General features: G+C 37.0%; 1 protein-coding gene across 1 annotated transcript; it reads right to left on the bottom strand.

Annotated features, from left to right (window-relative positions):
• Window positions 1-26,183: 26,183 nt before the first annotated feature.
• On the bottom strand, window positions 26,184-59,397 carry PI15 (peptidase inhibitor 15). Its single transcript, XM_037802907.1, has 6 exons — window positions 59,309-59,397; window positions 58,448-58,760; window positions 36,691-36,809; window positions 35,506-35,638; window positions 35,270-35,385; window positions 26,184-31,146 (listed from the first exon to the last, which is right to left on the bottom strand). The coding sequence occupies exons 2-6, from the start codon at window positions 58,718-58,720 to the stop codon at window positions 31,011-31,013; spliced, it is 777 nt and encodes a 258-aa protein (XP_037658835.1). The 5' UTR covers window positions 58,721-58,760; window positions 59,309-59,397; the 3' UTR covers window positions 26,184-31,010.
• Window positions 59,398-72,089: the final 12,692 nt, after the last annotated feature.

The following is a 72,089-nucleotide window of genomic DNA, read 5'->3' as shown; positions in this document are numbered from 1 at the left end:
ATAAAACATATGTATATAATCGATGCTTTCTCCAATCAAATTTGCAAAAAGCTACAACTTTTGATAAACACATTGTAAAGCTACAATTTTTGATAAAAATAATGTTTCAGCCAGGGTGTGTATGTACTGGAGTTAAATTAAGCAATACCCATTACAATTTTAAATGTACATCTACTTTGATGTCATAATTTTACTTCTATAAATTTAACTTATAGATAAATGCACAGTGTACATTTCAGCATTCACTTAAGCATTTTTTATAGTAGCAAACATCAGAAACAATTGAAATGTCCATCAATAGGTTAGAGGATGTATATCTGTATAAATGTGTATACATTGTATTTGTTAAAAGAAATGAGTCAGATCTGTGTTTATTGACATGGACTGATTTCCACCATATAGTGAAAACAAGCAAGATGCAGAATAGCGGGTACAGTAGATTATCATTTATGCCAAGAATGGACAACACACAGCCACATATGCTTTTATTTGCATAGAATGCCTATGAGAGGATACACAAGTAACTGGAAAGAGTAGTCGCCTATGAGGAATTACTTTGTACCGATGGAATTTTGTTTTTAACATATACATGAATTACCTGTTTCAACAAAAAAAGAAAAGTAACAGTTGGCGGTGGGGGGAGGGGATGAGTTAAGCTGTAGCAAGTTAAATATGTGCTACTTGGAGAAACGCCAGCGATAAATGTCCAGGAAGCAGTTGGAATTCCAATCTAGAGAAAGAGGGAGAAACTAGAGATGAAAGACCAGTGATTCTTCAATGTGTCGTAGAGCTTGGAGGAGTAGATGAGATCGTCTTGAGAGAGAAAAACACGGGAGGCACACTTTAAAAGCAGGCAGAGGAAGAGATGCCAGCAGAAGACACAGAAAAGGAGTGGCCAAAGAGGAAGGGAAGCAACAGAACTAGAGGGGAGGAGGTTTCAAGAAGAAAACACACTCTTCCACGAAAAAAATGTTAACGCTGCTGGAAAAGACTGCATGGGGTACTGCAAGAGCAGTGATTGCAGCCCAGCACAGGGATCCTGCATATGGATCCAAAAGAATGAAAACATCTGTCCACACAAAAATTTCTGCATAAATATTCATGGTGACCTTATTCATAACAGCTAAAGGGCACAAAAATCCCAAAGGTCCAACAATGGACCAATGGATAAACAAAATGAATTTAAGATTTTTGTTAATTTTCCAACTTTGGTAGGGGGAAGGAGGAAACTGGAGAGGGGAGGGGAGCAGAGAGGGAGGCTCTTAATGCATAACTACTGTAGCGATAACACATTGCAACACACTCAATTAACAAAGAATAGGACTTATAAAGATGAATATTTTCAAATTACTATATCAAAAACAATCTAAAAAGTAAAATAATCTGAAATGGCATTTAAATAATAAGTAGCTATTAAAAGACAAAGCAGGTATCCCAAAGAGCTATTCAGTAAGGGACTATCTAAATTATTCAGGTAAAATATAATATATGACTATTTAATTAGAAGCTTGCTGTTGATCCAAAGAAATAAGAGGTTGGAAAATCAGTGCATATAATTAGGTCCTGAGCAACTATGTATTCATTCATTCATTCATTCATTCATCCATTCTCCAAATACATTGGGTGTCTTCCCTATGTCAGGCTTGTTCTCTCTGTGTTAGGTGCATAAAACCCCATGGAAATGAGTCAAAGCCCCTGCTTTCACGGACCTTACATTCCAGTGGTTGGACACAGACAAAAAGTTTTAAAAGCTATGGGATGAAGTTTTGAAATGATGCCTTTCTCCTCTGCATTTTCAGCTCTGCCTCTGCGTCTCCCCTCTGCAGCTAGCCCTTCTTTGCCTCAGGGAAGCGATGACAGCACAGTACAGATAAATAAAAGAAATTCAATTCTGGTTTCTCAAATTCCTAAACTTGAACCAAAGAAAAAGATTTCAGAGAATGGTGACATTAAAAGGTCAACACTTTCACCACCTTTCTGGTTTTATAAAGACTCTGCATTGGAAGATGGGAAGATTAAGAAAAGCACCTGAGGCTGGTAGACATTGGGGTCCTCAGAAAAGGAGAGCCCTACGTTCTGTCTCCACCTCAGGCAAGCCCCAGGGACAATGGTGTCAGATGACAGAGGAACTCCAGAAAAGCCTGTAGCGTGGGAGAGCAGAGGTGGGACTCTGCGCTCCACTGGAGCCCTCAAGGCGAGACAGCTGAGTGGGTGGCCTGGCCAGGCAGAGAAGATCTGAGCTCCTTTCCGAAAATTTGTTAGGAGAACTGCTTTTCCTCATTTCAGGGATGTATCCCATCTTCATCAAAAGATACATGTAATAAATGATATCATTTGTGTAGTTACAATCAAAGAATAAATGATGGCTCTCCATTTCTGACTTCTCAAAGAAAAACAAAAACATCTTGTCATGTAAGTTTCTTTACATTTTTGATACACCAATTATAATGGCTTATAAACCAGATCAAGAACACCAAGGCCAAAATTTTAAAGATCAATGTCGTAATATAGAAAAAACTCATGGACATTTATGAGTTCAGTTATGATATAATAGGACAAAGGTGTCCATTTTATTTGACACCTGTTTGGGTCAAATAAAAACATTCTCAACACTTAGAACCTGACATAGTTGTGGCGCCTCTATGTGTAAAAAGAAAATATTTCTTCTCTGCACATTTTAGGCAATTTTAAGAAACATTTGTTCTTTTATTGATTTGTTTATTTTTTGAAGTTTGATTTGGGATGCTAAGATACAACTGACTGCATTTCAGGTACTCATTCAGACAAATATTTTGAGTGAAAATGATTCTTCTTACATTCTTCCTTTTCTGTTTTTATTCTTACATAACCTCCCACTAAGTACCATAGGTCACAGGTTCAAACAAGGCCACAGTCCATTTTTAGTTGCCCTGTTAACGTAGCCACTACAAATTAATCTAGTAGGTGATTGGCTTTCCAGTTTTAGAACCCATTTTAGCTTTGCTGAGTGTTAGAAGACATCTTGTGCCTAGCATGTTGGATGCAGTTGGATGTCAGTGAAACACGACTTCCGCAGAGGAGAAAGGGGCTTTTTGGCCATAGATCACTCTTCCCAAAGTTAAGATGAGTTAAGTGTCAATGAATCAGAAACATGAGTATTAGGTTTCTCTTGAAATACAGTGGGATTTAAAACTTAAGGGGAAAAGGGCTTGGCAAAATGGATTATAAGGCTTTGCCAAACCCAAAACATTTCAAAAAATAGTATGAGATATTTGCAGAATTCTAACTGCCACTGGTTTTGCCAATCCCTAGAAATTTTATAGTTTGACATTTAAGCACAAGATCTGGTGGAATGGGGTTGAAAATTCTAGGGGAAAGTAGGTTGCTATTTATTCAGCACTGTGTTTTCTATAATGAACTTTCTAATAAATTTGACATCTGCATTCCGAGCAATTCATTTTCTCAGTGATGGCTTTTGGCTTGGGTCCCCAGGCTGCTTCCCCCAGTTACTAGTTGTTTGAACAAGTAACAAGTAACTTGAACAAGTAACTAAACCTCCCCACACCTCGGTTTCTTTATCTTTAAATGGACATGATTATATAATATTGCCTACATATCTAATATACTTAAGAACCTTGAGCAGGACCTGGCACACTGTGAGTACACGATAAATATTAACTATTATTTTAGGGAGGTAGTACAACTGCATGAGTTACCAAAGACAAGCCTCTTGTAAATAAGTTTGCTTCTTTGACTACCTACCAGAATTGCAGGAATTAAACATCCAGACTCTGGTTATAGCATTTGGCTTCAAGCTTCAACCTCGTTTTGTTTCTGAATTCTCTGATTCTTTTCTCCCCCCTATATACTTCTCCTTTGAGTTATGGTAACATTCCAGCTGCAAGAGGAAATGCGGTCACTATTTCTGGCCGGGCAGATAGGACCATGTTCTGTTTCTCTGCTCCTGCTGCCCATGGCTTACATCACAGTAACTCCATTCATGGTTCCTTCCAGGGCTCTCACAGGGGAGGGAGGGTCATCACGACCCTCCCCCAACTCCTGCATATACACCCGCACCCCACCCTTGACCTAACCGGTGGAAGCATTAATACTAGAAACAAAGGTGTAATCTCACCTTGAGGTGGTAGGTAGTTCTTCCCGGAGATGGTCTCCAAACTGATATTGTGCCATTCATTCATTTATTCAGCAAATATATATTAAGCATTTAGCAAATTACTCTAACAAAGACAGGTAAACTCATTTATCTTTGTCATTCAGAAGTTTGCAATCTTGGTCAGGAGACGATGCAAGTATAATTCAGGGTGTTACAAAGCAGACTACTTTTAAATGACAAACTGAGTGGAACAGGTAGTGGTGATATAGGAGAGGGTAATAGAGGCCGAGGTCTCTGCATGCTGAAGGAGACCAGAAAGGCCTTGTGGAGAGGTGGGACTTGAGAGCCAAAACTTCTGAAGTCACACAGTTGTTAAATAGGATGAGGGAGACTGCAAGAGCATTTGAGAATACACAGCTGAGAATAAAGGGAGGGAATTCACGTGGGACAGTAAGAGACACGATGGGCGCGAGAGCATGTTAAGAAAGCACAGAGCTTGAACTAATGTTTTGAGGATGGTCTGTGTGTAGGCAAGGATATGAAATACATCATACTTTGGAGTACACATAGTCCTAAAAGAAGCTATTGGCTGGTATTGAATGAGTAAGAATTCCCAAGATAAACTGGGGCACTGGAAAAATGCCCAGACTTTGAGAGCAAAAAGTACAGAGGAAGATGAAGTTTTGAAGCTATATCTCAAACTGTCCTGCTGGGAAGATTCACCAGCTGGCTGGCCCTGAATTTAAAGCTAGTGGCAAGCGTTTGGATAATCTGGTCTGCCCATCCAGCCGCCTTCATGGTCGGCCGGGGTAAAAGTATTGTCCACTCTCCTTCTAGCTCAGACCATCCTCTCCTCCTCCTCCTCCCCCTTCATTTCCTTTTAAGCTCTGAAATTCTTCTTTCAGTCTTGGTTTTTCGACTTTAATTTTACAAACAAGAAACAAATAGAACTGTGACTTATATCACAAACAATGATTCTGAGTTTATCTACCATCAAGTTGCATGTTCTATCATAATTCAGATCATCACTGGTGATTTGTTCCTCTCCCCTCCCCGCCAGTATACTGAAAAAATGCTCAGTGGTGTGAATGAAAGGGAGGGTGGGGAGAGGAATATAGAACCTCCGTGATTCTATAATGAGTCAAGTGCACGTGAGTGCACACGCACACACACACATAACTAAAACACAGTCATCATCCATTCCATAAATATTTAGTACATGACAGGTACTATCCTAGGCACTGGGAATGCAGCAACGAATAAAACAAAACAAAACAAAACAAAACAAAAACTTATGGGACTTTCATTCTAGGGGAGGGAGAATGAAAACAAACATGTTTATATTGTTTTTCTTGTGGCAGTAAGGACTCTGAAGGACAATGCAGGAATGGGGTAGGGGGTATGTGGTCCACATCACACCCCACCTGTCACTACCCTACTCTTCCATTTTAGAGGATAATTTTATCTCTACTAAGCATGAGGCTTTCACCTACCAGAAGATAGAACTGGAATGGAGAGTACATCAGTGACTCATACTCAATTTTTTTTTCCTTTCCATGGATGATGAAACTCTAGTCTGCAACAGTGAATGAGCATTCCAGCTCCTTTTGAAGTCAGGAATATTTTTTTCACTTCCTAGTGGAATGAAAAGTGTTCAATAGTCTGAATTTTGGTGCTCTGGGAGTCTAGCAATTAATCTCAGCACCCTTGGCTTTTTTTACCAGGGTACATGGGAGTTAGCAACAAATTCCTGGTGACTCTTGACACAACCAGAGCCCCCAGTTCAGCATGTCCGCTGAGTTCCAGCTCCCTTCCACTCCTTTCTCTGCGGCGTCAAATACAGAGAAGCTCCAGACATGAATTCCTGGTCCTTCGACTCCTGGTGTCCAACATGTATTCTCAGGTCTCAAAGTCTGTGAAAAGGAATCTCTATTTAATTAGCTCACATTCTTTGGAGAAGTTAGTTCATTCGAGTTATACCTTATGATTCCCCTCACCAGGACAAAATCACAGCCAGGCATTTCACAAACGTGTGATTGAATATAGGTTGGAAGCCGGTGACAAAATGTGCTTAGCTCAGTTGGATGTTATCAACATAGCTGGGGGGAAAAACAGCTTTATTAATGAAGAAGCAACAAATTTCAATTGATTAGTAAAAAGTGTGTGTGTGTTCCTTAATGCTAACGAGTTAAAATTTTAAAATCCTAAAAATTTTAGGAAATTTTAATACCTAATTTTACAAAGGTTTAAAAAGACCAAAGAGAATTGTACCACTAATCAGAAGAGTGTTTTTTGTAAACTTTGTAAAGTCATTGTATTGAGATTTTATTAATAAGCCTGAAGACCTTGGAGAATTCAAATTCTTGATTTCATTCCTTGTTTTTAAAATGATGATTCCTTTTTACCCCTTTCTATAAATATTTATTAAGTTATTTGAATTTTCCAAAATTAACTGAGAAAGTTTACAAAACTAATTAATGATACCTCCTCTTGATGAAACATGAACATAAATAATTACCACAAAACCTCTCTGGACTGGAAAACTTCAGAAAATACACTCTTTTTTGGGGGGGAGGATTTCCTGTTGTTTTCATTTAGCGTAATTATTTTGACATTCATTCTTCTGTGCAGTATGCATACTGTATGATCCCACTTACGTAAAATCCTCAAAAATGGAAATTGCTCTATGATGACAGAAAGCCAATCAGAGGTTACCAGGGTCTGGGGTTGGACAGTGAGGAAGGCACCCTAAAGAGCACAAGACACATTTGGGGGTGGTGGACATGTCCATGATCTTCATTGTGATGAGTGTTTCCAGATATGTACATCCTCAGTTCTGGATCTCTTTTTTTCCTGTACCTGGACCTCTCTTTCAGTCCTTTACGTGGATTCCCTTTCATCCCTCAGGACTCAACTTAAATAGCACCTCATTAAAGAGACCTGTGCTCCCACGTTTATTTTAGACCAAGTACAGGTCAATAAAGCAGTTAAAACATTTTTTAAAACTCATGAAGATAAACTTTTCACAGTATTTCTTAGAGGAATCACTCCATGTACCAGTGTCCACTACATTTATTAATTGCTCTCATATTTTCAGAAATGTTGCCTTTCAGAGTCTATAAAAACAAGAAAACAAAAGAAAGTATTCAAAACATAATTTCTCTGTATGTGAGCAAGCACATATCTGGATGGTAAAACCTCTGCCCAATTTCTGTGGCTCATTATTTTTTTTTTTTTAATTAAATTCAGTTTTATTGAAATACATTCACACACCATACAATCATCCATGATATACAATCCACTGTCCACAGTATGATAACATAGTTATGCATTCATCATCTGTGGTTCATTTTTAAGAATAAAGCTGAAAATAATGACTTGCACCCTCCAAGAAGCCAAGGGATCTCTGTAAAGCTGATATGCCTCACTATGTAGTAAGTTCTGATCCTTGTGATGTTTGGGCCACTTAGCTCTATTCATGTCCTTTCTCTGAAAGCAACACCAAAATCAAAGCCAATCAAGACCACGGTAACTTGAATGTGGTGCCATAATGTGTCTGTGCTGAGAATGCCCAGCTTTTATTAAATATCAGTTTTCTCATTGATACCATCAGAAATAATTGATAACTAAGAATAAGTTTATAATGCCTTACTCATAGCTAACAAAACTGTATTTCAAAAAGTATTGTCCATAAAAAGTCCAAAAAAAATGCATTTTTGGTCAGTGGATACTTCTGGTCTACAGAAATTCTTTGATTCTTTGTCATAAAATGCCCTGCAGACCCTGGGCCCAGCCTATCCCAGCCGCCTCATCTCCTGCCTCTTTCTAACTGAACCCGTGTTTCAATCACATCATGCTACTTCCTGTTCCACAAACGCACTCTGAATTTTTCCAATTCCATCCCTTTTCAAACAATGCTGTCCTCTATCCCACACTACAAAATGCACTGGGAAAAAGCAATTTTCAAGAACCAGATTTAAATGTTGAATAAGATAGTTTAGGTAAAAACAAAACAAAACAAACAAACAAACAACAACAACAAAACACTGCAGTGTCTTAATTTTCCAGGCTGCTATGACAAATACCTTACAATGGATTGGCATATACAACAGGAATTTATCGGTTCATGTCTTTGAGACTAGAGAAGTCCAAAATTAGAGCATCACCAAGGTGAAATTTTCTCTCCAAAGTCTGTAACATTCTCATGCTGGCTGCTGGAGATCCATGGGGTTCACTCACGTGACCTCTGCTCCCTGTCAGGTGCCGATGCCCTCCCCGTTGCCTCTGACTTCTAGCTTCCTGCTAACTTCCTGCTTCTGGCTCCTCCCTGAGGCTCTGTCTCTATACAGCCTTCAGCAATCCTGATTAAGGCCCACCCTCATTCAGTTGGTCACACCTCAATTAAAAATAGCATCTACAAAAGGCACTGTTTACAATGGGTTCACACCCACACGGATGCAGATTAAGATTAAGAGCATGTCTAAATTGTGGTACAGAATTCAACCTACCACATGCATGCAGTGTCTACTGACTCCACAAAGAATGACTATGCAACAAATGGTACTTAAGTATTTTTCACTGTACCTTCCCAGTGTTCAAATAACAACAACATTATCATAATAATTTGGGTAAAGCATTTTAGTTACCTTTTTAATGTATCTGACTATTCGAATGGACTCTGTCCTCATAATAAAGTGCAGGAATTGCATCTTACCTTGCATCCTTGGCAGCTAGCTGCATTATGTCTGCTACTAGGCACTAAATAAACTTAATAAACATTAACTTACATATTAATTAGGCTGACTTGACCGGAGATATTCAGTCATTCCTAGGGCATATCACTTTGGGGTAATCTCAGATAATAAATCATCCCCTCTATTTTTTCTCTTTTGTTATGAGCAGGTGACTAGCAAGAAAAAGAGTATGAAGCTGAAGTGCACTTACACTCTTAGTGAAGAGCTTGAATTGCTTATAGTCTGGCTTCATCATTTCCAAATTTTGCAGAGTCAGGAGTAAACAAGTTCAATTTGCCAATTGACCATATTTTAGACAGTAGCTTAAGTAAACCACAATATGATGTCAAGTTCCAATTCAAACCAAAATATAATAAAGTTAAAGTCTAAGTTTTGAAAGGATAAACAAGACTATAAAATATTGAATCACTCTGAGGATGTTCTGGCGAAAGCATACAAGCATTTCTCTGAAGATTTTCTGAAAATATCTTTGTTTCTCCAGTTTTCCTCAAGAATATTTCTTTTTTGAAATCTGATGGTCTTGTGATATTTCAACATTCATTCACTAAATATTTATGTGTGTGTGTGTGTATATATGTATATATGTGTGTGTGTGTGTGTGTGTATGTATAAACTTGATCTCCACTCTCCAAAAATACTTTCCAGTGAAAGAATAATTTAAAAAGCCAAAATCGCATTAATAAAATAATAAAATTTGCTATTAGGGAAAAAAAAAAACCAGGGTCAAAGATAGAAAATAAGCAGGGGCTACATTACAAAGCATGCCGGACAAAGTCTCTTTAATGAGGTGCTGTATTAGTCAGGGTTCTCCAGGGAAAAAGAACCAACAGGATGTATGTGTATATACTCACGCAAATGTTATGAAATTTATTATAGGAATTGGCTTACGTGACAGCGTCCAAATTCAGTAGAGCCGGCAGCAATTTGGGAACTTGGATGAAGTTTCGATGAATTCCCCAGGAGAAGCTGGCTGGCTGCAGTAGTGATAGAAACTCTTTCTGACTGTTGGGATCATCAGTTCTCCCTTTAAGGCCTTCAACTGATGATGAGACTTCTCTCATTGCCGAAGGCACTCTCCTTTGTTGATTGGAGATGTAACCAGCCACAGATGCAATCACCTGATTGATGATTTAAATCTATGAAATATCCTCACAGTAACAACCAGACCACTGGTTGTTTGTCCAAACAACTGGGCACCACAACCTGGCCAAGCTGACATACAAACTTAACCACCACAGGAGCTATTTAATTTGAGTTCTGTAGGATGATAGGAAATCCATGTAAATGTCTGTAGGAAGAGGTAGAGGAAAAGACTAGATCTAGACTTGAAAACGGAAATACTGAAACTACTCTCCAGTGTGCCATGAGATGGGCATTACCCAAGGAGTATTGCCTTTTCTTCAGGAGTCAAGACCAGAGGGAATAACCAACATTTCTTGAGAGATCACTATGAATTAGGCTGTTAAAAGCCCTTTACACAGGTTAACTTTCTTAATCATCTCAACAAACCTGTGAGGTTGTCATTGTCCCAATTTTATAGATGAGGAAACTGAGACACAACAAGGGTAAATCATTTACCAAGTCTCAAAGCCAGATTCAAAATATAGCATTCTGACTCCAGAGTCCATATTATTATGCTGTTCTGTCTCTATGTTCTGGGTCTTTCAGGAAGATGTTATGGAAACATTGTAACTTCTGGACAGTGATTGGACAGTGAACCAGATGTGCCAGAGGAGGATATAGTGGGACAGATGAAAAGTCCACAAAGCCTTCTCTCTCCTATCTGCCCTTCTCTCCTCCCCACCCCCAGGAGTGAGGGTAAAGATAAGCATATAATGGGAGCATCAGGATTATTAGCCCAGTAGACATAAGTCTGAAGGTAGACTGCAGCAGGATATCAATCCAAAGAGAAATTATTTGTATGCAAAAACCTATAGTAAGGCATTTTACATTTTGGAGGTCCAGCAATGGTGGGCTGGACCCAAAACACAGAATTTCAAGTTTAACTGTATCTGTGTAGTTTCACAGAATTTTTCCAATTGATAATAAATAGTCACAAGATGACTGGAGTTCCCACTTTATTTGGTGGGAGAACTAGAGAAACAAACTAGAAACCCAGTCAATGGAGACATCAGGGCAAATAGGAGAGAGCAAGGATAAAAGACAAGAGTTCTATTACCTCCCAGGGCACTGGAATACTAAGGTAGTATTATAGAAGTTAACCTGTTACTCACCTAGTTCTTTTGTTACCTTCTTGCTTAGGTAGAAGGCCCCAGGCAATCAGTGTTAACCTAAGTATTAACAGACCTAATCTGAGAATTATGGGACATAAAGACTGAAAGATCAATTGATATTATAGGGAAACAAAGCAGAGCCTATCCAATCCACAGATAGATTTTGAGGCCCACCATATTCCAGGAACTCCTCTAGGTAAAGGGGTGCATTACCCTTGTGGCCATCTGCTCAGAGAAGTGACATGGAGGGATCTCCTTGACTTTGCTCTCACCAGCTCCATCTTCCAAACAGAAGTGAGTAAATAACTGATTAAACAGAAAACAAAACAATCATTGCTCACAACATATACTTCTGCCAGTGAGATATCCAAGAATGATTCTAAGCCTCAATTTTGGGAGAAGAGAAAGAAAAGATCTGAGCAGCATGAGAGCATTAGAGATTAGCAGGACAATAGGACATCACAAATCTCATAATATCTTTATCTTAACTCATTCCAAACTCACTTTCTGGAAATCTCCAATCCATTCTTTCATCATCTTGTCCTTCTTTTGGTTTTGAATCTATGTGGAAGAAGAGCAAAGTATTCAAAAAGAGAAGTTTCTCCACCTCTTTTCATGGAGAAGGCCAGTGAGGGAGAGCCCACTTGAAAACTTCCCTGTTTTTTATCCATAACACCCAAAGGACTTATTTTTTGCACTGCAACAAGCTACACTGCAAGAAGACACTACAGAAATGTCCCTTAGGTAGTTGGCATGTGCAAGACAACGGAAGGCGAGAACAAGGGTATCACCTATAGTGTGTGGAAAATCCCGTGTACTTCTTGAAAGAGTGTGCTAATGCTGATAACAGGACCAAACGTGAAAAGGAGAATGGGATAATTAAAACAATGCTCCACTCTAACTTAGTGCCTGAGCAAGGCCTCAGGAACAAGTTTAAACTTAGAAACAGAGCAAATAATTTAGGCACTGAACACCGATCACTGTTTCCATAAAGTAAATGGCTCCTTCAAGAACACAAAGAGCTAATGGAACTAGAGGGAGTAGAGCTGTCCAGTTTTCCATTGACTGTGGTAGAGAGAGCGCCAAAAGAGAGGCTAGTTATATTAAAATCAGGTGAACCCACAAACATGGAGGTTGAGGGGGATGGGTACCCCTTCTTTTTAAGTCCACAAAGAACTAAGGGACTAATATCCTGAATGCAGAGGGTTGTGGTGTATGCAGGTCAAAGACAGTGTAAACTTTTTTTTCAAGGCCTCTCTAAGCCAGAAGTTGATTTTCTACCTTTTGAAAAATTATTGTGCACAAGTGGGCATTGAGACCTCTGCTCAAGAATCAGCCAAACTACAGGCCGTGGTTAGTGGAAATGCTTATTTGTTCTGGGAAGCAAAACCAGTGGGGGTGGAAAAGGCAACTTTTGAACAAAATACTAAAAAGAAACAGATCTGAGGAATCTGGTGAAATTGAAACTTTTTAATCTAAGGAAGATAATAATGACTGAATGGAAAATAATCTTTATACCCTCATATTTTGATTTCAAACATTGGAAATTCTTTTATGGTCTAGAATTGCTGCCATTGCAGTGGATAATTGTGCTTGATTGGCAGTTGTTTGTTGGAGATATTTCTTTTAACCTCAGGTTAACTGATGGCAAGAAAAGAATTAGTTTGGAAAATTGCTTTAAAGATATCTGTTCTAAGTGAAATCCCTGTCAACAAATACTAGGGCCTTATGGCTTCCTGTGTGAGAATGATAACATTAGAGAATGAGGAAGAGAAGTATCCATAGACATGACCTATTTCCAAAGCTACAAGGCAGCTGTGCTTGGATCAAGAGGTACTCTTCTAACAGATTGGCTTAGATTTTAGGGGAAGTATCAGTGTAGATATGTCCATTCATAGTCCATGTCCAAAGGTGCCATTTTGTTTCCCATTGGCAAGTGCAGGTGAACAAAAGACTACAAATTGGAACTAGAAAGATAGCCTTTGTACCTATGGCCCAGACTGAGCAAGGTACTTAGTGTTTTTCTAGTTTAATAGACTTCTCTTTCCCTAGCAGGCAGTCTCTTGGTTATATACATGTTTAGCAGAAATCTTAATTTTTCTCTAAATAATCTCAATCTTCCATGGAAATTTACTGGAAATATTTTTTCAACTTTTTATCTGTGTGGAAACCTTTAGTGAAAGTGTAGTGAAAATTGTACCCACTTTTTTTCAGTGAATTATGTTTTATAATATGAAATGCTAGCACTACAGATACCTTTTGTTTTCTCCTCCCTGATCCTTTCTGTACATGTATCTCATCTTGGGCATGTGCATTTGGCTCTAGAATGTTCTCATTTTACACAGATAAAAATGTGTTCTCTCCCCCAGGAAACAGTTTCCTTATCGTCCTGGGTACTGCAATCCATGTCCTGCAGCCAACAACCCCTTATCCCAGGCAGCCACTTGACTGCGCCCCCACAGCTTTCCATAGGAGAGCTCCGTGAGCCGCCCTTTACTCACAGGGCACATTCTGGTACAATGACTTCCTCAGGCTACCACCGGGCAGATTGGTTCACACATACGTGCTTCTATTATGTGCACCAGTGTTACTCTGATACCACTGGAACTAGGATCAGGGTTCTGCACTGGAAGTGTGGCCAGCCTACTTCAAGCTCGTGAGGAATGAAGCAGGAACCAGTCAGGGCCCCAGGAGATCCTACCACTTTTCAGTGGCCTTTTTCTTGATTTGGTACTTGCCCTGTTACTGCAGTCCTTCAACTGTTTTCTGGAACTTTGAGAAAGATGCTTCTGCCACTTCTTGCTGGTTGTTCAAAGCTTCTGTGGGACAACAGAGCCTTGAGGTCTTTCATTCCTCTGTCTTGATATCTAAGTAGGCTTGCTGTCATCTTTTGATAAGCAGAAGGTCTTAATTTTAATGAAGTCCAATTTATTAATCTATTCTTTCAGGGGAATGATGATTGTATCCTGTTTAAGAAATATTTGCCTATCCCAAAGTCATGAATATTCTCTCATATTTTCTCCTCAGAACTTTTATTATTTTGGCTTTCATTTTGTACGCCTAAGAATCTATGGCAAATTAATTTTTGTGCATTGTGTGAGGAAAGGCTCAAGACGAAGTGACACTTTAATGTAATTACTGATATAGCTGGATTTAAATCTACCATCTTGCTATTTGTTTTATATTTATCCCACTTGTTTTTGTGTTTATTTATTCCTCTGTCTTGAATTCCTTTGGATTAATCATGCTTGTTTTTCCCATTTTCCTGCTCTATTAGACTTTTTATTTTTGCATTATTTTGTTATTCCTTCAATGATTGTTCTAGAGATTATAATGTTTTCTTAATTTCTTACAATTCCCTTAAATTAATACTGCTATCATTTCTTAAGCAACATTAAGAACTTCACAGCAGCTTAATTCCATCTATCCTCCTTCAGTTCTTTGTATTATAGTGTAAACTCCACAAAATTATAGTTACTACTTTCAATAGTTAATCCTCATGTATTCACTTACATATTCATCTCTGGTGCTTTTCATTCCTTCTTAGACTTTTTTTACTTTTTTTATTTTTCATGTAGAATTATCTTTCTTGATCCTGAAGAACTGCTGTTAGTATTACTCATAATGCAGGTATTCAGGCGAAAGTTCCCTCAACTTTTTAAATCTGCACTTATGTTTATTTTATCTTAATTTTTGAAGGATAATGTCTGCATGTAAGAATTCTAGCTTGGGAATTTGCCTCTTTCAATATTTTAAGGGCATTATTCCCTTGTGTTTCATCTTCCAGAGTTCCTGTTGATGTCACCCATTAGTCTTATTTTTGCTCCATTAATAACAATGGGTCTTTATTTTCTGTTGCTTCCAAGATCTCTTCTTTGTCATTGATTTTGACCAATTTGACTATGATGTGCTTAAATGTCATTTTCTTTTTATTTATTATGCCTGGGGTTGTAAAGCATTTTAGATCTACCAGCAAATCCCATCTGTCTTTTATCACTTGGGAAAATCTCAGCATATTAGAGAAATGTATAAGAGTTACAATTATGGACCATGAATATGGGAGATAGAAAGGGGAAATTTAGTTCAGCTATCATCTCTTTCCAAAAGCTTTTCAAGAGCTCCCACTCATCCAACAACCCCAGGTCTACTCAAGGTAAACTAGATACTCTCTTGGGACATTGCATCATAACATGTTTCATATTACAATGTAACTGGCTCTCTCTTCCACCAATGAAAAGAGTAACATGCAAATAATAGGGGACCCATTCTTTGAATATGTACAAATGTGTATGCATGTGAAATATGAAAAATGATTGTCATTATACTAAGGTGATGCCTTTATTTACTTTTGATTCGGTTAGTTTTTAAAATCTGTATATTGCTCTTTAAAAAATTAGGAAATTGAATAGGTGCTTTTAACACTCTGAATAATATTCATGGCCTATAGTCCATTAAGAAATAATTATTTAAATTATAAAGTTGTATTTTGCCAAAAAATGGTTAAATTTGCTTAACAAGGAGACAGTTCTTACATTGCAAATTATTACTGTTTGTATTAAACAAAAATTACCTGTAGTCAAATCACCTTTCTTTTTCTTTAAACATTTTTTATTGTTAAATATAACATATACAGAAAAGTGATAACTTTTCACAGTATGATTTAACAAGTACTTAGAGAGCAAATTTAAAACAATGTTATGGGTTACAGTTCTACAATTTTGGTTATTTCCTTATTATGAAACATAGCATATAACAGAAAGGTGAAAAGTTTCAAAGCACAATTTAACAAGTACTTATAGAGGAAATTTCAAAGAATGTTATGCTTTACAGTTTGACAGTTTCAGTTAATTCCTTATTGTGAAATATAACACATATACAGAAAGGTGATAACTTTCAAAGTGCAATTTAATGCATTACAGAGGAAATTTCAAAGAATGTTATGGATTACAGTTCCACCATTTCAGTTATTTCCCTCTAGCTATTCTAAAACCCTAGCAAATAAAAAATAATAATAAATAAATAAAACATTTATATAAAGATTCAGTATTCATAATCCTTTGTTAAATCCTATCTTGTCTGTTGCTATCCCTTCCTCTTACTTAATCACTTTCTTGATCTTCAGGGATGTCTAGGCAGAAATCACCTTTCTTGAAAATACTTTTAAATTAAACATAAAGTATAGCACTGAGCCATTGTTTTTATTTACAACTCTGTTTCAGTTCCTCTAGCTCTTAGTCAGTCCTTTGCTTCAATTTCTTTCTTAAATATCTTGAACAATATCACCATCTTCTTGCCTGTCTACCAGAAGAATGAATTGCATTACTTTGTCGAAGGTTGGAAGTCTTCAAATCACTCACATACTGTTTGAACTTGAATAATGCAAAAAAAAAAAAAAAAAAAAAAAGAATTGCATTACTTTGTCAAAGGTTGGAAAACTTCAAATCATTCACATACTGTTTAATATGAATAATGCAAAAAAAGAATTAAATGTTCCTTTGTTATGCCTCTTCTAAGTTTCTGTAAGTTTTCAATAGAAATAGGTACTTCAGATCAATATTACTAAAGTTGCAAGAGTGGCATCTGTTGGTCATTCATGTACCTGCAGCCATGTGACTGGCAGAAATAATGTGGCAGCATGACCACAGTTCTATGCAAAAGCATTAATTCTTTCAATAGTGAAAGACTATTATTCTGTTCTAATACTTTGGGAGTACTACAAAGATGACATTAGTAGTATAGTCATCTAATGTCTTGTAGTATAATTTAAAATATTTAAAAACATACATCAAGAAGCATAAGGCTGGCTATATACAGGTAAATGCAATAATAAGAATATAGTTCAATTGTTATTGGTGCTCCAAAGAAACGGAACTTGTGTGTAAAGGGGGAAATCAAAGATCCACAAAGGAGGTAAAATTAAAGCTATACGAGAAAGATTTGCACCATGGAGCTCGCGCGCGCGCACGTGCGCACACACACACACACACACACACACACCCACATCCAGACAATGTAAACCAAATGAGACTAGACAGAGATGTTGGGAAGTGTAGGTTAGGTAAGACTGATAACAGGTAGATGATGATGACAGTTCATCTGTAGAAAGAGTAAGTGAAGAATAGCAGGAAAACTATATATAAAATTTACATCTTCATCATAGGGGAGGTTGAATGTTAGGAAAGATTGTTTGGATTTATCCTATAGGGGGTGTTCTGGTTTGCAAATGCTGCCAGGATGCAAAACACCAGAAATGGATTGGCATTTATAAAGAGGGTTTATTTGGTTACACAGTTACAGTCTAAAGGTCGTAAAGTGTCTAAGGTAACGCATCAACAATTGGGTAACTTCACTGGAGGATGGCCAATGGTGTCTGGAAAACCTCTGTTAGCTGGGAAGGCACATGGCTGGCATCTGCTCCAAGTTCTGGTTTCAAAATGTCTTTCTCCCAGGACATTCCTCTCTAGGCTGCAGCTGCTCTTCAAAATGTCACTCTCAGTGCTCTTGGGGTGTTTGTCTTCTCTTAGCTTCTCTGGAGCAAGAGCCTGCTTTCAATGGCAGTCTTCAAACCGTCTCTCATCTGTAGCTCCTCTCTCAGCTTCTGTGCATTCTTCAAAGTGTCCCTCTTGGCTGTAGCAACCTTGCTCCTTCTGTCTGAGCTTATATAGTGCTCCAGTAAACTAATCAAGGCCCATGCTGAATGGGTGGGGCCACAACTCCATGGAAATTATCCAATGAAAGATCTTGCCCACAGTTGAGTGATCACATCTCCATGGAAACCTCCAATCAAAAGTCTCCAACCCAATCAACACCAATAGGTTTCCTTCCCACACAAGACTGCATCAAAGATAATGTTGTTCTGGGGGACACAATACAACCAAACCAGCACAGGGGGCAAAATGCGAAAGAAAGTATTTTAAAAGGGAGTTACATGTCAGGGTTGTTCCTGGAAAAACAAATCTAGCAATAGATTGTGCAGTAAATTCAGTTTCACAATCATGGTCATTATTTCTCACTTGAACCACTCAAAAGTCCCAGACATAATGGAAGTCCACTGGGAGAATACAGAACCCAAGGAAAAGAATTTCAAGAAAAAAATGGAATAAATCCTGCCTTGAATGCAACAGAGAGATTGAAGACAGTTAAAAAGTATTGGGTATTTTCAATATAGATCACAGATGTCTTCCAAAGTCAAGTTCCATTTGGTGAAGAACAGATGCCATTCAGGTGTTTCCTCAGATTTCACTTCTCAGAGAGGCTTTCCCTGGCCATCCCCATCTAAAGTACCACACAGTCCCTTCTCTATCTCCTTTTCCTGTTTTATTTTTCTTCATAGCACCTATCTCCAGTAGGCATTTTATTATATATCTATTTCTTTATTTCTGCCCCTCCTCACTGCAATGTAAGCTCTAGTAGGTAAGCACTTTGTCTGATTTTTATCTTTAGTAGTACCTAGATACATAAAATTTACTCAATAAATATTTGTGGAATAAATGGATGATTTAAAAGAGAACAAATATGTGATGGTTAATTTCATGTGTCAACTTGCTGGGTTACGGTGTCCAGTGGTTTGGTTAAGCAAGCACTGGCCTGATTGTTACTGTGAAGGTAGTGAGTAGATGGATTAAATCATTAGTCAGCTGATTGTATCTACAGCTGATTACTTCTACCATGAACAAGGGAGATTGCCTTCAGCAACCAGAGGAATCACCTCAACCAATTAGTTAGAGGCTTTGAAGTGAGAACTGAGAATTTCAGCAGTTGACAAAGAATTTTCGTCTCCACTTCAGTCAGCCAGCTTCTCCCAGGAATTCAGTGTCACCTTCGTTGGAGTTCCTGAATTGTAGCCTGCCCTGCAGAAATTGGACATGCCAATCCTCACAGTCACATGAGCCAATTCCTATAATAAATCCCTTACTATTTACATATAGATAGATAGATCTCTCTATATAAATCCTGTCGGTTTTGCTTCTCTGGAGAACCCTGGCTAACACAACGGATTAAGCGGGTAACCAGGCTCTAAAATCAGTGTATCCAGGTAGCACATTTATGAAACTGAGAAGAGGTAAAAAGTGGGTAAGACAGTGAATTTTTTTCCTCTCGCTGTTCTGCGCTTAGAAGACGAGTGAAAATACACGAGAAAGAAAGGATGATCCACAGAACAGGATCTCGTGAAGGTGGCCTCCCTGCCTCTCGACAGTCCCTTTTGAACACAGTGACTGGAGTGATCCTTCTGAAAAGTCTCCGAGCTGAAAACTCTCAACAGCATTTCGTTTTGTTCAGAATAAAAGTCAAAGTCTTTACAGTGGTAACCTTAATTCCTTGACCCCATTTCCTAAAACTCCTTTCTTCCCCCACTGTGCTCTGGTCAGCTGGCCTCTGCTGGTCTGTGAACACAGCAGGCACGCTCCTGCCATGGGGCCTTGGCTTTCCCTGCTTCCTCTGCCTGGAAAATCCTCCCCAAGGTATCCACATGGTATATGCTAGCAATAGGCTCCACATGGCTAACTCCCTCAAATCTTTCAGACCTTTCTTGAAATGCAACCTTTCTGGACCTCTTATGTAAAATTGTGTACCCTCCCTCCCAGCACTTCCTGTTTCCCATTCCTGACTTATCTTTGTCTATGGCATTTATTTCCCTCTGGCATACTCTGTGCCTCACTTTGTATTTCTTTATTGTTGGTTTTCCCCCACTAGAATGCAAGGTCCACGAAAGCAGGGTTTTCTTTCTGTTTTGTTCACTGCTGTGGCTTTGAAACCAAGCACAAAACCTGGCATATAGTAGGAACTCAAAAGGTACTGTGAAAAAAAGAGTAACTCTGTGAGTAATTACAACAAAATATAGGAACGAACAGCCCACAGAGGCATTTAATTCTGGAGAGGTTTCTACAGGCTTGTAGTAGACTTCAGGAGCCAGAGATGATAAATGCCTTTCAAAGCCCTTCACAATAAAATGTTTTAGCACCCCAAGTGTCAACATCACCCTAATTGAGGAAAACTACTAACAACTCATTCTTTTTCCCTATCTATAAAGATAACACAAAAGGTTTGGCTATTACTATTATGATCCATTTTATTTAATAAATGGGAAAATATTAAAAATACATGTACATTATGTTCTACTTCAAGGATTTATAATTCATCTGGAAATTTATTAATCTAATTATAGATGTATATAGTTGTTTTATTATATAGTATCATTTACCACTTTATTTTCTATCTCCAAAATGGTATTTTATTTACTTAAATTTTATTATTTTCTTCTATGTGAATGTTTCTCATTCAAATTGGTTTGATGGCTTAAGTTTATAAATCCAGATGAAATAGAATCTTCATTTTCTTAATCTTCTGTGCACTAGAACTCACTGAGTGCTATGGGGCAAAGACGAGATTTTAAAGATGCCAGTTAATTTGGTTATTTCCAGATTGCTCTATTAGAATTACTGAACAAATACAGCCCTTAGCAAACAGCTTTTCACTTATTTCTTCTTTCTGTTTCTCTGTTGCCTGCTCTAGGTTTTCAAATACAAATAGTACAAGAAAGAGCTTGATGCCATTCTCTCAGAACTTGCATTCTTTGCCTCGTTCTTTTCCAAAGAAGGGTGGAATCAGGAGCCAACATAAAAATGTCTCCCTGGACAATCTGCATCATGAATCGACCATTCAGACTATATGGACCTGTTCCCAAAAGTATATTAATTTAATTCTGATTTCAGACACAGATTTTTTTTTTTTTTTAAAAAAAGAATAATTTAACAGATGAAAGATATTGGTTTTCTGAAAAAAGAGACTTGATTAACTGCCTCTGGGGCAAACAAATTCTGTTAACCTGAATTCCCTTAAGGAAATAGAGCCTGTAGATTTCTAGTTATTTATTAAAACATCGTGAAAAATTAATAGTGGTAGCAAGAATAATGATTTTTATTTATTCCTTACCAGCAATGGTGTTAAATGCTTTACATGCCTTACCTCATCCCCACAACTTTATTCATTCATTGATCCACCCAATCAGTATTTACTGGGCTCCTACAAAGTACTAAGTACATTTCCAAACACTGGAAATATAGCAATAATCAAGACACTAACACACACGCACAAATTTTAGCCCAATTGTCATAGTGTTAGTGTTCTGAAGGCAATAATGCAAAGATAAAGAGAGTGATGGAGGGATAAGAGGGCTATTTTAGATATGGAGGTCAGAATGTGTCATACGGGAGGGGTCAGAATGAAATGAGTGAGAAAAAAGCCACGCAACTGTCTGGGAAGTGAGTGCTAACAGGCAGAAGGAAGAACAAGTGAAAAAGTCCCAAGGAAGGGATGAACTTGATGCAAAGATAGCAAGTGCAATGAGAGAAGAGTCTGCAGCAGGGAGAGAAGTAGAAAAGGATGTTGAAGAATTGGCCAGCCCAATAGTGCTCTGAAAGTTGTGACAAGGTGTTCAGATTTTATTATTAGTTCATTGAAGGTATGATGGTTTGGATATATCATGTCCCCCACAAAAAGCCATGATCTTTAATCCAATCTTGTGGAATATTGGGATTAGGTTGTTTCCATGGAGATGTGACTCAACAAACCATAAGTGAAACTTTTGATTAGATTATTTCCATGGAAGCATGACCCCACCCTTTCAGAGTGGTGTTGATTAGTTTACTGGAGTCCTTTGGAAATGCTGGCACAGGCCCCGATGCTGGCTAGTTTAGCTCAGGGATGCTTGGAGTTGTGGACCGCTGACACTGATGCCTAGATATGCTTGGAGATGCAGACAGCAGGACATTTAGCTAAGAGATGAAGCCCAGAGTTTGCCCTGGGCTTCACTTGGAGAGAAACTTAGAGAGAAACGTCCTGGGAGAAAGAACCAAGAACACACAGAAGCTGAGAGGGGAGGGGAACACAACCCAGGATCAACAGACGCCAGCCACGTGCCTTCCCAGATAACAGGTTTTCCAGATGCCAATGGCTTTTCTTCAATGAAGGTATACTCATGTTGACAACTTAACTTGGACACTTTTATGGCCTTCAGACTGTAAATTTGTAACCAAATAAACCCCCTTCGTAAATGCCAATCCATTTCTGGTATTTTGCATAATGGCAGCATTAGCAAACCAGAACAGAAGTCAGAAGTACATCGGAAGATTTTGTGCAAGGAAGTCATTGGATGTGCTTTATAAAAAAAAAAAAGAAATGAATGCAAATTCTGTGTGGTGGTGGACTGTTGTGAGGGTTAAGTTCATGCATCAACTTGGCTAGGTCTTAGTGTCCAATTGTTTGGTCAAGTAGTTACTGGCCTGATTGTTACTGTGAGGTATCATGGACATAAATCATTAGTCAGTTGATTTCATCTATGGCTGATTACATCTACAATCAACTGAGGATATTGCCTTCAGCAATGTGAGAAGTCTCATCCAAATAGCTGAAGGGAGAACTGATGATTCCAGCAGTCAGAAAGAAGAATTTATCCCTATTTCAGCCAGCCAGCTTCTCGTGGGGAATTTACCGAAACCTTCACTGGAGTTTCCAATTTTCAGCCTGCCCTACAGAATTTGGACTTGCCAATCCCCATGGTCATGTGAACCAACTCTTATAATAAATACTTTAATATGTACATATTTATATATGCATAGAATCTCCTGTCAGTCCTGTTTTGCTGGAGAACCCTGACTAATAAAGACTATGGTACTGAGCATGGTTCTTGAGAAACAGAATCTTAAGGATGAGATTTCTGAGTTGGTTCTGGGGTTTTGAGAACTGGTTCTATATCTGATTAGACCCAAAAGCACTAATGACTCTATTTCTGATGATAAATATGGCACTGATAGTCCATGGCATGAATTGATAATAGAGATACACAAACATCACCATTGGATATGGCTACCCAAATGCTTGTAAGAGGCAAGGCTTTGGGTGACAGTGTATTTGCTACTTTAACAGAGTTTTGAGGAGTTAAAAAAAATAATGATGTCAGCTGGTTATTCCTAAATATGCTGGATACCATTGTTAAAAAAGGGATGAATTCAAGGCTTCAAACTCCCAGCTCAAGCACTGCATAAAGAACATGTAAATTTCTATATGTGCCCTGAAAGAAACTCTTATTTCTTATTGTCACAGACTTGAGATTTTGAAAAACCAGACCCAGAGACTCACTGTGTGAATGGCTGAATTAAAACCTAAATTGAATTCCCAACCTTGCAGGGTATCAGCTGTTAAAGTGAGGACACTGATTGGAAAGGAATGTAATTCTGATAACTGGAATGGGGGCATATGGGCTGATACTAATGATGGGGGGGGACACTGAAATCTTAGATTCTGCTGTGTCTTCTTTGCCAGATAAACCTGTAAAGGAATTAGCCACCAGATCTCCAGTATGCCCTGAGGAATTAGCATCCTGCCTCTATCTGACTTTTACCCCTGCTGTGCCTGATAAACCTGTAACTGCCTCCCCTTAGGACACAGCCCTCACACTTCCATCTCAAGAAATTAGCAGATGAAACTATAATGGAATGTTCTGAGGTAGTTGGCTTTCAAGACACTGCTAATTCCTCTCACGACTCACTCCTACCACCCTTCTTTTCTTCCAGACTGAAGTCCCAACAGGCCCCAAAAGATGAGGTACAAAGTGTGACCCAGAACAAGGTGCATTACACTCCAAAAGAACTGCATAATTTTTCCTATTTATATACACAGAAACCAGGGGAATATGTGTGGGAGTTGATACTAAGGGTGTGGGAAATATTGGAAAGAATATAAAGTTGCATGAAGCAGAATGTATTGATATGGACAGATTAAGCAGATACTGGATTCAGTGTTGTAGCTCAAGGGGTTAGGAAGGGCTTTAACAGTTTGTCCAAGTGGTTAGCTAAAGCATGGACCAAAAGGTGGCCTAAAATACTTGAAGTTGAAATGCTAGAATTATGCTGATATAATGCAGATGATGGGATCCAAAGACTTGAGGAAATTGGCATGTCAGAGTGGATTTATCATGTAAGACCTGCTCACCCACCCCAGGAATGTCCAGAGGACACAACTTTCGTCAGGACTGTGAGGAATAAATTTTTGATGGCAGCTTCATCATTCCTGAAGAGCTGTGTGTTCACATTTCTCTTCCATAGCTCAGATACTACAGGACTGCTGGCACTGAACTCAGATGCTTAAACACAATGGGGATGATGGCGTCCCGCACTGGTAGGAGCTGAGTGGCAGCACTTAATCACCCCAGCCATGGTGGGCATGCTAACATAATGGGCCTGTGGCATTGGATAGTTGATCACAGGGTAACTAGAAGTGAAATTGATGGGCAGTCTACAAAATATTTACTTGATTTGTGTAAGCAGAAGAATCTTATGCCAAATGAACAAAAGTCTAACTTGAATCACAAAAACAGTCATGGCCCCTCAGTCAATCCCCAGACTTAAGACACTTTACAAACCCAGAACCCCCTTGAATGTAGGGAAGGCTGGGTGCCTCGGAGGAAGGAACTGCTACACTGCTCAAAATGTATACTGTTAATTTTCCTCCAAGCCCTTCCCAAAGGGACCTATGGACTTTTATCAAGGTGACTGTGCATTGGAGGAAAGGAAATGATCAGACATTTCAGGGATTATTAGGCACTGACTCTGAAATTCAGTTGAGTAATACAACAGTCTAGGGGCAAAAGTGGTAGCAGAAGATTTGTTAGGGGGCTGCCACAGTGTTTCACACTTGTCATCTCCAAACAGTTTGTTTGTACACCCTTATTTGTAAAAGCTTTTTTACCTTACACCCCCTTAGTATAAATAATATAAATTATATCATGCACTAATATATATTATATAGTATACCATGCATTAATATATGGTGTACATTATGAAATATAAATAACATAAAAATTTAGAGTAAAAATTTTTAAAAATTTCAAATATGTTATTATCAATGCTACACATTGGCGAAATCTTTTGCTTTCACCAATATATTGTTTTGATATTATATATATATTAATTTTAAATTTTATTAGTACTTTCTTTTTATTACAGTAATCTGATCAAATATGCTCAATAATTTTGAAAAGTTTTGTTTAGTACATAAATGTAAAAATTTATTTATATTTATTTTGGTTTTAAAATGTTCCGTTAATAGTGTTAGCTTAACTGACACCAGCTAATACCTCATGGCAAAAGTTCACCATTAAACGATAGTACATTAAATTATTATTACAATAGGCTTAACATTTTTTAATTCTTTGGGCAACCTGTCATCATGATTGTTACCTCACAATGTGACTGACAGAAACCCTGTTATCATAAGCAGGGTAATTATCAGCTGTTACATTTCCTTGGCATTCTCTTGTGCTTTTACTATTGTTATCTTCAATCTTGGTTCTACAGGAATTTTCTGAGAACATTTGTTAGTGTTTAGTAAAAACAAAGTGCATTTCAAAATTCGTAAACGCTCTTACCTGATTCACTAAACTGCAGATGTGGGAAAGTCCCCAAACCACACTCCCTTGAGGATGCAGCGGCCCCAGACCTCGCTCCTCTCCTGCAGCGCCGCCACTGCCCTCACGGGACACACGGGTCTTGCAAGCATGGACAAGGGGAGGGCAAAGGCTGGTAATTCATCATCCCATAAGAAATCTTAATTAAGTTCTTTCTTTTTCTGATAAAATTAAACATAAATAGAATTTCTTGTGCTTCTAAACACCCCACTGGCTGGTCTTCTTGTGTAATGCCTGGGGGGCACAGACCCCTCTTTGGAGACCATGCATCTATGTGAGAGAGGATGTGGTTTAGACTAGGTCAGTAGGAGCTGAGGAGATGCCAAACGTTCCTTTTAGTGGTAACTGGTACCCTGAGACAATAATCTGTGCATTAAATTCACTTGTCACTACTGGGATGTCATAGCCTCTCGGCCTTCTCAGTGAGGTTCAGAGCCAAGAAATGTTAATTTGCAAAAAGAAAATATCTTGAGTCAGTATTGGTATTTCTAATTCATATTTAATATTTCAGTGTTACTTAATTGTTTTGAAACTACCTCTTTTTTCTTAACACTGAAAACCTTTGGTTCCTAAAATGAGTAGCTTGATTACTTATTGAAGAAGAGAAAACTATTAAATAAACTTTAAAAACAAAACAATTAAATGTAATTATTTATTGAAGAAAAATAATACCGTGGAACTCAAAAAGCTACATTTCTTATGCTCCATAAGGACAGAAGTTTACACAGTTTGTTTGTAATTACACATTCATGACATAATATCACAACAGTGAAGTCATCTTCATTGCTACAGTGATAAGCAATGAATAACAGTTATGCAAATTAAACTGTTTTTTTAAAAAAACATCTTAAATGACAGTATATTTTAGGAATATATAAATACTTGAAACATATTTAGATTTTTAAAAACATATTGCTTTGATATGTGCACCACAATTATCTCTAATTCTCAAAGTAGTACCAAAATTCTGTTTGTCAAATAACAAAACACAAGAAGCTGTTATATGTAACCAAGCACCATTTTAGCTCAGCATTTGATTTTCCATGAAACTGAGAGTCTTCAAACATATGCAAAGTGAAGTGGGTATTTAAAAGAACATTCAAATAATTTAGGCCTTTTTTTTTTCTTTTTTTTGCTTTAATTAGCTAATTGTTTTAGAAAATATGGGGGGACCTGGATGGGATAGACCCTATGTTTCATATGCTGGGGTTTTGCATATGACTTTGATTGTAAAAAAGAATATATTGCTTTAAAATAAATTTGAAAATACTAATTTAGAAAACTGCTTCAAAGCTATTTTATTTGGTTATGCTAATATGGTTTAAGAAACATTTCTGTCAAAGAAGATTACCACATTCAGTCAATTAAATAGTTCAACTGAAAGTTTAACTAAAAACATTGCCCTCATTAATTACAGGTGATATAATTCCAAGCTTATGTGTACAACATTTGTTAGACTGGAAGGACTCAGAATGAAATAATTAAATTTTATCATTAGCCCAGTCAACTGAATGAATAATATTGTCGAATTCTAGACTAACAATTAAAGGAGGGGAGATCATTCTATTATATATGGAATTAATTATTATTTCAATATATCTCCTTTTATCTTGTCCCTATATTAAATAAAAATAAATTATTGCTTTTGAAAGTAAGACAATTGTAAATGCTGTTTGCTAATTGTAATTTTAATCATAATTATGATGTAAGCCAAATGGAAAAAATATTTTACAAGACTTATTCAAGAAAGCTTTAATAAGCTTTCAGAATTGGAAAATCACATAAAACATTGCTGTTCAGGAAAGTGGATGCCAGGACACTTCACTCTTTTATTCTCTTAGGAAAGTATGTCATTAGGATCAAGGAGTTTTAACTACTATCAGATTTAGGGAGTATCAGAGAATTCTAATACTGTGCAACTTAGATTTTTATTGCACCAAACTGGCTTTTGTTGTACGCAAAGTAGTCATCAAGAATTTGTTTCATAACCACCAGAGGGCGCCAGTGCCTGCAGCATGGTGGGTGTAGGTGTATTACACACTTGGGTGACATTTTAACTTGGACATTGCCAAGCTAAAAAACAACAAGTCTAAAAAAAGAAAACCGATAACTTCTAAAGAAATACATTTACATTCTGTTACATCTAAAAAGTGTTGGGCTATCAGATAAAGAATGTAGTTCACTGGCCTGAATCAGGAATCAAATGGACAAAAGCTAAACTTTTAACAGTGAATGAAAAAGCACATTAGTAAAGCTATGAACACTAACATTTCATTTAGCACCACATGTTTAGCACCAAAGTCGATTCTGATAGTATACACTTAATGAAAACTTTAATTGCAAAGAAATCTCAAAATTATTGTGAGGGTGTGATGGTTATAATGTGTTTCCAGCACCATTAACCAGTGAATTCTTAAACTCTCTGTTTCTGATTGGCCTTTCATAAGTCAACATAAGACCTGGCATAAATTTTTAAAATCATTTTACATGTGTTTAAATATGTCTTGGTATATAAGGCCTAAATCTGAATAATATTGACTTCACATACAAAATGACATATAAAAGCAAGGAAATATTAGACTTGACTTTCCCTCGGCACTTTGGTAGGTAAAGGCTTCCATCCAATATCAAGATTTGTCTCCCATGATACTAAGCAAGCTAGGGAAATGCTGTTACACGGAGGGAGCACATAAACCAAAGTCTAAATTTACTTTTCCTTCATGGACACATTCAGATTATCCACTTAGCTTGTACATTTATTTAATAAGCAGGGTGTGAACACAAAACTCTTAAACTGGGTTAGAATATGTATTAAATATGTATTGGATTTGCCCAAGCATGTGCAAATGAGAAAAATGTATGTTATTTCAATTCAAATATTCCAAGTCAATTGTAGTGGTTCAACTTCTCACAGTGTTTGGTCTACTTTATGCTAAAGCTGCATAAACTGTCCTTTTATAGAACTGCCAAATGAAATCTGTAGGACAGCTCTGATAAGCCACAAAAGTGACAATGCTTAAACCACTGAACAGAAGCAAAAATGATAGTAATCATTTCTTCCACATTTTTAAAGCAAGCTTATCTATCATAATAAGGAACATTAAGACTGTGTCTACACAACTTACAAAATTCTAAGCAGAAATCCACCAGTTCAGTAGCTAAAATAAAAGATTTTCCAGGCTTTTGATGATATGGACAACAAAAAAATCTATAATGTGACAGACCATTTTGACTTTTCTATTGAATAAAGACCTATGCCATAAAGAAGACCAATGCTGTAGAATATGTATGCCAATTACTGTTTCTTTTGAATGAAGCTTTCCAAATGAGGCCTCAGTGTTGGCTCCTTAAAGTTGCTCTTATAAAATAGCTGATACCCAGACCCTCTCTGCCTATGGGAATTACATTGAGAAATAGCTATCCTAGCACCATTGTTGCATGCCATGAAATATATCACACACTGTGTTGAGACTAGCAAACTTTCATTTGCCTTAGCCTGGAAAATGAAACATTTCACATGGCCAGTTTGTATTACTATTTTTAAAAAGTAGAAATAGAGTAAAAAATATACTGGTTCTATTTTCAGCACAATTGTTAAATTATAAATAAACTTATAGTGTAAATTCTAAGTATACAGACACTAGACTTAATCTGGTATGTTTGATGATATATCTGGATTTTTGTGATATTCAAAACTTTTTAGGTAAGATACTTTTGTCTTAATAAAGAATTGAAAAGTGAGATTCTTCTAAATTTGCCTCAGCTTAGCTAAAATCTAAAAAAAACTATTCATGCAAATATTTATTACATTGCAGCTACTACAGAAGAAGATGGGATAAGTATGAAGAATTGGCATTCCTGTGAAAGAGGAGCTCATGAAAAATTTAATTTTATCTCAAGTAAAAGCTGCATAATATTGATGATAGTTTTAATATACATCAATTTCTACTAGTATGGTAATTTTACCTTCATAGGAACTTCTCTGAAATATGTAGCAAGTATTATTGCTCTTTAGAACTGAGAAACCAAGCCACACAAGCAAACCAGCAACAGAACTGGAACTGAGAACAGTCTAAAATAGCAAAGTAGAGGATGGGAACTGTTTTCTAGATAAATTGAGCAAATGTCCTGCTAATGTCTTTCCCCTCCAATTACTTAGATAGACTAGATAAAAGTTAGATTGGAAACTGAATCATAAAATTACTTTGGTTCTTCATTTTATTTTCTCAAAATATTTATTTTTAATAGGATCTATACATATACCCACAAAGGCAGAGTAGTATGGTATCTAAACATTTGGTCACCGTATTTTGTAAAAGTAATCAAGCCAATTGTTTGTCATCATGTAAACCTAGTTTCCAGATGATTGAGTCTTCTCCTTTGAATGGATTTAATTAACTATCTGTCATCTTTAAATGCATCTACCCTAAGAAACTGCAAACGTGTAGGGAATTTTAAACAAGTAGTTTCTTTCTGTTACTTATATTCTGGAATTAACCATATTTACTTGTTCTGTAATTCTGTGGAAGCATTACATAACCTGAATAAAACACACAAACACAAACATTTAAAATGTAATGTTAGTGTCTTAACCCATATGTTGGGTTCTTCTCTCTGAGATTTCTTGAATGAGGAAATCTTGTATTTCCAAATTGCCTGAGTGAAATTTCCATAGTGACTTTGATTTAGCAGCTTTCTATATATAACCAAACTTAATTGAGAACAGAAAATTATTCTTCAACTTGGTTTAGAAATATAGACCTATATCAATCTAGACAGAAGCTAGCCTGGGAGGAGTATCTAAATGACTGCTAATGTATTTGCATTCAGTGGTTCTAGTTAAGAGCAATACAAAGGAGACTTAAAAAGAGAAAAAAGGCAGAAAACCCATATTATATTTCTTAGCCTCAGCCAACCCTGAAGAGCAACAACACAACTAATTTCAACTTTAATTTACAAAATCTTTTGGTCAACCAATTTTAATTTATCCCAGAAAGAAATGTATATATCCAGAAGTGTACTTTTAATACCCTTCTGCATTAACTCACTCTTATCATTCTAGCTACTTGTTGCTGATAAGTGGTACTAAAGTATACATCTTGAGATTGAAAGCTGACTATTGTTGGCAAACAGTGATGCCAGTGGAAATAAAGTGTGGTTATTAATCCTTAATATAGGACCATAGTAACATAACTCCTTTAGAAAGCTAGTTTTGGAATTGGATGCATCCACTATATCATCAATACATACACACTATTGTAATTTAGGCTTGGAGGTCAGAAAATAGAAATAGATGTTTTGATTACCTCAAAGGATTAAACAAACATACCAAATACTAATTTTTACAAATCAATAGTAAAAGGAAAACGAGATTATCATAAGATATGTATAATATGTGCAAAATTCAATATATTTATGCCTGTGATTCCCAGAAACCATTATATTTCCTGGAGGAAAAGGTAAGCTTATTTAAACCAGTATAAGTAGTTTGACATCACTCCTGGGAAACAAAGATTGTCAGTACAAGATCCCCCATAACTTGGAGGACAAGCTGAACATGGTACCCCTACTTTATATGGCGCTTCTCCGATCCAATTGCCCCTAGAAGAAATAAACAAGAATATAGCATTAGTGCTGTTTACCCATTTTAAAAAATTAGATTGCCCTTAAACACATGATCACATGTATTGGCATGTGATCATTTATTGAAATATTTGTCATTTTAGAAAGGCACTGAAAGTTACATCTACTTCATATTTTAGCAATAACTAATTTTATGTATCTTACTACTTTGACACTTTCCCTAAGAATGATTTAATATTATCTTAATTTACAAATAAAATTAAGGCCTTACAATGCACGATGACATAATTAGTCACCCAAAACCAAGTGTAGTGCTCATTACGCTCACCATATCTCTCTCCTTCTAGAGTACATAGTCATGTCTTATTCTCTTAAAATCATGCTAATGTTCTTTCAAAATGCTTAAAAAATACCCCCTTAATATTTTCTGAAAGGCCTAGAAATAATGAAATGAGTAAGAAGTCATCAAAGGTGCAAAGAAAAAAAAAAGGTTATAAATGTTGACAAGATTGTTTCCAGAGTTATGCACTATTTTAGATTTCCAATCTTCATAAAGTAAGGAGATAAGGAAAACTCCATTCTAATAGTAAGAGAATAATGGCTCACTGAAACAATTGAAGGGAATTCTAAAAAACCTTTTCCATACATAAACTATATTGCTACTTTTTAATTTAATTTAATTGTTCTTAGTTAATGCCATTAGTTTTGGGTAACATTGAACATATTTAACTGAATTACCTTGTGTGGTCAGTATTTTCCTTCATCGGTATTTATGGCCATGATCATCATCATAAACAAAATGTGCTATTTAGGACAGTTGAAAACGACTATAGTGGCCTTAACTGCTACATAGTTATTTTAAGTATAAAGAAGAAGGTAAGAAATGCATTTTTAGTAGCATGGTGGTTAGTAATTAGAGTACTAAGTAATAGCAATATAGCCAGCACTGTAAAAGGAAATTGAATGGTCAGGGGGAAATTAGGGTATATATGACAAAAAGTCAGAGCTGAAGATCAGACAACAGTAGGTAAGAGGCTAAAGTATGAAACAGGTGGTCCTGGTGTTTTTAAAACCCACATAAGACCAAGCGTGACTTGTAAAAGGATATCTACAGCACACGAAAATATTTGGTTAAGTCAGTCAGTTAAAAATTCATGCTTTTATCAATAAAATGAAAATCATGCTTATTAACTATACGTATTACAAAATGAGATGGGATTCCAAGATGGCCCAACTCCGTTTAATTTACTCTACACTTTATCATCAGGATAAGCTTCCTTGAACATAATTTTGATGATGTCTCACTCTGGCTCAGAAAAGTTCAAGGGAGCCCATTCATTCTTATAAGTGTAGCTCACTCTTTAACCTTAATCATGTACTTTACCTCAAACTGTATGCATACAGGGACCTAGTACATACTAGCTTAATTTCATATTTTTATATTTTTCTTCATAATTTTTTGAAATTATAGAGCACCTTTTCTGGTGGCATAAACTTACAAGTCTACTTTTATTATGCATACAATTATTATGCTGTATTACATTATTCTTACAAAAATCACAGCATTTATTGAATAGAGGATAATTATATTCAACAGTAAATCAGTCAAGTGATAAATTATTCATTCTCGCCTTCTTTTTGTCCTTTTCCATCAAATTAAATGCTCTCTCCCCACCCCACCCCCCTTTTTTCTCTCTTAAAAACAGTTGGCCTTGAGATAGCTTCATAGTGCCACTTGAAGAATTATATTCAGCTATCAGTCAGGAATTTAAAACATTCTTCATTACCTACGTTCCGGCATGATTCTGTATTGCAACTGTAATATAGCATATTAATCCCATACCCTAATTGCTTACACCTATAAATCATCAAATATTATGTCTATATTTTAATTCAAAATACATAAAAATAGAAATGATTCAAGACTGACTATTGTCAATACTGCTGTTGTGGATGTCACTGTCTAGTTCATCTCAAGCAATATTTTAACCAGGAAACTTGAGAATGTAATTTTGTTTTTTCTAATGCATTACTCTTATTCTTTCTTAACACCTTACTCATTTTTATGGGTTTAATGTAGAATATATCCACATGCTTTATTTGCTCAAAAACTTTAATATGTTTAAAATATACACTCTTTGAATCCAGGTAGCACTTTGCAAAATTACAAATAGTGTGTATTTGGGTTTTTGTTTAACTTTTTCAATTTTCTTATTTTATACCGAACAGGATTCAGTTCTTAAACATATCACTAGAGTGAAGAAACTCCAGGCAAACATGAACTATTTCATTTATATATGATATTAAATGCCATAAGTTTGGATGAATATGGTAGGTGTAATTACTATAATCATCACTGTGATTATGATATCATTGTTGATTGTATTTAGAGATAACTATTTTACAATATATCCATTGATACCTCTTTATGCCTTATTCAAATAAGATTCCAATTACTATATAGCTTAGCTGAGTGAAAGGTAGAGTGGAAGGTTATTCTTCCTTTCCTTCAAACTTACAAACAATAATTGCTAAAAAAAAAAAAAGCAATTTTTTTTTAAAAAACAAAGTATCTTGTGTCTCCTATAGAAAAACTTGTATAATCAGTGTCAAGTAAAAATACATAGAAATAATAAGCAGTGTTACATGAGTGTGACTGTGAAGAAGTTACATAGGATAGTTTATGTAAGGGTCTCCTGTTTTGCCACATATCTATTATCTTATTATATAACACTTTTATTGTGTTCAGTCAGGTGTTACTTTAGTTAACATGAGCATTATAAGGATTTACTTTCCCACCCCCAAAAAAATACAGCATGCAAAGATCAACAGAGTAACTTATTAACAATATTAACAATATTAGAAGTTTCTAATTGCTGACAAAAACAGAATAGTTGAATGAATGAAACAAAAATCCTTTTGAACATTTGGGTACTACTTGGCCTATTTATGTCATGGAGAAAGAGTAAAGACCAATAGGAAAATACAGGTATGCAAGTAAAAATATTAAACAAATGCACAATTCTAATGTTTGTTTGTTGATTGGTTTTATAAGGCAGACAAATTCTGCTTTTCAAAACTTCCCAATCTAATAATTATGAACAGGGGACCATCAGGCAAGTTTTAATTTTTTTTCTAAGTTTGCAAAACACTGCCCCTGGCATACTTCCATATGAATAAGTAATCTAGTTATTTGTGAAACATCTTCTCATTTCTTCCTCATGCTGGAGAAAATCTTTGTTTGGGACTTTCCTTGGAATACACCAAGAGAATCATAAATCCTTTGCACATTTTTGGTATATTCCAAATGGGGAAAAAATCATGTATAAATACTGGAACATTTTATCATCTGAAGAGTTATTATTACCAGAAAGGAATTTTCAAATATTGATAAATGTTTATTTATCCCAGGTAATAATGTTTATAAATATGACCATTTTGATAGTCTTTCAGAAATTTTCATAACACCTTTTTATGCATGGCATAGGATGAAATTTCTTTATAATGTTATAATGAAATTTAAATCATGGGAAAGGTTTAATAAAAATATCCCATAGCATTTAAATTTTCCCTCTGCTAATGTGTCCTTAATCATCCATGGAATTAGTAAACTATGATTTTTAATTAAAAAAATAATTTTAAAAAAGGGCTTCATTCCCAAATGTTTTGCTTTCCTAGTGAAAAATGTGAGCCAACATTCTGGTACTAATACATGAAAATATCATGGCATTGATAAATTCCCTACAATATTATTTTCTGGTGCCTTTTTAAAAAACTTTTTATTGTAATAACATACATACAACTCAAAATTTCCCATTTTAACCATTTTCAAGTCTATATAGCTATCAAAAGCTTATGCAGTACAGTAGTGTTTATTTTATAATTACCATGACTAAAGAAGGATAAGAAGGAATGAGTGAATATCAGTATCTCTGATTGTTTTGCTTATGATGTAAAACCTGGATTCCTATCCTTGTGAAAATGAACCTCTTAGCTCATCATTTTTCAGGAATAGGAGAGTGATGATGGATCTGAAGGCTAGAAGCCATCACAGCTAAGTTTTACTCATATTATTTACCTATCGGACTGGAGATATTTAACATTAGAGAACCCAGGAAGTAGAGTTCAAACCAGCACTTACTTTGGGGCATAGTTGCATACCAAGTAAACTGCGCGTTGCCATACAGATCCCCAAACATTCATGTTTTGGCAAGTATGAATTGCACATCCAATCCTATTGGAGGTGGCCCAAACCATCTGTGAAAATAAACCAATATCCCATTATTGAAATCAGAGCTGAGAAAATGTATGCCCAATGAAATGGTAAGAGCAATTTTTAGAAGTATGAATAAAAAATTAACAAGGCAATGGAATAACCTGTGTATAATGTGTGCACATAGGGCCATAACATCTCATAGGACATCTGGGGTTGCAGTCTTGTGGATACGGAAAAGCATAATCTTTCACTTCATCATACCATGGCTTGACCAACTGGAGAATAGAGCGGTATCTAGATATCAAGGAAAAAAAAAAGAACTTTGAGTACAGAAGTGGTAATATTCAGTGGATTCATGTAAAGTTGTGAATTAATTGCTCTTTTCTCAGAGTATTCATGAGAACTCAAGAGCATATCCATACCTCTCTAATACCATCACCCATCTAGTGGAGCCCTTGACTCTTTCAAGCAGGGCCAAAGCCGAAAATGCCAGGGCTGGAGTAAGTGACCCTGTATTTGTCTAAGTATGAGTGATCATTTTGAAAAAGAAATACAGTATTTTGGGAATTATCATCTATATCCTGTTTAATCCATGTTAAATTTCTCCTCCACCACTACTTTATAAATAATAAAGAATTAGATATATAAATGTACTATGATAAAAATAATAGATGGACTCTAGTGTAGGCCTTCCCCCCCTTAAACCTGGAACACTTTAATTTCAATAACACTATTCTTATTATGCATATTCATGATTTTCCTTCCCTAAATGGGAAAGAATGGACCTTTTGAATGTTGGATAATGACATCCTACAGGGTAGAAAAAACCTATCAAAGGGAACCAGTTTTCCCATAGTTGCGTATACCTGCTACCGGATTGAACCATTTCAGATGTGACCCAAATCAGAAAGAGTATATACAGTAAGTTCATAGCCACTGTAGTTTTAATTGGACCCCATCATTAAAAAAAAAAAAAATCACATTGCCCCTTTTCCCTAGTTCACAGTTTATTGCATTGAACATAGGACTTATTTCTTAGGTGATATATAGATATATACAGAAGGATGCTGCAGCTGAGATTTTTCCTGATGTGGGGGAGACAGGATACAACACAAGCCCGATCATTTCAGATTCTGTGAAGGTGGTGAAGAACATAGACGAATGGAGAGTATTCCTAAGGGTGAAAGGGGAGATTGGACTTTTAACTAATTAATCTTCGAACAATCTAAAACGTTCATAGCCCAAATGTTGGTGCTGATATTATTAGAAATTGGTGTAACTCCACCTTGGAGTCCAAACACAATAAAGTAATATAGATGAATCACATCAGTGAAACTGCTTCCTACCTTCCAGTTCGTACAGACAGATTTTGGCCCAGAAATCTCAGTAAATAAGAAGGTCCATGGTCCCAAATGCAAGTAGCTGCCCAAGCCTCTGCAGATTTTGCAAGATTTTCATCCCAAACCTATGAGGAGAAAAACTTTTAGCTTTACCAGTTTTGCTAGTGACAAACAAAAAGAGGAAAGAAATGATACTACTATTTTCTAGAGTTCTGTAAGTTCTGGTTTCTGAGACTTTTAAGTAAAAGAGAAAAATTCAGACCATTATTATTCAAAATTCTATAATGTAAAATGGTTATACCACAGGAAAACTATATTATCTTACAGGTTCCAAAGTCTAGACATCAGTTTTAGTAAAAGATAAGTTAACAAAAATGCCACATCTAGTTGTAACTTGGGAACACCTCCTACTGACCACTGAAATTTGAATCCAGCAAAGTCAACTAAATCCCTAAAGTTATCTCCACAGCAACAAGGAGCCATGGTAGTAAGATATTTTAAAAACTAATATGATAGAACTTAGTCAAATCTATTTACCAAAATTTGCAATATCTAATATTATACTGCAACTTTTAAAGGTCAAATTATATTATAGTTTAATAAATCCCATGGAGCTTTCATATTTTATCTAATTTGAATCTTGGGTGAGGAATCACATTTTTAGTTGGTATGAACTGGAAAGAAATGATCATAAGAATAACTCAACTATGCTACATGGGGCTATTTATATAAAATAAATTATGGTACAATTAATAAATTAAGAAAAATAGTGATTGTTCTCTTTGAAAAAGGAAGCTGTTTACATTGATAAGGATGTTATTAGATGCATAGTAAATTTTCTTTAATTGAAAAAATTGTGGCACAAAATTTGAATCAGCCCTAAGTTTAATGTGCATTCGTATTAGTTAGCATGGGGACTGACATGCTGATCTCCAGAGCTGCATGGGATAATCAAGCCTAGCTCTGGTGGATTTGCTAGTAATACCTCAACTCTGAAATGGCAGTCTATTTTCTAGCAAGGTACAAGGTACAAAAACACAAAATAGGGGATATTTATAAGCCGATTTCCCAAATAGAGAAAAAATATATTTTTCAAAATTTCTCCCCTGTTGAAGACAATGATTTTTTTAAACTGACTTTTATGGTTTAATGTCATGACTTTATTTCCTAAAATATTTATAATATATTTATATTATTCCATTTGAAAAAAACTTCCTTATTCAAATTATAACTAGACAGTGGTCAATAATATATTTTAGAAGGTAAGAATTTATATGCAAAGAAGTGACAGTTTTAAAATTACTCAAATTCACAGAGCTTCATATGAAAAGGCACACACATGTTTTCTTTTGATCTTTGTTTTCCTACGTTTCATAGTCCCCCTCATTTTATCATTCTTTTGGTGACTTTCTTTCCCACCAAGTTGCATAGAGCTAACCTAGGATTAATAGCCATGAGTTCACTACAGTTACTTCAAAATTCTTCGTTTTATAGTGAAAATCTCGACAAAGTAGATCAATGATACAAAATAAATTTATAATGAAAAATCAGAGTATTTTAGTACTGAAATTAAGTTTATAAAGCAGTTTGTCCTGCTTGATATTGCTCTCAGCCACTTGGTAAACTGCCTTTATGTAGTATTTATTCTTCTCATGTTTTTGATTTGTTGGAGTATTAGTGAAATAAGGATTGATGAACTATCAATTGCAATTCACCAAAATACAAAATAGCACAATTATTCCAGAAAGGAATTTCAGATAGATAGCATCAGCAAATTACGTCCCCAAAAGAAGAAAGGTCACAGGTATGCACTTATTTAACGTTCTATGGAATGCCTAGCAAACATGCACCACATTATCTTTCACTGGAAAAATTAAACACCTGATAGTTATTTAGCTTTTATTCAACCAGCTGCAACATTTTTTATTTCTAGTTCTTGTTCCTCTAAAAAGATGAGGTATTTTCACGGATACATTTATTTGTAAACGCTTCAACCTCATCTTGCCTCTTAAGAAGGAGGCACAAATTAAGGATGAATACTATGTAGGGATATATAAAAACATTTACAGGGCCCACTAGAAGTTAGATATTATGATAAAAACTAAAAGTGGTTTAAAACAGTGTCAGAGCATACCTACACTAATTGGTCTGCCTTATTGCCTCAAATGACTTTCCTCCATTCTTTGTTGTTAAGAGCCATTTAGTTGGTTAGCTCATAAATTGATTTTGGCCAAACTGTTCACCATGAGTTATTCTACTTATAAATATAGTTAGAGATAGCCTGAGCTGGACACAGGACCTTGTCTATAAAATGACAAGAAGTCATAACCATATAGTCAGACCAAATCACAGAATATCCAGAATTCAAACTTATGTCATTTAAATATCTAGAAGAGCTGTGGACCCAAGATATGGGAGGACTATGAAAAGAACACCAGAGTCTCACCGAGTTCAGAGGTCTTTAGAGCTCAAACCAAAGAAATACAAAATCGAGTCAAAGAATGTTGCAGACTTTCATAAGTAGACAGAAGAATCCGATGATGATATGAATCCAACCCAGGGCTGAAGTGGTGTTACCAACCCTTTCCTTAAGTTTTGGAATTCACAACACAGTGGCAATGAGGATTATGATGCACATTGATGTCTGAAGCTTCCTGCTGAATTCCCATCCAGTATCTCTGCCAATAAGAAAGCTAGTCAAAATGGAAGGCGACCCTAAGAATTACTTAGGAATATAACCTCAAAATTGTTTGAGATGACACTTTTTTTCCCTTAAGTGAGAAACATTGTTTAACTCCAAAGATAAGAATTAAGCATAGAAGTGTTTGAAAGGATCAAATTTAAAATGTTAAAAAGCATTAATATTTCTGTGTAGGGAACCTGTTTATAATCTATATTCGTAATAGCTTTAATGGTTAAGAGAATGTGGCCTGTGGAAGTGACAGATTAGCCTTGCAATTTCAAAATAAAATATATAATTTAATAATTATTTAAATTTGTGAATTTAAGTTGAAAATTATAGGACAATCTTTTTAAGTTTTTTTAAACAGTATTGCAACATTCAGGAGAACTTGAGTGATTGTATTTCTTAAACCTGTAAGATTTACTTAAATAAATGAGAAGGATTATTGTCAATAAATCAAATGAAATACTAAACCAAATCAAATATATTAAATCTATAAAAACAGTTTAAAAGCTTTAAAGAAGTTTAATTAATTAAATTTGTTAATGGTAACAAACATTAGACAAATGTGATTACCAAAATGTGCTAGATTTATGAAAAAAAAAAAGATTCATAAATTTTGCCTGAAACTTTAAGGAAGAACCAGAAATATTAATTTTCAAAACCAAAGTGACCCTTGAAAACTCAATATGCACATGGGAAATACCCTCAAAGATATAAAATACTATCAATAAAAATATCACACTTTGAATTTTTAAAGACAGATTTCTAAATTGGTTATTGTCATGAATGCGATGATAACAATGGTATTGGAGGCAATATGGCATGTCCTACAGATTTTTATTTCCTTGAACTTGTATGTGGCCACTTCTCATCTATTCAGATAAAAAGTAAAGAAATTTTATATGTAGATTAGCTTCTTCAAAATAACTAGAAATATTTAACCTTTTCCTGGGTTAGTCCAATTGGGAAAGGAGTACTGCTTTACAGAAGGGAGAAGAACCATTAAAGAAATTAAGTGATGACAAAATTATTTCTTTTGAGGGCAGCCAAAAAATTTTAAAATACTTCAGGGGCGTGACTGTGGTTTTGTTTTTAAACTGAAGAGTTTATCCCCATCAAATAGAAATGCTTGTGACATGTCCAGTAAAAGAAACTAAGCGCTGAATATATAACAACCAGTGCGAAATCAAACAAGCCAGCAGGTGGGGGCTTTGATAATTCTGGAGGAGGGATGTGGTGGGGTAGGGCATATGTGAACGCTTCAGGCAGTGGTTAGGTTAACCAAGTAATAATCTAATTCAACTGCTTCTACTCTGTAGAAGGGGAGGGTGAAAGGAACTTGATTAAAAATAACCACAAGATAGGGGAGCATATTACATTATAAAACATCACTGTGGGGTCCTATACATTTTTAAATGCTTAAGCCCAGATAATGAAGCCTTCCATCAGGCAAGATGAGTGCTACCTTTCATGTAGGTGGGAAAGGTAAATTCCTATAAACAGATGACATAAAGTGCACTTTTTAAATAGGGGTTCTGAACTGGATCATTGCCAGCAGCATAAATATCTTAAAAAAAAACAAAAACAAAAAACACTCTCTTGAGCCCTTTCCACTTTCAACTGTTGTACCATTTTTCTCCTTCCTCTTACAACAAAATTCCTTGAGATAGCTGTCTTAACTGGAAATTTCCAATTTTTCTTCTCTCGTTCTTGCTTGAGGCCACTCCAAGCAGGCTTTCCCCCACCACCCCAAAAAACTTTTCTTGGCAAGGTCACCAGTGATCACTTTCTGGTCATCATCTTACTCGACCTATCAGCAGCTTCTGCCATACCTTATTATCTGTACCACCTCCTGTTTACATGTTGTCTGTGGCTGTTTATGTGCTACAAAGGCAGAGCTAAGTAATAGCAATGGAGACATGAGACTGCAAAGCTGAACATATTTACTATTTGGCCCTTTAAAGAAAGTGTTTACCAACTGCTATTCTAGTTGCCTAGGCCAAAAATCTAGTAATCACCCTTTTCTCTTAATTTTTTCCTAACCTATATCTGTTCCGTCAGCAAATCTTGTTGCCCCTACCTTCAAAATACTGGATATCCAGAACTTAACCACTGATCACCACCACTATTGCCACTACCTTGGTGAAAATCACCATCATATGTTTTCTGGATTATTGAGAGAATGTCCTAACAGAGGGAGAGCTCAACAAAGCCTTAAATATAAATTAATGAAGGGATGAATTAAAAAAAAGTTTCTGAACTTTGAGGAAAGAGTATTTAAATAGGATTGGTGAGTAGGAAATCAAAAAGAAAGGAATTTTCAATGCTTTGAGTCTATGCAGGCTACATCTGCACTGTGAAACTACTTCAGGCAAGTGCTTTGAAAACTCCAAAGGGCTGTATAAATATAATCAAACTCAATTCACTGGATTGGTGGGATGTTCTAACAATGAAAATAAGTAAAGCACCTTTGGATGTAAGATGACAAATGGCAATAGCTGTGAGGCCTTTGGACAGTAACATAATTTCAAAAAGGGCAATAATGACTCTGAAACTAGAGTGAATTTGCCCACTCAAAAACTATTTTTTTTTCACTCCTCTCCAGCCAGTTGCTGACAAGTAGGAAGTGGGCCCAACGCTCTAGAACTTACCATTTTTCAGGATAATATAGAAATCCTGATGTATTTGTGAAATGTACCCATTTTTACATGTTGGCAAATAATTTACAAAACTACAGAAAACTATACAGTTCAATGCTATTCAGAGCAAACTAAACTGAAAGTTTATTGGTTGGTGTGGTCAATGGACTGACGGTTTATGACCTCTGCTATAAGGTATCATTATTACCACCATGCTTACATGGATGGGTTCTCTTCCCTCTTCATATCCACGGATGGTGGCAGGAAAGTGTGACCCTAGAATTATCTTTGTCCCACATCTCCTTAGAACAGACATCAAATGGGAACCACTGCTCTGTCCCTGACAGTGGAAAATGCAGGAAATGCAAGTTTCCAGATGAAATAATGGGGTCCTAAGTAAATCATTCATTTAGGCAGCCAGTAAAGGAACATTTACTGAGAGGCACTGGGTAATGAGAGTTCAACAAGTAGGACTGACATGGATTCTGCCTTTGTGGGCACTGAGTTTAGGGCGAAGAGAGAGAGAAAATAAAAACATTATCAAATGAATATGTGAACAAATGCAAATTATAATTTATTATGAAAAGAAGCTCCAAAAGAATCAGGCACTTACTTAAAATTTTGCTTCTTTTGAAGTTTTCTTAGTCTATCAAACACATCCACAAGCAAAGTTCATTTCATGCTGCACACATCTGTAGCTCACTCATAGCACCCACCAGATGTTTTCTGAAAGCAGGTGCTGAATGAATATCCAAGTGAAATTATGTAATAAAATGGAAATTATCCCTGGGATAACTTTTCTTTTGGTTTGACCATTAATTCTTTCAGTATGTAGTCTCTTGATGAAAAGATGGATATTTAAGCCATATAATATTTTCTGGGACTCTGTGATAGATAGTTGTTAAAGCATACTCTAGAGTTCTCTGCTGGGAAATTACTCCAGGATCTCCTGAGGAACTTTATAGAAGTCAGATGCCTAGCTCAATCCTGGACCTATGGAATCAAAATCTCAGGGGTGGGGACCTTGAACGTGTACTTTCAAAGAAGTGGTTCTATGCTCCTCTGGTTAGAAATAGTCCTTATTAAACAGAGTGTCATTCTGATTGCAGAGATCTCTGGGCCTCCTCTCTTCTCTTTCACCTCTTGTCCCCACCCCTACCCCATCACACACACACACAAACAAAAGGCTTAGGAAAATGGCACTTCTGGTAGTCTGTTATAAGCACATTCATCAGTACCATTCGTCTCAGCACTGGCATATAAGTGATCTGAGATTGGAAGAAAATTTAAAAAATAGCATTTCATCAGGAAAATACCTCGTGGTCAGATATGTGAGGACATTTGAATTCTTCTGACCAAGTGGGCAGTGGCAAGATATGGGGTTTGCATGTATATCACAGGAAACTCTAACAGTGGAGAAATAAGTGTTTAGAATATTGTAAAACTGAATTGGTGAAAAAAACTTGATCACACATGAAAATGTCTTCCTGGCTCATCACTCCAATATTAAATGATAGCTGATAAGTATAATATTCCCCTAGAAAGGAGGACTTGCTAGATTTCATCAACAAATGATCTTAAAATTTAAAGTAAAAACATACATTAAAGAGGGATTTAAGGAGGGTAATTAACACATTTTAAAACATCTAAAATGTTCTCTAATTTTATCTTCCACTGTCTGATGTTATTATCCCTAAAAGTGAACTCCTCATTATCTATGCAAAATTCTGGGTTCATTTGGTTGCTTCATGATTTATCATGTTCACTTTATCTGATTGTCTGCTTAGTTGAGATTAAAGCTTGATGTCTTTGGAACAGCAGGCTGCCAGATAATATGATGAGAAGCTCCCCTCACACTGCTTCCTGTTTGGGGCAGTTTTTCGTTCACTGACAGCACCATCATTCCAGTGCCCGCATCCCCAATAATAATGATACCTAATTTAAGTACACTTTTACACTGTTTAGAGCTGTCTTAAATATTCTACTGTGACTGTCTCTTCTGATCCTCGTAACAAACTTGAGAGATGGGGATTATTTTCCTCTTTTAGAGACCAGGAACCTGAAGCTTGGAGAGGATAAGTAAATTCCCCAAGACCTGTGGAAAACATGATCTCGCTGGAATGCAGAGACAGATTTAGTAGAGTGTTCATATTTAACCAAATTATGAATTATGAATCTGATGTACTTTTTTATGGAGAAAATTTTTGTGTCCTTAAGTAACATGTCTGGACCATTTCAGTTTGGAGTACGTGCTGTGAAATTTTAAGAGATTTTGTGAAAAGTTTAGTTTAAAAACAACTTGTTGGGCATGCTTCCATATTCATGTCAAAAAATGCTTGGTACCTGATTTTAGATGCTATGGGTAACAGACTGGAAACATTCTAATCCCATCCCTTCAAACCTCAATCTAGGATGTATTTTATGCCAAACATCTTTCTTGACCAGTTTAAGCTGTTAGATTTTATCTTCCCCATCTACCCCTTGCATCATTCTTCATAAATTCTCACCACAGACAATGAAATACCTCAAGTTTATAACTATTTAATGGTCACTGACTGGATATTTAATGGTTTTTCAGATCTACTAAATTTACAACATCAGGATAGCCAGACTAGTCAGCTTCTAGTTTTCTGAAGTCCTTTGATTAGTTTCCATGAACACCTTATCCCAAGTATGTCAGGAGGACTGGACAGCACCAGCTACCCAGGCCCCTGAAACAGATGTGGATTAGTTGTGCTGTAAATCTTGGCACTTATTCTTAAAAATGATATGCAAAGCTGTCTTACAAAAATTCTTGATTATATTCCCAGGCATAAAATCCTCCATCCATGCTGTCTCCATGACACGAACCTACCCACTACCATGCAAAGAGGTCCATTTTGACCATCCAAAATTCTTTGTAGTAGAATGTTCCCTCCTAACCTCCAGCTACTGCCTCTGTAGATATGTATGCAGGATGATAAAATCTGCACCCACTTCATGATGCCCCAAAGCCTGTTCTTTATCTTGTGTTCTCTGAGAGAAACCCAGTTGTTTGAGTCACAAGGGGGTAATCATCCTTGACGATTTTCTCATTCAACTTTGTTGTGTCAATGACTTAGTCCTATTGATTTGATGCCTAAATATTTCACAGCTCTAATTCACTTCATCATATGCTTATAGCCTCAACCTCGGACTACTGTGACAGACTTCTGACTGCACACCTGCCCCACTCCTGTCTCCAATCCCTTCCTCCCACTGTGGCCAGAACGACCTTTCTGAAAGGTAAATGTAATTATGCCACTTCCCTATTTAAAACCATCAATAACTTCCCTTAATCTTAAAATAAAGTGTAAACAAGTCTTTGCTGGCCTCCCCCAGCCTCATCAAACCTTGCCCTTTCTTTTGTGCAATAAATCGGAGCGATACTGGACTTTAACCCATTCCTTGGAGGTACCATTCTCCCTCTTGGTTCTGGGTCTTTGCATGTGTTATTGTGCCCCTCCCCTTCTTAGAACACCCTCCAAACCTACTACCTTACCCCCTCCATCCCTTAACTCTCTCCTGTATAACTTCAAGTATTAAAAATGAAAAATAGGAGTTATTTCCTTTTGGAAGTCTTCCCTGTCCATTTGTCCTAGCCCAAGGTGGGCTAAGTGTTCCCTACGTGACCCCAAAGCAACTGCATTTATTCTGCTTCAGCACGCAGCACAATGCTTTGCCCTCTCACTTGTCTACTCTCAGTACTTCCTGCCAAAGAGTGTCTCTTTGCTCACCACAGCATCCCCAGCCCAGTGCCAGGTACCAAAAAGCACTTAATAAATATTGTGGAATGAATGATTGAATATTGAATGGCTCTTGCCCACCAGAGCACGAGAGCCACAAACCCTTACATGGGATGCCCAGAAGAAGTTAAGAGATTTCATTCAGTTATTCCACAAATGTTTACAAACTATGGGACAGAAGTGATGCTAGGTTCTATAGATATGCAGCAGGAATACAATAAAATTATTTTTATAAACTGTTGAATGTGGTCAAACATTATTTACGACTATACCAGGAAATAGAGTCACCAGGTGTGGTCAACGTGATTCGCAGCTCTCTGTCTACAACCTAATGGCAAGGTTCTGAATCACATTGTGTTAATGTCTTATATTTGCATTTCTTAAAGTTTATTTTTAAAATGGTGATAAACAAAATGTTCTTCCCTTCAAATGGCACCATACATGCAGAGCTGAACAAAAATAAAGAAGCTTCAAGGTTATTACCTTCTTCATTCATTTACCAGTAATACTAACCAACATGTGCCTTGGAAGAAAATCTCACAAAATGTGCCCTGTCTCTATTTGAAGCCAAGACTCTTAGAAGCTTCTGCGTCTAGGAGAGCAGGTATGTGGAATTCTGAATGTGCTGGAGAAATGCCTTCCTGTCAGCAATCTTTCTCAGTTTACTGCTTTCTGGCAACAGTCCCCAGGAGGCTTTCTAGTGGTCATAAAAGCATTTATTGAAAAGATTTAGGCTAGACAGATCACATTTCTCACACTTATATCAAGAAAATGAATTATTCTTCCCAAATACGAGAGGAAATATATGGCTTTGTTTAAAAAATTAATAAGAATAGATACTGCCAATGTTTAGTTAGCTACTGAATAAAGTAAAAAAAAAATAGCTTACATTATTCACATTCTCTTCCACATGAAGTCCAAACAAATGAAATCAGCAGCTTTTAGTATTCCCCAGTCATAAATTATTCCTCATCCTAGGTGAGGAGTTGATTGGCTATTTCCAAGATGGATTAATCTATTCTCCATTCATTTATTCAAGTCATGTTTCCCATTACTTGACAAACTGCTGTGACTTCCTAACTGGTATATTTCTCTTTTCCAGAAAAACATAGAAAGTCTTCTTCTTTTAGTTCTGTGAGTAATATTTACAGGCACCAAACAAATAAAACAGGCCACATTATCAATATAGCTTTCTATCTTCTTGAAATTACATTATATTATTCTTTTTTTGTTTCAGTTTTAAGTTCTTCAGTTCATCTCCACCATTATCTTTATGCTATCCCTTACCTGTCCTTCCAGCATTCTACACCACCCGCGAAGCCTGCTATCTGATGCACAGTTCAGTCAGCTGTTCATATCTGTCCCTGTATGCGGGTGCAGGTGCACGGTTCCTCCTGACCTTTGCCTAAAGGAACGGCATCACTTCCACAGTGGTTGCCACCTCTCTGGTCACTTTCACTTGAACTCTACCAGTTGCTACCATCATCTTTCTAAAAGTTAGCTCTGACCCGACTCTAAAACCTCCAGAGTTCTCTGTTTTTGTAGTAAGTGATCTTCAATCTTGTCTCAACCTGCTAAAAAATACAGTTAAAAAGTTAATGTTTTCCCTCCTGGTGATTCTGTTCCTGCATTGCTTTGCCTAGTATAACAGCCAGCCCTTCCCTTCGGAACATCCATCTCAAATGCTCCTCCACCAAGGAGCCTTTAATGCTTTTGCCAACCAGATACTATCAGTTCCTTCTTTGGCGCCCCACAGTATGTGTCTGTACCTCTTTTATAACACTGATTTTACAGAGCAATGTATTATACTGAATAATGTACTTAGTGTTTTTCTTCCTATTTATTTTGTTTTGTTTTTACTAAATTTGTTTACAATTTCAAGGCAAAGATTCCTTTTCCTTTGGATCTCCTTCTCTTATGGAAGAACCTAAAAATTGTTGAAATTAATTTACTCCATTGATCTGAATTCAGGGGATATTCTTTAAATTTTACTCTATGTGTGAGTCTTGCAGTTTCCAACTTTTGGGGATCATTCTTATTCTAAGAAACCAATGTGGTTTGTGGTTTAGAGTCATGGTTTAAGCTGCCCTTAGGAAGAATGAAAACCAGCTGGTGTCCCGGGAGTTCTGGAAATTAGTCAATAAGCTAATTGTAGAACAGAAGCCAAGAGTAAAGAAATTTGACTTGCACATCTTACACTCTATTTATATTATCATTTCTGTGAAAAGAAACTGATTGAGAAAGTTATTTCAAATAACATGTTTTTACTAAAATCATGGACAACATACCCAAATAAAATATTATACAACTATAATATGACTGTCAACACTGGTGTGCAAATTGCTTTCATTTTATTTAGTCAAGTGTCCACACCTGGTTATATCTAACATAACCAAAGACTTAAAGGAGACAGAATTACTTAATTTTAAAGTTTCATTTTTTTTAGAATTTATGAAAATTTTCTGTGCATTACTTTAGATATCTTGCACCTGAAAATTTAAAAATAAGGAGTTTGCAAGAAATGAACATAGAACTATAAATCAAGGTCAAATATGATGGAGGCCATAGAAGAGATACACAAAACAATAGTGTTCAAAAGGAGACATCACATATGGTTTTAAGTATAAGAAATACCATATACAACATAAAATTTTATATAAACCTAGAAGGATAGGATTGTAAATAATGGAATAAATTCAAAACAAGACATTAGAGGGAGAGGAAGTGGCATGGGAAAAGACTCAGAGAGAAAAGTTGTGGATGAAAGGGAGTACAAAGCAGGCTGGTACAATTAGAAAGAGCTCTGAACTAAGGACCATCTTCTGTCAGGCTCCCATGGGTGATCTCACTCATAAGTGAGAGTAACTTGAACACAGGGCCAGTGACGTGGAGCATGAATATTGGCGGCCAATGTGAACAAGGTGTTCTGAGCTTTTGGAGTACATATTGCAGGTCAGAAACAGTCCCAGCCTTCAAATTGCTGATAATCCAATTCCATTTTTAACCAGTTAGAATAAAAGTAACACTGTCAAATTGAGATCTGTATTCTTACTTAACCCAGAGAATTAAACTCACTTAGAGTCCCAGGCCCTTCTTCCAAGCTATTATGTTGTACGTCCCTTAAAATTTCTCTAGGCTTTTATGAGGGATCCAAATGAACTATTTTCACTGATCAATTTACTCAGAATCCTTCTAATTTAGAATTACACTAAATTGAGCCTAACCGATTTTCTCCCACTTTGGGGCCTTTGCCCCAGCCCTTCCCCTGCCTGTGTTGCTCTCCCCTAACCTATCAGTGTGGCTCCCCCTTCCCCACCCTCCATGACATTCTCAGTGAGCGCTCCCCTGGCTACTCTAAACATCATAACCTCACCACCAGCAGCTTTATTTTTTTTCATAATCTTCTAATTTTCTAATATCCAATATAATTTATTTACTTATTTCTTGCCTGCTCCCACAGGTGAATACAATCTCCAGAGGGGCAAGGATTTTTGTCTATTTTATTCATAAATGTTCCCCAGTGCTTAGAATAGTGCCTGCCATATAGTGGGTGCTCAATAAATAATAAATGGATCAATCATGTATGAATGTTATAAGCACTTCACTTATATGATAATTTGAGACAGTCCTTTTTTTATTTTATAGAACTTACTACTCTGGCTACTATTTCTCATTAAGTTTGCTGAACTAAGGAGGATTTGTAAAATATCTGCTATATAATGAGCATAACACTTGTTCTTTAAAAAAATAAGTCATCTATAATAGTTCCTATATTTGAGAAGCAAATAATAAGGGGGAAATGCCAAACAGAATTAAAAAATTTTCATATTTCAGTTCTCATTTTAGGAGGGGAAACAATAGTATCTTGACATCTCCAGGGTTTTCTGCCACTGGGGTATTGGCAAATACAGAAATGTTCCCCAATTCAAGCATGGGTATTAGAATTACACAGACCTAAATTCTAATTCCAATGACACCATTCATTGTTCATACGATTTTGGCCTAGTTATTGACTTCTCTGGGTCTAAGTGATTTCATTTTGTGATGGTTAAGTTCATGTGTCAACTTGGCCAGGATATGCTGTCCAGTTGTTTGGTCAAGCAAACACTGGTCTGATTGTTACTGTGAGGATATACTGTGGACTTAAATCATCAGTAAGTTGATTGCATCTGTGGTTGATTACATCTACAATAACTGACGAGATTGCCTTCAATAATGAAAGAAGTCACATCCAATAAGTTGAAGGCTTTAGAAGAAGTGATGATTTCAGCAGTCAGAAGAAAGAATTTCCATCTCTATTTCAGTCAGCCAGCTCTTCCTGGGGAATCCATCAAAAACTTTCATTGGAGTTCCCAACTTTCAGAGTGCCCTATGGAATTTGGACTTGCCTATCCCCACAGTCACATGAGAAAATACTTATAAAATATCATAATATTTAATATGTGTGTGTATGTGTACATACATAAAATCTCCTGTCAGCTGTTTCCCTAGAGAACACTGAATAATACAGCTTTGGTACCAGGAGTGTGTCTTGAGACACAGGATTTTAAGGATGAGATTTCTGAATTGTTCTGGGGCTTTTGGAATTGGTTCAATAAGCTGATTAGACACAAAGGTACTAATGATTATTTCTACCAATCAAGACGGCACCAATAGTCTATGGTGAGAGCTGGCAATAGAGATATGCCAACTATCACCACTGGATATACTACTCAAATGCTTATAAGAGGTAAGGCTCTGGGTGGGAGTGTTTTTGACAACTTAACAGAGTTTTATGGAGTTAAAAGGCATAATGATGTTGGCTACTTGTTCCTAAATATGCTGGATAGAGTTGTTAAAGAAAATGATGAGCCCAAGGCTTCAAAACCCTAACTCAGGTGCCATATGAGGGACATGAAAGATTCTATGTGTTCCCTGGAAGAAAATCTTATTTTATATAGCTGTAGACTTGAGATTTCTAAAAACCAGATCCACAGTCTCATTGTGCAAGTGGCCAAATTACAATGTAAATTGAATTCCCAGCCTTGCAGGTTTCTGCTGTTAAAGTGAGGATGCTTACTGGGAAAGGAAGGGGACCCTGAAAATTAGTATGGAAGCATATGGGTTGATAATGTTGTGGTGAAGATACTTAAGTCCTAGGTTCTGCTGAGTCATTTCCAGATAAATCTCTAATGGTCTTCCCTGAGGAATCAGCCACTGAATCTCCAGTATGCCCTGCGGGATCTGCCAGCCAGCCTCCACCTGAAGAGATTGACTCTGCTGTGCCTGATAAACCTGTTACCACCTTCCCCTGAGGAAACTGCCCAGGGTCTCTGAAGAGATTAATACTGTTTCACCAAATGAAACTGCAATGGAATGCCCTGAGGTAGTTGACTTGCAAGACACTGTTAGTTTTCCTGACCTATTCCCAACAGCCCTCTTTTCTTCCAGACATATTACTAGAATGAAGTCCCAACAGGCCCCAAAAGATGAAGCACAAATTGTGATCCATGAGATGGTATGCTACACTCCAAAAGAACTGCATAATTTTTCCAATTAATATAGACAGAAATCAGGGGAATATGTGTGGGAATGAATATTAAGGGTGTGGGAAAATGGTGGAAGGAATATTAAGCTTGATCAAACTGAATTTATTGATATGGGTCCACTAAGCAGATATTCTGGATTCAGCATTGTAACTTGAGGAGTTAGAAAAGACTCTTAACACTTTTTCTGGCAGTTAGCTGAAGCATGGACCAAAAGGTGATCTACATTGCCTAAGGTCAAAATGCCAGAACTGCACTGGTATAATGTAGATGAGGGGATCCAAAGAGTTACAGAGATTGGAATGTTAGAGTGGATTTATCATGTAAGACCTGCTCAACCACCCCAGGAATGTCCAGAGAACACATCTTTCACCAGGACTATGAGGAATAAACTTGTGAGACTAACTTCATTATCTCTGAAGTGCTCTGTGGCTGCTCTTCTGTGTAGGTCAGATAGTATGGTGGAAACTGCCATCACTGAACTGAGATCCTTAACACAATGGGGAAGATAAGATCCTGGGTTGGCAGAAACCAAGTGGCAGGAAATAATCTCCAAGACAAGGTGGTTGTGGCTATCTTGGATTACAAAAACAGCAAGTCATAGCCCTTTAATCAATTCCCAGACTTGTGACAGTTTACAGACCCAGAGCTCCTTGAATTAAGGAAAGTCTGGGTCCCTTTGGGGAAGGACCCTGCCAACCTGCCAAAAATTTATACCATTTATCTTCCTCCCAGCCTTCCCCAAAGAGACCTGTAACCTTTTACCACATGTGTTGGTTTGTATATATTATGTCCCCCAAAGAGCCATGTTCTGTAATGCAATCTTGTGGGGGCAGATTTATTAGTCTTTTAATTAGGGTGGAAACTTTTGATTGAGTGTTTCCATGGGGATGTGACTCACCCAACTGTGGGCTGATACTTTTGATTAGATTATTTCCATGGAGGTGTGGCCCTGCCTATTCAGGGTGGGTCTTGATTAGTTCACTGGAGTATTTAAGAGAGAAGCTAAGAGCTGACACAGACTGAGATGCTTGCTGATGCTTTGAGATGCTTGGAGATGAAGACAGAAGGATACCTGGAGATGCTAAGCTAAGAGATGAAGCCCAGAGTTTGCCCCAGAAAAACTAAGAGAGGATACCCAGAAGCCTAGAGAGAAACACCCTGGGAGAAAGAAGCAAAGATGCACAGGAGCTGTGAGAGAGGAGCTAAGACAAAATCCCAGAGACATTTTGGAGAAAGCCATTTTTGAAACACAACGTGGGAGCAAAGGACCAGTAGGACCACATGCCTTAGTCTAGACACTTCTATGGTATTACCAAGAGACACCCTAGAGGATCTCCTGTATTCCAGGCAAACTCTTCTTTACCTCCGTTGTATAGTTGTAATCCTGTTTCCCCTTGATAGCCAAGATCAATCACTCCAGCCAGTACAGTAGTGGGCTACTATGTAGGAAAGGCAAGTGGAAGCTACTAGAACTGCCTCCTACCTAGCAAAGTAGTAAATCAAAAGCAATACAGATTCCCATAGGGACTGTACAGATTAGTGCCACCATTAAGGACTCGAAGAATGCAGGGGTAGTGATTCCCACCACATCGCCATTCAACTCTCCTATTTGGCTTGTGCAGAAAACAGATGGGTCTTGGAGAATGACAGGGGATTATTGTAAATTTAACCAGGTGGTCACTCCAATTGCAGCTGCTGTTCTAAATGTGGTCTCATTCCTTGAGCAAATCAATACATCCCCTGGTACCTGGTATGCAGCTATTGATCTGGCAAATGCCTTTTTCTCAATAGCTGTTAGGAAAGACCACCAGAAACAGTTTACTTTCAGCTGGCAAGTCAGCAATACACCGTCACTGACCTACCTCAGGGGTAAATCAACTCTTCGGCCCTGTGTCATAATCTAGTCCACAGGGACCTTGATCATCTCTCCCTTCCACAAGACATCACACTAGTCCATTATATTGATGACATAATGTTGATTGGACCTAGTGAGTGAGAAATAGCAACTACTCTAGACTTATAAATAAGGCATGTGTGTGCCAGAGAATGGGAGATAAATCCAACAAAAACTCAGGGGCCTTCCAGTTCAGTGAAATTCCCAGGTGTCCAATGGTGTGGACATGTCAAGGTATCCCTTTTAAGGTGAAGGATTAACTGTTGCATCTGGCCCCTTCTACAACCAAAAAAGAGGCACAATGACTAGTTGGCCTCTTTGGACTTAGGAGACAACACATCCCTCATTTGGGTGTGCTACTACAGCCCGTTTACCGAGTGACCCAAAAAGCTGCTAGTTCTGAGTGGGGACCAGAATAAGAGAAGGCTCTGCAACAGGTCTAGGCTGCTGTGCAAGCTCTAACACTTGGGCCATATGATCCAGCAGATCCAATGGTGCTGGAAGTTTCAGTGGCAAATAAAGATGCTGTTTGGAGTTTCTGGCAGGCCCCTAAGGGAGAATCACAGTACAGACCCTTAGGATTTTGGAGCAAAGCCCTGCCATCCTCTGCAGATAACTACTCTCCTTTTGAGAAACAGCTTTTAGCCTGCTATTAGGCCTTAGTAGAGACCAAATGATTAACCTAGGGTCACTAAGTTACCATGAGACCTTAGTTGCCTGTCATGAACTAAGTGTTCTCTGATCTGCAAAGCTATAAATTTGGCATGCACAGCAGCACTCCATCATAAAATGGAAGTGGTATATATGAGATAGGGTTTGAGTAGGTCTGAAGGCATAAGTAAGTTACATGAGGAAGTAGCCCAATTGCCCATGGCCCTTACTACTGCCACATTACCTCCTCTTTCCCAGCCCACAGCTATGGCTTTTTGGGGAGTTCTTTATGATCAGTTTACTGAGGAAGAGAAAATTTGGGTCTGGTTTCAGACAGTTCTGCATGATATACAGGCACCACCAGAAAGTGGACAGTGGCAGAACTATAGCCCCTATCTGGGAAATCCATGAAGGATGGTAGTAAAGGAAATCTTCCTAGTGGGTGGAACTTCAAGCAGTCCACCTTGTTCATTTTGTTTGAAAGGAGAAGTGGACAGAGGTGTGTTTGTATACTGATTCATGGGCTATAACCCAGGGACTTAGAAGGAACATGGTTGGAAAATTGGTGAGAAAGAGGTTTGGGGTAGAGGAATGTGGATAGACCTTTATGAGTGGGCAAAAAACATGAAGTTATTTGTGTCCATCAGAATGCTCACCAGAGGGTGACTTCAGCAGAGTAAGATTTTAATAATCAAGTGGATAAGATTACCTGTTCTGTGGATTCCAGTAGGCCTCTTTCCCCAGCCACTCCTGTCATTGCCCAATAGGCTAATGAACAAGGTGGTCATGATGGTAGGGATGGAGGAGGCTCATGAACAAGGTGGTCACGATGGTAGGGATGGAGGTTATGCATGGACTTAGCAACATGGACTTCCACTCACCAAGGCTGACCTGGCTACAGCCATTGCTGAGTGCCTAATCTGCCAGAAACAGAAACCAACACACAGTCCCTGATATGACACCATTCCTTGAGGTGATCTACCTGCTACCTGGTGGCAGGTTGAATCAGACCATTTCCATCATGGAAGGGACAGCGTTTTGTTCTAACTGGAATAGACACACACTCCATATATGTGTTTGCCTTCCCTTCACACAATGCTTCTGCCAAAACTGTGGACTTACAGAATTTCTTATACACTGTCACAGTATTCCACACAGAATTGCTTCTGGTCAAGGAACCCACTTCATGGCAAATGAAGTATGGCAATGGGCACATAGTCATAAAACTCACTGGTCTTACTACATTCCCCATCATCCTGAAGCAGCTGGATTGATAGAATGTTGGAAAAGCCTTTTGAAGACTCAACTATGGCACCAAACAAACTCTGCTTGTTTACAGGTCTTAATTCCAAAAGGAGGAGTGTTTCCACCAAGAAATACAATGATTCCACTGAACTAGAAGCTAAGACTGTCCACTGAAGTGAAAGTTAAGGCTGCCATCTGGACACTTTGGGCTCCTCATGCCTCTGAATCAACAGGCAATGACAGGAATTACTGTACTGGCTGGAGTGATTGATCTTGGCTATCAAGGGGAAACAGGATTACAACTATACAACGGAGGTAAAGAAGAGTTTGCCTGGAATACAGGAGATCCTCTAGGGTGTCTCTTGGTAATACCATTTCCTATGATTCAAATCAGGGGAAAACTGCAACAATCCAATCCAGGCAAGAATACTAATGGCCCAGAAACTTCAGGAATGAACGTTTGGGTCATCCCACCAGGCAAACAACCACAGCCAGCTGTGGTGTTTGCTGTCGGCAAAGGGAATATGGAATGGGTAGTGGAAGAAGGTAGTTATAAATACGAGCTATGACCACATGACCAGTTACTGAAAGAGTAAAGAGACCAGTTACTCATACAGTTATGAGTATTTCTTCCCTGTTTTCTTATATGTTTGTATATATACATAAAGCAAAAATATTTTTTTCTTCCCTATCCTATCACCTTATCATATGACATAAGTTGTTTTAGCTTCATGTTGTAGTATTGAAGTTACAGTGTATCATGTTTAGGAAGTGCACCCTATTCTGGGGAGAGTTAGTACATTTCTGGTTGTATTCAGGATAGTTGAGTATTGTTAGGTGAAAATATGAAGGTTACTGTTTTTCTTCAGAGAGTAAGTATGGTTTAAGGAGATGAGTATGGCTGTCAAGTTGACATATGGGATGGTTAAGTTGGATAGGTTATGATGTCCAGTTGTTTGGTCAAGCAAGCACTGGCCTGATTGTTAGTGTGAGGATATTTTGTGGACTTAAATCATCAGTTGACTGCATCTGTGGCTGATTACATCTATGATCAACTGAGGATACTGCCTTCGATCAATGAGAGAAGTCTCATCCAGTCAGCTGAAGGCATCAAAAGGAGAAGTGATGATTTCAACAGTCAGAAGAGCTCCAGACAGCCAGCTCCTCCTGGAGAATTCATTGAAAACATTCATTGGAGTCCCCAGCTTGCGGCCCGCCCCATGGAATTTGGACTTGCCCATCTCCACAGTCATATGAGACAATTCTTATAAAAAGCTCATAATATTTACATTATATATATCTCCTTTTGGTTCTGTTTCCCTAGAGAACCCTAATATATATTTGGTAAATGAAGATAACAATCATTATTACTTCATGGGTTAATGTGAGCTATCAAATGAAATAATATATAGAAATAATTAGCCAAGTCCTTGGCACATCTAAGCAATTAAATAAATGCATGTGGAGTTAAATAATACTTGATCAATGGGATAAGAATAAAAGAAAATATGACTTTTCTAACATATTTCTACCTTTTTCAACCTATTGGACTCCACCCAAGCCTTCACTCGTGATGATGCCCTTGCCTGTAATATCATTAAATGGTGAACTGCATTACAGTTTGATTGGTTATTATGTACTATGTGTATTATTATTCCCATTTTACAGATAAGGGAATTGGGTCTTAGATACATTAAGTAACTTGTACAAAGCCACAAATTAAGCAGCAGAGTTAGGATATGAACCCAGATGAGCTCAACTCTAAAGCCAGCTCAGTTATCTTCGCCCTCATCTTCTTAGTTCAGAGAGCTAGTGTTATTACCATCAGGCACTATTCCCCAAACCCACAATTTGAATGTCATTCCCCTCTGTGCTTGCGTGGAATCATATGCATATTTCTCTCCTAATTTATAGTAAATGTTTTAACTTATTACTCTTATTTCCACATCTGTACCTCATCTTCCAGAAGCACCTCTTTTGTATGGGCAACTCTTCCTCTTATAGATCTTAAATTGGTTTCACAGGGCACCTTTCATAAGAAGTTCAAAGCAACCAATAAAAGCTAATGTCTATTGCACATCTATTTTGTTGTAGGCTCTGGTTTAATTGCTCCACCCCTCAGCTCTATATTTCTCACACTCCCTATGAGGTAGCTACTGCTTATATCCTCTTATTAGAGACAAAGAAAATAAAACTAAGGATTTGAACCTACACAATTTATATTCTTGGACTGAGATTTAAACCCAGGCAGTTAGATTTCAGAGCCCATAGTCATGAGATTATATTGCCCCTCATATACCAGGACTAATTACATCTTCTTTCCCTCTTCCTTTAAGAAATCCTAGAAAACTGCATGTCACAGAATCTAAACTCTAATTCTATTAACTATGTCTCACTTACATTTAACAAGTCTTTTTTTTCCCTATGATATTGGCATCTGCAATGAGTCAAACTTAAATTGCTTATTTGAATAAAAAAGATGAATTTAAGATCTACTAAAAATCCCAAATTTTAGGCCAGCACTTATAAAAGGTTGTTAGTGGCACTGCCTCCTTCCACCCCACTTAAGAAATACCATCTAGGTGGTCTTCATTGCCTTAAACCGTCTCCAAGCTGTCTTGTAGGATGCTGGACTTTAAGTCATAAAGTTGCATAAATTCATGACCATAAACAGAGTTTAAAAACACATCTCTCCTTCAGTGCCAACTTAAACTTTTTATGCCCTAAGTAAAATGATTTAAACATAGACAGCCTATTTTTAAGAGAGAGAGCTTGCTCACTGCAAGTTGGAAGACTGTGCAAGTGCACTGGATTAACTTTTATCTGAACAACAAAGCATCAAATCATAATGAGGGGAAAAAGTCAACATGTTCTCTTAGAATACAAATAGATTAGTATCGGGAAGAGCGTTGTCCAAGTAAGGGAAACAGTATCTACCCAGGGAATAAATTGGGCACATGAAACCTAAAATTTTAAGAGTGCATTAACTGATAAATATAACTATTAGGTAAAGAAAGCACAGTAAAAGTTCCATGTGAAATAAAAATAAATTGGGCCATCCAAATGTTATCCATCAACATATCCCACTCTTAATCTATGTTTCTTATATAAGACATGTCATCAGTGGTTATGAATCTCATAGAATAAAAATCTATCTGGAAACCCTCCTCCCCTTTAATTCTATGAAGGAAGAGTACTTAAGATTATCAGGCACACAGAACCTTTCCTAAGTTAAAATGTATAAAAGCCCCATATCCCTTGACATATAAAAAAACACAGTTGCTTTAGGTCTCTCGAACATACAACTGAAGCGAAGCTTTGTCACTAAGAACTCAGAGAAAAAGAAGTTCTCTTACCATATATTCCATGTTTGCTGCAGGTGGGAACACTTTGCCCCGAACTTGATTATGAAAATCAAGAATGGCGATCATGTCATTCTGTGAAATGTAGCGCTTCCGCCTGGCTTTGGGGATATCCGCAGACTCTGGTTGTGCTTTTAGAGCTGCTTCAATATCAGTGAAATTATTGGTTGGCGGGGATGAGTCAGCGGAATTGAGTGAGACGACAGCACTTGCTTCACAGAGCAGGGAGAACAGGAGCGCACCACCGACGGCAGAGGTTGCTATCATTTTGAGGGGTGGAGAAGGAGAGGCCACCGAGTTCACTTCACTTTAAAGCAGAAAGGTAGAGTTAGGGTCAATGAAAGGAAAAAAAAAAGGGCCAAAGGTGTGACTTTACAAAGTCATCATTTGGGAGCATTGCTTGATTTGACATGCTCAAATAATCCAAACAACTTTTGAAGCCAAGCATAGAAGACAACCTACAGTAGAGTCACTATTCATTTGCTTAATGTTATGAGGCAGACCCCTAGAAGAACTTCCTATAACTGGAGAAAAGTGAAAGCATAATTGCTAATTCTAAAATGAATGTGAACTACTGCCCCAAATGTCTGAACCACAGAATGCATTACTGCATATTTATATTCACTGGGAAATCTTTAGGAATGGAAGTTTAACTTGAGAGTGAAGATAAAAAATCCATCACAGGTAACAACATAGAATGTGCTGATAATGTCTCCCAGGCATACAGGTACACCAAGTGATAGAACACATACAAAAAAGTTATAATTTTCAATCTCATTTCCAAAAAAAAAAAAAAATGTAAGCTACTTTAAAATCAATGCATGCATAATAATCTTGTTGAGCTAAATAGCTTACCTCTGCACAATGCCAAAATGAATATACTGTTCTTCCAAAAATTTAAAGTTCTTTGCTATGTTGTAGCATGAACTCTTGTAAGAGGAGTGTGTCTTATTACAAACTTTCTGAGAGCAAAATTCTGCAAGGTTTGAATGCTGCTGGCTACGAGAGCTGCTAACAGCTTTTATATGTCACAGTCTGCAACGTCCAGAAAGGGCAGTCTTTCTTAGGGTCTCTCAGCCAAAATCAAAGGGGAAGGGTTTGGATAGAAAACACAGTGATTGGATGGCAACCTTTTTATGTGGGTGGTAAGAAAATTGAGCCACACCCACAGCTTACAAAATACAAACCATAAAAGACAAACCCCTTTTTCTCTGGGCTTCCACCTTTTCTGAGTGGTTACTTTTTCTCATTTAATGCTTTCTAGTTCCTGGTTCCCACACAAAAAGGGGGGCCAAAAAGGAAAAAAAAAAAAAAAGACTGTGAGTTCTTGAAAACACAGACGGCTGAGTTACAAGCAGTACATTGTTTCTTAAGACAGTAAATGGCATGGGAGCTGAAAAGAGCAGGCTGATATTAAATCAAAAGATCAACTCACATAGTTAATCTGTGTGGCCACAAATATGATTCAGAAGGATCCCAGGCAAATCAGTAGTAACAAAACTATAGCATCTGCTACTAGGATAACAGAAGCTCAAATAGTAGTTCTCTCTGTCCCCATGTGGCTTTATTCCTCTAATTTATACATTTATTGTTTTTCTCCCCAGTTTCACCCTCCCTCCCTTTTCTCTTTCTCTGCAAAGTGAGGTCAGCAAATTAGCTGCCTTTTACCTGCTTTGTATATAATATGAAGCCCATGACAAATCACACAAGCTGGATTAACATCTGTTTCAGGTTAACAAGCATATAGTTGAGATTTTAAGCAGAGAATGGTTCAGCCTCTCAGGAAACGTATGGGAGGGCACAGCACAGAGGCCATGGAGAAGTTAACAGCAGCAGCAGCTGCCAGTAGTCAGAAGTGCCTTGTTAGGAGGAAGACATTGGAGCGAAATCAGTATCAGGCAAAGCATGAGCCAAGAATATGAATGTTAGGGCAATCTCTAATGAAAAGACCCTCAAAAATGCTACAGAAATGTGTCATGATGTCATTAACAAAATATGGATCATTTACGGTCAGTGGCGATAAGGATCCTGGAAAACACATGCTCTTCAGTTTAGAAATGTACTTAATGTAACACTGACTTGTCCAGTTTGCTAAAGTGATTGTCTCCTGCGTGTTTCAGCAGGAGAAGTACTACACGAATTCACAGTCACCAGAAGGGATGGTCATGTGGTTAGAAGCACACTGGACTGGGAGCCAAGTTTCCTGGGCTTTATTCCCAGTTGGGTCACCAGCACTATGTGTGGCCTAGAGCGAATTATTTAACTCTTTGCTGATGTATTTCAAAATGGGAGGGAAAAGGTACAAATTCCGTGGTGAGACAGACTTGGTCAAATTCCGTGAGAGGGAAGTAAGGTGTTTGAGATCAGAAGTGTCACTGAGACTCAAAGTACAGTCTTGGGTATCAATAATATGTGCCAAAGTTCAGGCTTTGCTATGATGAATATTAAGCTCCTAACTAAAGTGAAATCATTTTAGGAGAGCTCATGTTGCCATACTGAAATTTCAGACAAGGTATTAATTAACTCTGTAAAATTGAAAGGGAAGAACATATAAGTGTGTGTGGCGGGGAGGACGGTATGAAATATCAGAGCAACTTGGAACACATGAGCTTGCTGGAGATTTTTAACCACTGGAGCTGTCCAGCTAGGGTCTCACCCCTTCAGAAAGTACTTATGGCGCTGCCTTGAATGGATCTCAGGGCTGCCGTTTTAGGGATTCAAGAAATGAACAGGAGATTAGAGGAGATACTCTCTGAGGGTATATACTCCTATATCTAGATATACTCCTATATCTGTCCAGCATATAGAGGACCAAAGGATATTTACCTGAACAGCAGACATGAACATTTCTTTCTCCAGGATGGCTGAGTTCTTGCTTAGAACCTCATAAAAATCAATTGATGCATTCAAATTTACTTTGTCATGTACATAAAGAGATATTGTCCATCTCTTGGTATTTGACCTGAGATACTCCCATGAGTAAAACTGTGCCCCTTGAGAAACTTGTCTGAACCATAAATGGGTTTCCTCTAAGAGGGAGTGGAGGAATGGAGGAGGCGAGAGAGAAAAAAGGAATTTCTGAGATGGACCTAAATTGTGTGAGAGCAGAACTGATGGTTGTTTAATTCTGAGATAGGTCAATGATTTTAGATATCTTTCAGAACACATGGATTGTATTCTGGAATTTCAGACTGTTAAGAAAACCCACAAGACTATGGAATCATAAAAGAACAGACCTGTGGGAGGAAAGATAAGAACTCTATTCACAAACAGACAGTATTACCAAAAGTATTTGAAGTGCCTCAGAAGTAACTTTAATTTTAAAATACTTGCAAAATTAAGAGGCATAAATCCAAGTTGTCAGTAAGAGAACTATCAATGAACAAATAACAGTGAGGTGGGTTTTTTAGTGATATCTTTTCTTGAAAAAGATCATTCATATATTTTGAAATCTTTAGGAGAGTGTTAGCCAACAGAGACAGGAATGAAATGCAGTTATATTACTGAAATGAAGTAAGTATACAATTGGCAGCAACTATGGTCTGCCTTGAATCCTGTGAGAAAATGGTTGTGATTTTAAAATTGAAATCAGACACATTACAGGGATCCCAGAATAGCTTAAACAAAGGTACTTTGGTGTGTACATGTGCACACACGTGTGCATGTAGTTTTTGTCTAAATCCTTTCTTACCAGAGTGTATCCGTGGAGTAATAGCATTGACATCACCTGAGAATTTGTAAGAAATGCAGAACCTCTGTCCCCATGGCAGACCCACTGAATCAGAATCTGCATTTATCTGGATCCTCAGATGATTGGTATATGTGTTAAAGTTTGAGAAGTACTGATCTAAATTGCTTTGTTTACAGAGACACAGAGGCCCAACAACACACTATACACATGCCCATTGAATAAATTGTAGTCTACTTATCTACTTATCTAGTAACAAGGGGAGAATCATTTCACAGGGGAAAAAAGAGGACAGGGAAAAATATCTCTATATAGCATCTCACAAAGAAAACATTTAGTAGTGGTCAGAGCCTTTGTAAGATTATTATAGAAACCCTACTTGTTATTTAATGCATATTAATTAAATCACAAGATTTTTGAAATTATGGAATGTGGTATATGTGAAAATGCTTTGAAATAAGTGAAATGCCATATAAACAGAGACAATTATTTTATTCTGTGTGGTTCCGGAGCAGCCTGTATGAGTCCCTGACACAGCTTAATTCTAAGATAAATAATAAGAAGAAAAAATAAAGAACAATTGTTCAGTGGAATATTCAGTGTAAGAGTAGAATAAAGATGTTTTACACATATAAAAGATCTGAAAAGATTTACCACTTATGCACCTCTTTTTTTTTAAAGTTATCAAAGGATTTGCTACAGCAAAACAACAGAGTAAACCAAGAAACATATAAATATGGAATCCAGGAAATAGGAGCTTCAACATAAGGAAAAAACTAAGAGAATTTCAAGGACAAAATCTTTGTAGTAGCCTAGGGAGTAACCTGTTTAGATTGGAGAAGTACAATGAGCTCTAATATGGAGTGTCCCTGAGGGGAGAAAAAATGATAAATTACATGTACTTTTTTTAACGTGTTGAAAACATATTTATGGAACACAGTAGGAGAAAGGAAATGTAATCAAAGAATACTATATGGCTCTGCTGTGAATATTTATATATATATATATATATATATATATATATATATATATATATATATACAAACAAGGAATAGTGCTATAACCCAAAGATATGAAATTACTCTATTGGAAAGATGAAGAAAGGAGAAGTGTGAGGAGCTGGGGCCTGAAAGAGAACTAAATATTTAACTTACATTATAGGAAATGTATTAGTTATCTACTGCTGCATAACAAATTATCCCCAAACTTCATGGCTTTATTTATTATCCCACCCAGTTTCTGTAAGTCAGGTGTTTGAGAGCTGCTTAGGTAGATGGGCTTCGGTTCAGAGTCCCAAATGAGGTTGCAGTCAAGATATTGGCTGGTGCTTAAATGGGGCTGGAGGCAAGTTGGTCCTATTGGCAGGAGGCCTCAGCTCCTCACCACATGGACTTCTCCATACAGCTGCTTAAATGTCCTCACAACATGGAAGTTGGATTCCCCTAGAGCGAGTGATACAAGAAAGAACCAAGTAAAAGACGAAATGTTTTTTATGGCCAGCCTCAGAAGTCATACACCAGCATTTCCACAGTATTCTATTGGTTAAGCAAGTCATGTAGCCTTATTTAACGTGGGATGGGGCTACACAGGTCATGAATTAGTAGATGAGAATTATCGAAGGTCACCTTAAAGGCTGGCCACTACGGGGAATTTTTGGAAAACAGCTAAATGTGTTTGTATCAAGAAATATGCATATTACTTGGAAATATGGAGTTAAATACCAAAAGAAACAACTTTGACAGTTAAAAGTATTTGCTTCTGGGGAGCAGAAAAGTAGGTGGGTGTGAGAACATGAGATTTATTGTATTTTTAAAAATTTTAACTTTATAGAACTAGTTAATCTTTATAGTTATGAACATTAATAACTCAATAAAAATAAAAATAAATTAATAAAAAGATTAATTTGGTAAACAGTGCAGATTAAAGTATGTCTATTGAGGAAATAAATGCATGATAGAAATGGAGAGGTAGATAAGACTGAAATCATGTTTGAGTTTGCCTAGGATCTCTCTTACACTGTTTGTTATGTGCTTCTAATAAACTGGAGTCATTTAGCTCAGTAATTCAATGGCCTCACCCTTAGAATAATCTTTCTATGTTTTAAATAGTCCTTGTCTACTTTCCTTGTCCCACCGAGTCTGAGGCTATCCTTTCATCTTCCTGTGACTCAATGGAGGAAACGAGGCTATGTATGTAGCAGTTGCTACTAGGATATTTCATGGCTCTAGATAAAGAGGAGTAGCCTTTACTGTAATCTTGGGAATAAAGTGCGTGAACCCTACGGCTCATGGTTTCTTTAGAGTCAGTAAAAGATGAAGGGAACCCCTTTGGTTTTCTGATCAGTATTTGGGATGAGCACAGTTTTCTATACCTCCTCCAGATATCCTTCAGAAATCTTGAGTAATAAATTGAAGGCTTTCAATTTACAAAGACAATAAGCCATAAAATTCTAATCTAGTTATACACACACACACATATATATATATATTTTTTTTTCTCCCCGATGTTTGGGATAAAGTTGATGTTAGAAAAGAAAAACACAATGATGCAAAGGTAGGCTATTTATTTTCTATGTGCCAATAATAAATCAAAATAAAGCCAGGGAAGATAGATAGCTATTAGAGATCTGAATGTATGTATCCATGGCATCATTTTCAGAATTTGCCCATAGTAGGCATTCAAAAAATGTTTGTTGAGTTTAATAAATAAACAAATGCTATATCAGCATGGCCTTTCAGTAATCCAGGATCTGGGCATGTATCCAGAATAAACTTGGGCTCTCCAAAAGCCATCTGTACTCTGGCCAGAGTCATCAATTTTCTCTGATCCTTTCACTGTGAAGAAGGCCTGGATAACCTAGTGGGAAAGTCCCATGTGTTGCTCAGTGACAATTAGAAATGAACATATGGGATGATGGTATTAGGATGCCTCATGCTGCCATACAGATTATATATCACAAGGCTCCTCGTAGTCATTCACAAAGACTATGATTAGAGGTGTGCAATCAAGGTGGCCCTTACGGAGGGTGATGGAAAGAGCATTAAAATGTATTGAATATGTGCAATAAGACATTAGCTAGTAACTTCAGACTATCTGGTAATTAATATTTATGAAAAAATCTGCTGAAAGAAATTATCCATAATGGGTTAATATTCTGAAAATAATAAACAAATTAGTATCCTTCCTATAAATCATGTTCCCATGATTTATGTCTGCCACTATGACCCCAAGGATGGTAACAGGTTAATAACACTTACAGAATGAGAAGGCTATCACATCTTTTCTGTCATGTTTTAACTCCTAGTGAGGGGAGTTATTCCTGTCAAGGCCCTATTAGCCAAACTCAAAACTAATACTAAGTGCCTCAATCATGTTTGATAAGAGGGATTTCAACTCAGGCTGCTTTTGACCTTGAGGTTATCACATAAGTGAAGTCCCTTAAAGACAGAAGAAGAAAAAGAAATCCTTTCCTGTTCCAGTACATAGGAGGGAACATGGTAAAAAGAGAAACAGGGAAATGTATGGGACAGTAATAAATCACCACTCCAGGCCCCAATCCTGGGAGATGAAGCATGCATGGCAAAAGGTGGACAACCCATGGAATGCAGCAGAAAGACAAAAGCAGAAGGAAGTTTACTTACTTATAATTTGGGCTCTAAGGTGGCGAACACCCTGCAGGGTTCCCAATACTAATATATAATTCCCACAGCTGAATGGAGTGATGGCATTGGTAGCATGCCACATTTGAGCAGAAAGAAGAGCAAACATGGTATTTGCAAATCATCCTTGATCATGAGTGTCATGGAAAACAATCTTCAGTATGCTCCAGTGCTGGAGAGGGTTGGGGGACAAAGGAGGGACTATATGAAGAATGGGGTAAACTTGAACAGAGACTTCACCTGAAGAGCCCTAGTGTGGGGAAGAATGACCTGACTGAAATTCAGAGGACCTGCAGTGCCAGTGAGGTGAGACCTGAAGTGAAGGCAAATCAGATAGAGAGGGTGGGCTCTCACTATTCTAAATTTATGCTCAAGTTTTATCAGCCCCAGATTTTGAAAGCAGCTATGAACATAATGCCTAGCAAATGGGCAGTATAGGAGACCACAATACTTCAGCAAAGGGAGCATAAAGACAGAATTGTGATGTGCAAATTTTCAAATCCACTATCGGATCAACTTTCAGGACACATCCAGGTTGCCTAGGTGTTTTCTTCAGATTCAGCCAAACCAACAGACAGCCACACTTTTGGATTCCATTGATTTCTCCTGCTACAATATGTTTTTTACTGACTTGTGCTTTAGTGCTAGCCCTAGGCTATAAAAACAATGATAACTGAAAATGATATCTCTGTAATTCCAGGGTCAACCACATCATTCAGTATTTCCACCAAAAGTGTCAGCATGAAAAACTTATTTCCCATAGGTAACATACAGAATCGGTATATGTTTCCCTTATACCAAATCTTGTAATATGTTTAAATATTATTTATTTAATTTAATATGTCACCCAATATTCTTTAACAATAGCAAATAATGATAAAAATAATAATTTTCAATATGTAGAGAGACTTCCAATGACAGAAACTCTTTTAGGATAAAATTTAATCTTCCCAACAACCCATACACTATGAGAAAGTTTATATGTATCTCTATTTTACTGCTAAGAAAAGTGAGGTTTAGTGAGATTAGGTAATTTACTCAAGTTCACAAAACTAGAAATGTTAGAGCTGGGATTCAAACCTATATCTGAGTACAAAGCCTGATTTCCTAGTTGTTATAGTATATCATCATTTTTGAGAAAAGTGAGGTTTATATAAATAAATCATATAAATTATCAAACAATTATTACATGCTTTACTAGATTTTTAATCCTTTATTGAGTACTAAAGATAACAACAATACTAAAAACAAATCATAAATCAGCCCATGCTCTTAATGGTCTTCCAAATTATTTGTGCAAATAAGATATAAACTATTAAAAATTATAGAAGAGAGTTTATAACTAAATATGCACATATACTAAGTAGCACAAGAAAGTCATCTGGAAAATTTTAAGTGGAGAGAAATCTCCAAATATTAAGGTAATTAGGGGATTTCTCATCATGAAATGAAAATTAAGCTGAGTCTTAAGGACAGCTAGGAATAAAATTGATGGAGGTCAAGAAAGAGCCTTCCACAGACAGAAGAAATTCCCCATAACTAGAAATTAGGCACAAAGTAAAACTAAAAAGTGGCCCTATTGTGAGACAGAGTGATTAGGTGTAGTCAAGGAATAGGATTTAATAAGAAGGTCAATAACAAGTTTAAAATGCCTTAAAAGTTCTGAGACTAGATACTTGGAAAAAAACTCTTTGACCAAGAACTTGGGGACACAATCCATTTTAGGAGTAAAAGAAGAAGAGTAATTTGCATGTATACAGTTTGAATTGATATCCAATTGGAAATACTGAGTTGTAGACTTGGAGAGTTGGCACTGGGAATTAGATTGGTCAGGATTTATTACACTGGGCCAGATGAGAGCAGGACATAGAATATACTACATGTCAGATCCAATAACCATTTAACACCAGAGAATTAGTTAATATATGGATAAGTAAGTTAGTATGTTTTCCTAGTCCAGGCAATGAAGCAGGAATAAAATTTAGGAAGTCATTATTGCTAGGAAAAAGAAGTGGAAATAAATCTAAAAAGAAAGCAAAACCAAAAGATAAAATATTTCATTCCAGGTTCTAGTTATACATTGCTAGCTATAGATGGGTGGATAGATAAAAGTTTGTACATTTGGAAGTAGACAGAGACTGAATCCCAAGAGTTTTAATAGGCTCTGATTATAACAATGACTTTCAAGAAGAGTCCTAGAAGACTAGAAATACAGATAATCTTCAAAATAGAGATCATAGTAAAATCCTCACAAAGGTACTAGACATTTAAGGAAGAGCGATAGAGAAAGAAATATATAGGTCAAGGAGCATTCCTTGGAAAATGAGAGGAGTTAGGAATTAGAAGAAAGAAAATCAAGGGAAGGAGGTGAAGGAATGATCAAGAGGAGAAGGAAATATGCTGGTATTTTTGTAATTATCATCATACACATTCTGTTTTGCCCTAGTTATCTGCATTTAAAGACTATATATACATTAGTAAATATACTATAATAAGCTATGCAATTTAATATGCTAGAATATAAAGGCCTTGGCCATTTTTCCAGGTCTGTATTTTGAAGAATGTCTTTGGGTAGGATTTGTGTTACAGGGACAGAAAGTGACTGATGATAATTAAATTTTGAAGAGTTTTAAGACTTTATTTGCCACTTATCTCCCTTATTATCTACTGTGGCATAACTCTTTGCCCTTTGTCTGACAAGAATGCCCAAAGTTAAGATTGTCCAATGAAACAGGCAACACGTGCAAGGTAAATGTTTCCAAAAGGCCAATGATAAAATGCATTTATGGCAGCTAAATGCAACTTTTTATCTTTTCCCATCAGCATGCTGACATCATGAGTTGATTTTTCCTACATAGTCTTGGAAGGCATAGATGATTTTCCCCAAGTTCCTTCTACCCTGGTCCTCAAGCTCATAACTGACCTTATCTCTACAATTCTCCTAGAGCAGAGGTTCTCAAACTTTAGATTCATCAGGATCATCTGGAAGGCTTGTTAAACTACGAATTGCTGATCCAGAGTTTCTGATTTAGTAGGAATGGAGTTGAGCTCAAGAATTTTCTTTTCTAACAGATTCTCAGGTGATGCTAATACTGCTGATCTGGAACTACACTTTAAGAACCACGGTCTTAGAGGAAGACTGCAGTTGCTTGTGTAGTTATAGTTGCTAGTAAATTTCATACTTATTTCCTTCACTAGGTAATACTCTAAGGCAAAAACTGTCTTGTTCATCTCAACTCCCACCGAGCTGACACACTACCTAGTACAATAATAAAAATTAGCCAAAGAATGAATCAATGGGTGTATTTACTTTCATTTCTATCTCAAGACATTGCCTTTTTTCAGTCTTCCTCTAATTTAGTATCCTTCTCTCCACGTAGTATCTCTCTCTTCTCTTAAAAGTTAAATCTCCAGGCTTGAGACCTTCATTTCTTGCCTCTCTGGAAGGGACAATTATGAAAGTGAGGTACCTTATTTCCATAATTATCTCTTCCTGTCAAGCATTTTCAGTATTTTTTCTCTTCTTGTTTCCTTTCTCTGACTTAAAATTTGTTTATATCTTTTTTATTTTGGACAGTTTTTGAATATTATTACCAAGCCCTCTAATCCAGCTCCTCTCCACCTTTACCATGTACCATTTGGTATACCTTAAGTCTCAGTCCCTGGGTCCCTTATCATTTCAGAGTATCTCTTTAAGAAAGCTGGCTAGAGGATTTTACCTCTAAATCAAACCTCTCACTCAAATCCTAACCTCATACTCCACACTGTCTTCTATTAGATAACTTCAAACTCAACAATACCAGTATTGACTTTATATGTCTCGAAAAATATTTTTTCAACCTATATGTCTCTGTCAGTGTCAGCATTGGTCTCCTATTCATGAATAGTATATAATGTGGCAAAACCTACCAATTTTCCCTTGAAATATCTGCATATCCAGTTATCTCCCTCCATTTGAACTTCAGTTACCCCTTTTCACACGATGTCATGGGTTGCTCAAATAAATGCTTAACTAAACTATTTAACCTCGGTTTTTCATAATGCCTATATACCAATTCATTATTGTTAGAATTTCTTAAACACCCTTGTGTATTATTCCTCTATTTAAAGTTTTCAAAGACTCCTTTTCCATGAATATATATCCTTTTTCCCTCCATGATATTATCCATTCCTAATTCTCACTAATACAAGGTCAGTCAGATCAATTGCCTCAATATGAGATGATGCCTGATGCTCATTCCAGTCTCTGTAGCGTTGCTCAGGATGTCTCCCCAGTGACATAACCTTACTCCCTCTTCACCTCTGCAAATCCTCTATATAGGCTTCCGTGGTGGTTTGAAACTGAATGTACCCCAGAAAATCATGTTCTTAAAGCTAATCCATTCCTGTGGATGTAAACCTGTTGTAAGCAGGACATTTTGATGAGGTTACCTCCATTAAGGAATGGCCCAGAGTAGGGCTTAATCCTTTTTCTAGAGTCCGCCATAAAAGAATGAACTTTAGACAAATATAAAGCCACAAAAGCAAGAAGCTGAAAGCAATGAAACCAGGAAGAGAAGGGAGAGACCAGCATACGCTGCCACGTGCCTTGCCATTGCCAGCAACTGGTCTTTGGGAAGAAAGCATTGCCTTGATGATGCCTTAATTTGGACATTTTTTTTCAGCCCCCAAACTGTAAGCTAATAATTTCCCATTGTTAAGCCAATCTATTTCATGGTATCTGCTTTCAGCAGCCAGGCAAACTAAAACAGCTCCCTAGACTACTTCCACACTAGTCACAAAGACTTTGTCTCAAGTCCTTTCAGGATAAAATAAAGAAGTGCAAACCAAGATTTATTTCTGAATTTCAACACTTCTGTAAATTTACTATAAGTGACACCCTATGTTATGGATTGAACTGTGCCCCCTCCTCCTCAAGATATGTGCAAGTCCTAAGCCCTGGTTTCATGAGTGTGATCCTATTTGGAAATAGGGTGGGCTCTAATTCAGTAGTACTGATGTCCTTATGAGGAGAGAAAATTTGGGCATGGACAGACAGACAAAGACAGCCATGTGTCAGAGGCAGAGATTGAGTTATGCTACAATCCAAAGAGCACCATGTTTTGCTGATAAGCCACCACCAGAACACTATGAACTTCTGGGAAAGCATGGCCCTGTTGACACCTTGATTTCAGACTTCTAGTCTTCAGACCTATGAGACAATGAATTTGTTGTTTCAAGCCATCCTGTTTGTGGAACTCCATCATGGCAGCCCTAGGAAACTAAGACACCATATTATTCTGTATTTGATTTTATGCTTTATTATAACTCCTCTATTTTATGTGGATTGATATAACTACCATAAAATCATAAATTCCTTGTGGTTTGGGACTATATTCTTTCTATAGGCCCACAGTGTCTCTATAAAAGTAATCTGGAGATAATACAAATTCAATAAATGCTTTTTTGCTGGTTGAGTTATTTAGATGTCTAAAAGTTAAAGAGAACATACTTAATAAGTAAAAATCATAATATGAGTGGAGAAATACTATATAAAAGGCCTAAACTGTGATCAACCTAAACTTAAACAAAAGCTTCCTTTTCTAAATTGACCACCTCTTGAACATTTGAAGTGAATTGTCCTGCACAAACCACTATGTGCAATCTCTATCTCTGATTAACAGTGACTAAAGCAAAGAGTACAATTACTCAACATTGTGGTGGGAAAATCGTCCCATATTACCCATTTCCTTGCAGTTTTCTGTTGTTTACTAAACAGTTTTTTTGATGTGTACATACTCCCACTGCAGTGTAACGTCAGCATTGTAATCCCTTAACTCCTCCAAGTTTGTATACTTGGCAGTGGACCACATCTTCAAGCCAACTTTTCAAGGATCTGAAAAGTAACAAGTGGTACCCAAAAACTGAAAAAACTTTTAACATAGAAAATTATATTTTCCTTTTCCAGAAAATGGTTGGAATTAAGCCATAAGTCATGTAGCAAGTCTTCTTCCTTCCTATCTCTTCCTAGTTCTGAAATACTTCAAACTTCCTCAAGTACTAGCCTTACACTTACCACAAGTTTTACATAGAGTTTGGGAGAAAAGTGAGAGGCAATACAGCAGGGCAGTTGAGAGCATGTCCTCTAGAAACATGCAGCCCCATTCACATCCTGTCCCCACTACTTTGTAGCTCTATGATCATTAGTAATCCATCTAACTTCATATAAGCCTAAATTTCTTCTCTGTGAAGAAGGAATATTAATCTGCCTCACAGGATTATAAGGGGAATTAAAAGAAGTAACCTACAG

This window comes from Choloepus didactylus, chromosome 14, assembly GCF_015220235.1.
Source record: "Choloepus didactylus isolate mChoDid1 chromosome 14, mChoDid1.pri, whole genome shotgun sequence".
In the NCBI taxonomy this organism is placed as follows: domain Eukaryota; kingdom Metazoa; phylum Chordata; class Mammalia; order Pilosa; family Megalonychidae; genus Choloepus; species Choloepus didactylus.
This window is presented reverse-complemented; position numbering and strand designations above follow the sequence as displayed.

Bases quoted from the DNA above. Each gene is read 5' to 3' on its own strand.
- PI15 (XM_037802907.1), bottom strand. From the start codon at position 58,720: ATGATAGCAACCTCTGCCGTCGGTGGTGCGCTCCTGTTCTCCCTGCTC. The intron at 36,810-58,447 runs GTAAGAGAACTT...TTCTCCTCATAG, and splicing joins CAGCAAACATGGAATATATG to GTTTGGGATGAAAATCTTGC. The intron at 31,147-35,269 runs GTAAGTGCTGGT...TATTTCTTCTAG, and splicing joins GTATGCAACTATGCCCCAAA to GGGCAATTGGATCGGAGAAG.